This window comes from Homalodisca vitripennis, chromosome X, assembly GCF_021130785.1.
Source record: "Homalodisca vitripennis isolate AUS2020 chromosome X, UT_GWSS_2.1, whole genome shotgun sequence".
NCBI lineage: Eukaryota > Metazoa > Arthropoda > Insecta > Hemiptera > Cicadellidae > Homalodisca > Homalodisca vitripennis.
The window spans coordinates 103634054-103699904 of record NC_060215.1 but is presented as its reverse complement, the minus strand read 5'-3'; the positions used below and the strand labels follow the sequence as shown (position 1 = coordinate 103699904).

General features: G+C 33.9%; 1 protein-coding gene across 3 annotated transcripts; it reads left to right on the top strand.

The window, feature by feature from the left end:
• The first annotated feature begins 7569 nt into the window (after positions 1–7569).
• LOC124369766 lies at positions 7570–64337 on the top strand. 3 transcript variants are annotated; one of them, XM_046827847.1, is made up of 4 exons: positions 7577–7860; positions 38864–39016; positions 57126–57230; positions 64234–64337. In XM_046827847.1, exons 2-4 carry the CDS (start codon positions 38875–38877, stop codon positions 64260–64262), a joined length of 276 nt encoding a protein of 91 aa, XP_046683803.1. In that variant the 5' UTR covers positions 7577–7860; positions 38864–38874; the 3' UTR covers positions 64263–64337. The 3 variants fall into 3 exon arrangements, 2 of the variants coding, with proteins under 2 accessions (XP_046683802.1, XP_046683803.1); XR_006923081.1 differs by lacking the exon at positions 38864–39016 and having other exon boundaries at positions 7587–7860; XM_046827846.1 differs by lacking the exons at positions 57126–57230; positions 64234–64337 and having other exon boundaries at positions 7570–7860; positions 38864–39676.
• Positions 64338–65851: the final 1514 nt, after the last annotated feature.

Sequence of the window (65851 nt, the reverse complement as noted above, 5' to 3'; positions counted from 1 at the left end):
TCAAGTGTTTTTATATCTTAGTCTTGAAAGCTCAAAATTTTATAAATTTATTTAATCTTGTGTAAAATATTTGCATAATCTTCTTGGTTTGTCTTAATCTTGAGAGTTTAGTTGCTTGTCAGTGTTGCAGTATTAAGTTTTCATCTCTTATTCAAAGTTTTTATGTTTTGTGAAGGATTATTGGTTTGTTGACTTACTTTTGGTCCAAGGTAGGTGTTGTGCACAAGTAAATAATATTTTGTTGGATTATTACCACTTAAATACACATCTATCTTGGAGCTCACTTCACTTTGACTGTAGTCAGTCAGCCATGTTTTTAGATGAATGACTTAACGTGAATGACAATATCAATATCAAAACAATACTTGTGAAAATGCACTATCTAATCAAGAGTATGACTCACATCAAGTTGTGAATGATAAACAAGATTCAAATAATTAATACGTAACCAAAAGTACTATTCCAAGTAAACAGTGACAAATGTTGTACATCCAAAGGACAACACCGTGAATACTCAGGTTAATATACACGAGATGCAAAAACAATCAATAACAATGAATAACAAGGGTACAGATAGAGACAGTTAAAACAAAATGACAATGCGTTGGGCAAAACACAAGACACAGATTGCATATATAGCACAGTAAGTTACCGTCTCACGTAACAACCAGTGTGGCCCCCAAGGCACAACAAGGAGACACCAAATGGCCATCAATGGTACCAATATGAGACACCAGTGTGGCCCTCTAAAGTCACCACCAAGAAAACACCACCACCTAGACAGCACCAGACACAAGACACCGCACCACCGATCTCCTGAAGGCGGCCTCGGAGTCAGCGAAGAAGTCCATGAGTCCTGCAACACTGTTGCCCTCTCACTGTTGCCTTGGGGTAGGACTGTGAAGCTGTTAGTTTGTTCCATATTTTCCAATCGCGAACAAGTCTTGACACTGGGTTCCAGATGGCACCCTGATATTGAACAAAACTATAGAGAAAGGCCGGGCAGTCAATTTTGCCATTCAGAATTGTTATCATAAATATTTAATTTGGGTGTATTCTTTTTTGCAGTCGCCTTTGTTTAACCACGGCAAACAGTTTTGCCACCTCATAACTTTTTAAAGAAGACTTCTGGCATATCACCCCAATTTCCCGATGAAGACATTTGTCACATAAATACGAAGGATAAGGCTTAGTTCCTAGCTATATGCAGTGTCTGATCATCATAAAATATCGATTATCACCGAAGATTTTCAGAGTGGGAATGTCCTTACAGAAGTAGTGATTCTGACCGACAACTCGCCGGTTGCCTGAATGGGTGACAGCTTGTAATGCCTAAGTTTATTTAAGAGTTTCACCATTCAACGTATTAAGATCATTAGGATGATTCGAATACAAAACTTTCCTTTCCCAATCAGTGAAAATCTTAAAGCAAAGACCACCCCTCCATCGTATATGAGTTATACATGCCTGATTTAAAGCTACACCTAGATCGTACACTTTATCAGAACTTTTATAACAGACTGATTGTGTTCTCCCAACTAAGCTGTTCGTGGCGTCTGAAACTCCAGATCTGACATGTTATAGACACAATCTGACTTTTTCATCGAGGACGCAATTTTCCTTGGTGAAACGCAGGTAACCATTCAATTTACTTCACATGTGGGGATTTGTCTACCAAATTATGCGTCGAGAACATGTCAGATTTGGAGTTTCAGACACCCCAAGTATATCACAAGATTTACACTGTAGTCTCACATGTTTTAATACAAAAAACTCATGATTATTGTATACGTATTTCATGTAATTTACATTTGTTTTGAAATTACTACTCCTTTTGGCGGGATATGGAAGTATGTTTTGCACAGGGGAAAACTTTCGTTTTTGCAGACTTTCCTTGGTTATGTAATTTCTTAGGTTAGGTTACCTAAGCTCCAATTTAAAAGCTGTCATTACCAAATAAATTTACCAAACTTTACCAAATAAATTCATACTCTGCTATTAGTACCAACATTAATCTACGAACTACTATTTTATTTATTAATGAACACAACGTAAAATTGATTAACTTGCTCCACCATATAGTAGCAGGATTAAAAAATTAAAACTCATCAGATTCTAAATTGAATTTTAGCACGGTTAATATTAATTCCTGTTCCAGTTCAATACTAGTTTCGTTCTGTCAGAATTTAAAAAAAGGATAAAAATTAAATTGATTAGATCTTTTCTAACTGACAAACCTTAGTGCAATCTTTAAAGGAAATTAGTCTTTTGTTGATTACAATTATAACATGTACTTAGTTGCATTGGTCTTTAGCTGACAGTGGATTAAAAAGTAAATTACGTAAAAACAGATTTTAATACAAAATTTGCTGAAGAAACGCCAAAACCATTAGCTTTTTAAAAGATAAGTCAAATTTAACAATGTCAAACGATAAAAATATAAGCACAACGAGATATAGAACAACAATAGCTGATGTGTTTACAAAATATTTAGCAAAAATTCCAGAATGTTTGTTTAATTCTGTAAAACATATTACAAAAATAAGTATAAAAATTATTTAAAAAATATAACTTTGTATGTTAAAAAATGTCGTGTATCATATTATTTTAAAACATAACAAATAACCATTTAATAATTAGCAATATATATATCCACAGTCCGTTATGAGAAGTATTCATTTCTGTTAGACAGTCCCTTTCCTTTTTAATTCATAAATATGTTTTTTAAAAGAATATTTTATACTTGAATCAAGGTTATGGTTAAGCTTCCATTGTTTGCAAATAATGTATAAAGTTTAGCCTGTTGTGTTTGATGTGTTCACCGAGGTTTCTTTCTTCGTCTAGCTAACGAGCTCCTCGTGGGCTACCCACATGGGTTGATCAAAAACCTCGGAGAGAAAATGTGGGGATTGAGGGGCGCCTCTTGTCAACTACAGATAGCCTGTGTATTGGAATAGTGGAATGATAGCTCATTCCACGCGTTCTTGCTCATAATCTTCTGGATTTAATTTAGTTCAGTACTTGGCAAAACTATTAAAATGTACCACTGTGCGTTTTAGCATATACTCTGATTTAAACACCTTTCAGTAGTTCGATACATCATACATATGTTTAAATTACATTTACAAGCTGGATGTTGCAGGATGCAGCACAATTAGATTGATTTCATTTAACTTTGATTTTACAACGTAATTAATGACAGGCAATTAATCTGGCAAATGTATGAAAATGTTCCACTATGTTTTAAGTCTATACTCTAATTTAAACAATATGTTACAGTTGTGCATATTAATGTGTTGCTTTGTCCTATTAATGTTAATAGTTTTCCAATCGAATAAAAAAAATATGTACCGTCGTTTTAAGCCTATATGCACAAATGATGACATAATGACACCTGATTCCATCATTCGTTGTGCGCCGTCTCATATTTTCTCAAGTGTCTTTGGAAGTATAAAGAAAGTTCAACATTAATATAATTAATTGAATAAAAATTAATATAGTAGAAGCTCTGTATAATTTCTATGTTTTTCAAATCTGTTTGGATATAAAACGACTCCATTAATTCGTAATACATAATAGAAATCAGAACTGTTCCGAACAGAGGTCCTGATCAGCCGCATTTTCGGGGTTTGTCGGAACTGCTCGGCTCTGCCCCCAGTCAGCACTCTTTCTCTCCGTCGTTTCTGATCAGCCCATGTGGGTGGCCCACGAGGAGCTGGTGTCTGGCTAGATTAGACCTAGACAACCTGTCATAGGGGTGAGAAATGAAGGAATATGGATTGTTCATATCACAAAGTGACAAATAATCAGTAATTTGAAGTCGTTACATTTATTTTCGACGAGTTTTGCTTGACATTGTACAAATTTGAATTTAAATACTTTAACCACCATCAAGTTTTTGAAGTATCGTATTCTTCTTCCTATTAAAAAAAACGGAGTGGCTATATGCCCGGTCACCGGTCTTTGTTTCAAAGAACGGGAACGACTAAGACGTCACAGACTGTCAAAATATCATTCATTTGGTAATTAATGATGAGATTTGACATTGTAAATTATTCATTGCATCAAACATAAAGATGAGTTTCCACGTCGACACAAACTTGTTGAACATTCCACTGAGTTGAGAAAGAACAGAAAAGTAAAAGTACTGGTTGGTTGTTAGAACTATTAATTTTATTTTTTGCCTAGAACCCATAATACTCCAGGATAGACACTTGCTGAATATAAAAGTAAACCATCATTACTTAGAGAGTTATTGAAAGGTAATGAATGTCAAAGTTATGAATTGATGCTAAATGTATTAATGTTAGGTTAAAATTCTTAAACAGATACATAAAACATGAATTTGTTTTTAAAGTTTTCTTTTCACTCCCTCTTTTGAACCAACACTAGTTTAGTTTTTTCTAATACAATTAATTACAGTACATATGTTATCTGTTATTAAAAGAGATAACTACAAACAGTTTGGGTATATATAAAATTTGGCAGCCAACAACTTATATGTAAACGTTACTGTCTACGTACTTTTCATTTAATTTTGTGTACAATATTTCAAATGCCAGAGGCGTTATCCTTGATTTAGTGTTCTCATCAATGCATGACATTGAAGTAATGAACTGTGAAGATTCCTTGTTGCATCAGGAATGTACTCACCCTGCTCTGGTCTTTGAACTTCCTACTGGCCCCCAAACTAAGAGAAAGTGTCGGAATTTAATTTATAATCTCCGGAAATGTAACTTGACTGAAGTATTCAATTGGGTGCAAAGACAAACATACCCATCATTTTCTCCTTTGGATGATGTGGAAGATAACTTTATTGACTTCTGTAATAATTTTAGGGAGACAATTATTAAGAATTGCCCTTTGAAGAGAGAGGAACCGGATCTCTTCCCTAAATGGTTTTCCAAAGAACTGAAAGAACTTATCGTCCAAAAGAAGATACTTCACAAGGACTATAAGAACTCTTTAAATGAGGCTACTTATGCTAGGTTCAATAAGGTTCGAAACGATTGTAAAAGATTGGCCAGAGCTAACCACCAAAATTACCTTGCCGAAACTGATAACAGTCTAAGAAGTAACCCTAAAAGGTTTTGGAGTCTCTTACGTGAAGTCAGATCATCAACTTCTAGTCCAATAAGTCTTAGGTTTGAGGATGAACAAGCTGAAGAACCTCAAGCTATAGCGGATCTTTTTGCGGACTTATTTTCATCTGTGTATAGGAAGGAGACCGTACCAGCGCCTGTCTACAAGTTTGGGGAGACCATTCATCTTTCCTCTATGCATATATCTGCTAATGAAGTCGAATTAAAACTTAAATCCTTGAATATCTCGAAGAGCCCCGGTCCAGATGAAATTCCTGCTGCTGCTCTAAAGTTTTGCAGTGAAGTACTAGCGCCTCATATGTCTATCTATTTTAACTATCTGCTTGCCGGAGGAGTCTTTCCTTCAAATTTGAAAGCTGGATACCTCATACCAATACATAAGTCGGACGACAAATCATTGGCAAAGAATTATAGGCCTGTTGTTATTCAGTCTAGTTTAGCTAAGGTGTTCGAAAGCCTGGTTCTTGATAAACTTGCCTTCAGCTTCAGGAATGTCATTACTCCGCAACAACATGGCTTCCAGAAGGGCAGATCAACATCCACTAACTTAGTTGTCTTCATGAATAACATTCTAAACGCTTTTAAAAACCGGACGCAACTGGACTGCATTTACCTAGACTTTTCAAAGGCCTTCGATAGAATCAGCCATGCTCACTTGGTCAGGAAAGTCGAAGCTCTTGGGCTCTCTGGATCTTTGTTATCCTGGCTTCACAGTTATCTTATAGGCCGCACTCTATGAGTAAAATATGAGTCTGCCTTATCGAGGGAAATTGTAGTACCTTCTGGTGTCCCTCAAGGGTCCCATCTAGGACCATTCCTCTTTACTTTATTTGTGAACGATATTGGCATGAATCTTGAAGGAGATTTCCTTTTGTTTGCTGACGATGTAAAACTATTCGGGGAAGTGGCATCATATCAACAACTGGTTCGTCTACAAGAGGATCTCATGAAGATTGAGGAATGGTGCGTACTCAATGTCATGGACTTAAACCCTACTAAATGTATGGTGATAACATTTTCAAAATCCAGACAGACTCATCAATTTAACTATATACTTCAAAATGTCACATTAAGAAGAGTTACGGAGGTTAAAGATCTGGGCATTCTTCTGACTGCAAATCTGGATTTTGGAGCTCATATATCTAATGTATGTGGAAAAGCTCTTAAAACACTTGGGCTTGTCAATAGAATTTGTAGGCGGGGACTGTCTGCCTCTTCTCTCAAGACTCTTTATGTTGCTCTGGTCCGACCAATAATGAAGTACTCAGTTGTTGTATGGTCTCCTCATCAGATTGGACATTGTTCATCCTTGGATGCTGTGCAGAGACGATTTATTAGGATGATTGGAGTCAAGCTCGGATACAGATACATAGAGGTTGACATTCAAGCAATGGAGCGTTGTCTAAATTTACCAACTCTTTCATCAAGAAGAACGCTCATTGACTTGATGTTCCTTTACAAAATTCTTAATAACACCATTGATTGTTCCGAGATACTTCAAATGATTGATTTCCACGTTCCTCGGTCGGCGAGACATTTCCAGCTGTTTACCATCCATCATCTCTCGACAAACTACCTTTACCACAGTGCTATTCCAAGATTGATGAGGATTGGAAATGCAGTCTCTGCAGATCTGGATTTTTTTGGGATGCCCCTGTCATCATTTAAGAGGAGGGCAGCCACTATACTGCATGAGCTTCATTAGTTTATTGTTACATAGCCAGATGTCACTGTTATAAAAAATTATTCTTGTTACTTCTATTATTGTTACATTTATACATAGTCTGCTTACGTTTTCCCTTAAGAATATTATATATTTAATTGATCATTGTTGTTCTTGTTGTTTACTGTTAATTTGTTATTGTTTTAGCTGTTTTGTTGATCTGATTAATTTATAGTTATGATGTGGATGTAATTTTGTTGAATTTATTGATGTAAAGAGCAAATGGTAGTCATCAAGAAACGAAATATTGTAAAAAGGTGTATTGCCGTTCATTGTAATAAATAAATAAATAAATAAATAAAGACGAGATACTAATTTCCCTCTTACCACTTACATACAATATACAATGAAATCATAACCATTTGAGTGTTATTAGTAAATGAAACAAATGCTCCAGTTATTTTATGCTATTAAATGGCATACATATCTAATATGACAAACATTATTTATAATTAATTATGATTTCTCTTAATGACTATTAATTGAAACATTCCAGAAAAATTGTGAGAAACAAAACTATATCTTAATAAACTTCGAAGTGTAGATTCTGGTACATGGTTAATTTTTAGTTGTATATTTCTTCTTTTTTATTTATTTAAGTGTACACTTTTATTACATTACCGTTCAATACATTACCAATGCATAATATGTAATTAAAAAAATAGTCTACAAATTGTGTTTTTTATATTTCTAAGGCAGTGGTGTAAAGGTGACAGTTATGGCTTCCCTTTCGTTACGTCACGGTTGACGTCACTACTCATCGCCAGTCTGTCTAATCTACAAACGGTAGCCGGCCATATAGCTACAGCGTAAAAAAAAATCGCGGGTTGGTTTAGTTATACATAACCTAACATTTATGTTGTGAACTACGAAGTAAAAATATAAGGTGGGAGTTTAGTTTGCCATGTTTTTATTTATAGTAATTGAAAATGTTTCTAATGTGTTGGTTTTTTATTTGGTTTGAATTTTAATAGATTGTGTTAGAGGAACTGAAGGGCAATCTTCAATCTGTTATGTAGGCATACGACAAATGAGGTGAGTAAACATTTGTTTGTCTACATTGTACAGTAAATAAACAAATTAGTCATATCTAGGTAGGCCTAAGTATGAAAAGTTTGATAAATTTACACAACTTTTGAAAACTAATAGGCTGCAGTATAATATGCAGCTACCATTACAATAATTGATATTCATGAGTGTTCTAGGTTAGGAGTAGTTTATGAACCAGGTTAGGATTCGTGTCAGAGGATTAGTTCAATTCAATTCAAAATATTCTTTACAGTTTCATCAAGAAATTGCAATGGCATATATAATAATAAACCTAAAGCTAGATACAATAGTTTGTCTGAACTTATGAGATAGCTATTACATGAAATGATGTAAAACTATTATTATACAGGAGTATAAGTTGTTGATGTAGTTAGAGTTCGAGGAATTCCTTCAAGGAGTAAGCTGGTCTGTCTATCAGCCACTTATGTAGTTTTGTTTTCAGTTGCTTTCCCTTCAGTGACTTCAGTAATTGTGGTAGACAATTGTGTAGTTTCCGGCCGATGTAAGATGGTTTTCTAGTGTACTGGGTAGTGTGTTGTGCTGACAGAATGAAGTCGCTTTCTCGTCTGGTGTTGTAGGTGCGGGTACTTGTACCTTTTGGTAGATCTCTCTCGTTCATCCTCAGGATTACTGCTTTAATGTAGAGGTTTACGACAGTAAAAATCCCAAGCGATCTGAAAGCTTCCCTGCAACTGTCTAAGGGTTTAAGGTTGGCAAGTATCCTTATAGCTCTTTTTTGCAACAGTAATATTCTGTGTAGGTTGCTATCAGAGGTCCCTCCCCAAACAACAAGGCCATACCGTATACGCAACTCCATTATAGCATGGTACACTGTTTTAGCTGTTAATAAATCTCCAATCCATCTAATTCTTCCCACCACATAAACACCAGTGCTGAGTTTTTTACAGAAGTAATTGATGTGGTTTTTCCATGTTAGGCCTGTGTCTAGTATAATCTCTAGTAGCTTAAGTTGTTAACCTGTTATCACATTTCTTAGGTCTTTTATTGGCTTTGTTTTGCGGCTGAAGTTGATACGGACGGTTTTTGCATGGTTTTGAGGACCAAATCAATTTTGGTTGCAGTATTTTTTTGTTCTGATTAGTAAGGTGAGGAAATCTTTGTTGAGTTGCTCTGCGCTGTTATTGTGTAAAAGTATAGTAGTGTTGTTTGAATACATAATGCATTCAGACGTGGTGTTTTATTTTATCATGCTAGGGAAGTCATTTGTGAATAAAACATACAAGACTGGACCAAGCACTGACCCCTGGGGTACTCCTCTCTTTACCAGCTGAGGCTCTAATTTGTGTGTGTTCTTCATCCCATTGGTTATTTCCCGAGTTTCTACAATTTGAGTTCGTCCTCGAAGATAACTAGCAAACCATGCATTTGCCCTGCCTTTAACTCCAAGTGCAGATTATTTTCGTAGAATAAGACTGTGGTCCAGACAATCGAACACCTTGCTGTAGTCAAGCAACACTGCCGAGGCATGTTTGCGTTCTTCTAGTTAGTAAATAATAAACTCAACAATGTTTGTAACTGCACTTGATGTTGACCTTCCCTTTATGAATCTGTGTTGATGTTGGCTGATAAGGTCTTCTTTTGTAAGAAATGCCATTAATTGAGTTAGAACAATTTTGTTATGATTTTGGAGAAGACAGATATGTGATATAGGGCGGTAGTTTTTAACATCTGTAACAGAGCCTTTTTTGTGTTTGGGATATATTTTTGAGATCTTCTATAAGGATGGGAGCTGGCTGAAGGTGGAAGATTTGTTGATGATAGTTGTTAATGGACTTACAAGTTGATTTACACAGTATTTTATAGCCTTAGCTGGGATTTCATCAATTCCATATGATAGCTTGGGTTTTAAAGTTGCTATGGAATATTTTACATCTCTGATCTTAACAGGTTGAAGCTGGAATTGACATGGGTATGTGTCCATGCATGATGAGTAATCTGATTGTAGATTTGTGGTTAAAGTTTGATCAGCTATCTGAGAGAAGTAGAAATTAATATGGTTTGCTGTTGTTGTAAGATTTTTTTCACCTTTCCTTCTATTTCTAGTTGAAGTTTGTGTTCCTGTGGCTGTTTGATTCTACGTTCAGAGTTTACTATTTTCCACAGTGCTTTTAATTTATTTTGAGATAGATCTATGTGGTTAGTTGAAACATATTGTTTAAGATTCCTCAATTTGAGGTCATAATCTTTCTTCCTGGCAATCATGGTGGCTTTATCGCCAGTGGACTCTGAGTTTTTATATGCTTGTAGGGAGTTTAGATACTGCTCTTTTAACTGATTTTCTTGTATGTCATAGTATATATTTGGTTTGGTCTTTGTCCCAGGCCATGTTTTTTTTGATGGGGCATGAGTGGTCCAGGGACCTCCTCACTGTTCCGTAGAAGAATTTGTAAGCTTCTTCAGCATTTTTTACATTTATCCAGTGTTCCCCTTCCAGAGTTTGTTTTAGTGTGTTCAGGTTCCGAGTACAGAAGTTCCGTTTTAAGCATGCTATTGGTTTTGGGGGTTTCTCTGTAAGGGATTTGATAGTGCATGTTTGTCCAGTGTGGTCTGATAAACCAGATTCAGATATGGCAAAAAAAATGTTTGAATCAGAGATATTTGTGCAGATGAAGTCACTTTAAGTGGCACTAGTTTTTGTCATTCTGGTTGCTGGGAGGGGAAGTCCTCTGAGGTTGTGAGTGAATAGTTTCTCAATTAAAAGTCTATATTTTCTACCTTATCTTTCTATGGATGGAATCTATTGGCAGTTTCACACTGCTTGAGTGTTGAATTCTTGACATAAATACTGAAACAAAATTACCTTATAGGTATTTCAATTTATAGTATATAATTTAGCTGTTTTCACATCTTAAAAAATTAATAACTAAGCGATAAATAAAAACCAAGACTATGTATATTTTATAAAAAAAAACCAATGTAACATTTAGTTTTTTGTTACTAAAAATGTGTCTGACACCTTTGACTGAAATAACTTAAGTACATCTCTATTGTACTTGCGATCATTAGAGATGGGCTGTTGGTTTATAACGTATTGGTGTCAGTAACAGGATTATTCAGTGGTAACCTATTACTGGGATAAATTGTTACCAGCAAGACATGTTATTTCATTAACAGCAGTGCTGAATGATTTGGCATATAACGTCTTTCTAGTATTAGGTTACTTAGTAAACTGTAACAGCCGAGGCTATTTCGTGCAAGCAATGAGACTAGGAATGGAAATATTGAACTATGAAATGTTATTATGTGATGTACGTAAGTTTGATTAGTGTGGGCTTCGGTCGCATCTATCACCTCTGCACTTCTGGTGAAATAAGAAAAACATCCTTCAAGATAGTACCTAGATTCAAGCTCAGATCATGTAGCATGATGCTATTACTGAGAGTGGATTGGCTGGTAATATTTTACCGCAGTAACAGATTATTGGAATGTAATACTTTTTCATGTTATTTTGGTAATAGGTGTTGACAAAAAACAGTATTTCCCATCTCTAGGAGTCATTACTCAAATACCATATACATGCTTAACTTTTGAACTAATTAGGCACATTAATGCCCAACCATATTATGTTATAGGATTCTAAGATAATGTTAAACAATATTGTTTGGGTAGGGTACGATAAGCAGACCCGGTTTTTTTATATCGATATTGGCAGACGATATTGCTTAATTATAACTTTCGATATAACCAATTGATACTGATTTTTCAACAATAACTAACTGGTATAAACTAGTTCAGTTTCTCTAACACAATCCATTAAAACTCAAACCAAATAACAAAAACCAACACATTAGAAACACTTTCATATGATAAACATATTTTCTTTTATAGGTAAGTCGAAAGCTCGTGTAGGACTGTGAAACGAAATTTAAATAGTTGCATATCAGCCTTGCAGATCATCCCTGTGAGTATTTGTACAGAAGAGAAGTTTGGTTTTCTAGAGAAGATGCTTCAACAATTTCTCGAAAGCGGTTAGTCATTGCTACTCAGGAGAAAAGATACACAGTAAATAATTACGCATATTTCGTATTTCCTGTTATAAATGTTTATGTTGTTATAATTTCATTATTATTTATGAGTTTTTCCTATTTCCAGTTCTAATTGTTTGTTTGATTGTTAGAGCTAATTTATTATTTATAAGATTATCACTATGAGCATAGTATTAATTATTTTAATTTAAAATATGATTGTTATTATGACATATATATGATAGATATGTTGATATTATTTATAAATGTGTAGTCGATAATTGAATATTAAGTATCGTTGATTGTACTAATCAATATAAACACCGGGTCGGTTTATTGTACTCTACCCTATTGTTTTTCTTTAAAATCAAAACAGCTGGCAATTATTAATTATGAATATCTGTAGGTCAAGTGTTTTATATTCAATAGTTTAGATATTTGTAATCGATAGTTGATTTGATTGTCGTGGTGGCCACTTGTACTGCAGCCAACTTAAAAACAAAATTATCCGAGTAAACACTTCAAGAGTTGGATTTCTTGTGATATAGTATTTTTTCCTTATTTTATATAGGTTAATAATATAGGTTATATTTTTATGATATGTTTAACTTTTTACAGCCCATAAGTTAGTTCATGTTTATATGGAAGAATAGTACGTTTATTACTGTATTCATCAGACTATATCTTTTTAAAACATAACATAAATAAAAGGTGCCCATCACAAACTCCTAGTTAACGTCTGGTCACATACACTAATATAAAGCAGATTTGAAATCAGTAATTTTGCACTAGGATACAGAACAAATTAAATCTATTTGACAACCATTTTTACCTATTATAGGCAGGTTTTGGTAACAAGTGTGGCAATAAATAATTTGTTTTAATTTACTTTGATAACTAAATGACCTAATGTTACTGATGTCAAAAAGATTAGTATTTTCTGTCGAAACTAATTTTCAAACATCAAACAGGTGTTTGTATTAACCCTGGAGTTGGCAGTCGTTCAATTTTCAACGACACGGACCGCCGCTGTAGTGGCATTCATTCAAAAATGAACGTCATGAGGTCGTCAAATGATTAATTTGTTATAACATTTAAAATCAAGTTAACTAACGATATTTAGGTACTATTGAAATGACGAAGAATTGCTTTCTCAGCACAAAACAATTTTTGTTCTTATTCACTCTTCTAAACAACTGTTCTTTAGAATAGAATAGAATTTTCTTTATTAACTTGAACATAGAGAACAGTTATGCGTCATATAAAGTATTTTAGTACAGATTTGAACAATTGTAGTTTGTGATTAGTGTCTTTGTTAAAACTGGAGCTCTTCTGTGAATTCTTGAATAGTATACACAGGATATTCATTCAACCAGTTTCCTCTTCAATTCCTTCCCTGTCATCTGTCTGTAGTTTGCTGGAAGCTGGTTAAATAGACGTGCCCCCAGAGACGTTGGTTTTTGTTCATGTAGTTCTGTGCAATGTCGTACTGGTGGGATAAATAATGTCGTCCTGGTGTTATGGTTGTGTAGTCGGGTTTCTCTTGGGAGTCCAAACTTGTCTACAAGGAGAAAAGTGTTTGCTGTGACAGTCTTGATTCGGAGGTGTTTGAACGCAGGCCTGCAGGTGTCTCGATGATCCAGATTGGCTAAACATCTCACAGCTGATTTTTGAACTGTTAATACTCTCTTAAGATTTAAAGCTGAGGTACCACCCCACACAACGACTCCATAGCTCAGGTGGGTTTCCATGAGAGCACGATAGGCAGTTTTTGCCGTCTTCTTGTTGCTTATGTTTTTTATTCTTTTCAACACATATAAGGCAGTGTTCAACTTTTTGCAAAGGGTGCCGATGTGTGGACCCCAGGTTAGTTTAGAATCTATAGTTAGGCCAAGAAGCACTGTCTCCTCTTCATACCTTGGGTCTGGTAAAACAGGAACTTGTTCTCCTCTTCTTCCAAAATTAATTTGTTTTGTTTTGGTAGTGTTTGCAACTAGGTCATTTGAGAAACAGTAGTCAAATGTCATGTTTAGAGCTATGTATGCCTTTATGATATGGTCCTCTGGGGAGTCACTTTGAAGGAGTAGGGTTGTATCATCGGCATACATAACAACAAAGCTGTGATCTTTTATGTAGTCAGGTAATCGTTTGTTAGGAGTATGAACAGAACAGGACCAAGCACGGACCCCTGTGGAACACCTCTGGTTATTGAACGTGGGGCTGATCTAACTGTCTGTATTACTCCATTACTTATGTGGCTCAGCTCTACCAGTTGACTCCGCCCTGTCAAGTAGCTCTTAAACCAGTTATTTGCAGTGCCCCTTATTCCCAGCCCTTCTAGCTTGTCTAAGATGATTTTATGCCCTATGCAGTCAAAGCCTTTGAGTAGTCAAGCAGTATAGCTGTCGTAAAATTATTGTTGTCAAGGTGATTGATAATAAATTCAATGAGGTCGGTCACTGCTGTGGTTGTGGATTTTCCTTTTATGATTCCATGCTGGCTTTTTGTTAAAATGTCAAATTCCATTAAGTGGGTCATCAGTCTTTTCAATACGATTTTTTCTATTATTTTAGAGAACGTGGGAATTATTGAAATTGGCCGGTAATTTCCAGTTTGGGATTTTAACCTTTTTTCAGCTTTGGGTACACCTTAGCTTCTTTTAGTGCAGAGGTGAAACAACCAGTTTGGAGAGACTTGTTTATTACAGCTGTTAGTGGTGTAAGGATAGCATCTAAACAGTATTTTACTAATTTAGCTGATATTTCGTCAACATTACAAGAGTTGTTATTCTTTAGTGAAGATATTATATCTTTTACCTCTTTTTCATTAGTTATATTGAAACTAAGGTTTTGATGAATTGGAGTTTGTGTTGCTATTACTGTTTTTGTGTTGGAGTTTAACTGTGTAGCTTCTCTCAATGTGTTGTCTGCTATGCTAGCGAAGTAGGTGTTAAATTCTTCAGCAATTTCATCAGGCTTGATTATTTCTCTTCCTGCCGAAACCAGTTTCATTGGTTGAGTTTCTTTCATCCCTCTATTTACTGTTAACTTCAGCAATTACTGGTTCTAACTGTAAAGTAGCATTTTCCTTTAGGAATATACCTACACCTCTATAAGCATGTTGAGTTCTGCAGTAGTGTTAAACCAAACAATATCGTGAGGGAAACAGGATTTTTCCGGACATTTGCCATCGTTCAGTGAAACAAGAAAACAGTCACACTACATTTTGTACCCATAAACAATATCCTGGTAGTCCTGTAGCTTTTAATTCGGCCTCTTTTAGACCATGTTCGGTGAGTATTAGTATAATAGGGCTTTTTTCACTTAAGACCTGATCAAGACGGTCCGTTTTATTTTCAAGTTTCTGTACGTTCTGATTGAGTAATGTCAATTTCTGCTGTGCCCTTTCTTGTTTGAAAGAAACGTAGTTATGGTTTCATCTTGCAGACAGTTAGGGTTGTTCGTTCTAAAAAAGAAGTCCGTTTCCATAAGTCTGTATCGTAGTTCTTGATCTCTCTTTCAAAGAACTCTTCATAGGTTCCTTTTTCTCCTAGAAGCTTAGCAGTGTGTGGAGGCCCTTTACTAAAACTAGATTTAGTGGTTGGTGTCAGGAAACATTGCGTAGTTTGTTTGTGCTGTTTGTCAATAACAAACTTGTCAGTATTCTGTGTCATTCTTTTAGCAACTTGTAATGAGACGCTAAAATGATTATTCTTCCTTTTAATTGAAGTTTGATTGTTGCATATATTTTGTTAAGTATGGCGTTTGAGGCGTATTATGTCTGTAGGGGTTAGTCAGTGTACTGTTAAGTTTTTGGTTGCTGATTTGCCTGGCTCGTGGGGGATCCTTTTGGGTGTCACTAGTCTTGAAGTTGGTCAGTTCTTAGCTGCAGGTTTGGCTCTCTCCTGGCATAGAATTTTGGGTGTCAGCAGTCCTAAAGTTAGTCAAAATAGGGTTCAGTTTTTGGCTGCAGGTTTGGCTCACTCCTGGCGTAGAATTTTGGGTCCTATCTATGGTGTCACTAGAATTTAGGCTAGAAATACGATTGAATTCTGTATTTTTCATGTTGAGGGGATGATTTGCTGTGCTTGTAGTATTTAAAAGAGCTTGGGGGTTGTATGATTTTGAAATTTTGTTAAGAAAGGATGGAAGATATGATTTGGTTCTTTCTTCGTTCCTTGCTAGTTTTATTGTGAATGCTTCTACTTCAGCCTCCATTTTCCTGGATGAGGTTTGTACAGTTACCAGGCTTACCTCCAGTGATCTTGCTTTTTCCTTTAAAAGAAATATTTCTGAATCTTTTTTTGAAGAGATTTCTTTATTTTTTGTTTTTAGTTCCTGAACTTTATTGTTTATGTGAGTTTTTTCGCTCTCTGCTTGGAGAATTAAATCTTCTCTCAATGCTCGTTCCTCATCAAGTATCCTTTTTATGTAGGCGAGTTCTTTTTCTAGGTCCTGATTTTTTTAGTGTCAATGTTGTTGAGATTTCCTCCGACATGCTTAGATGATCTTCCAGGTTGAGTGCGTAGGTTTCACTTTTCTAAAGTTTTTATTCGATTCTGGAGCACACAAACCTCTAATTTTAGGTCACTTAATGTTAGTTTGAGTTTTTCATTTTCGGTTAGAAGGGCATTTCCTGCTTCAGCAGCAAGTGAAAGTGAGGTTTCTAGATCAAAGTCATCAAGGTTGTCTAAGCTTTGTATTTTTTCGTTGATTTTATCCACCTCAGGATAGTCCGTCCTATTTGTATAAGACCTGGCAGAGGTTGGAGAGTACTCTTCGACAAATGTCACAGTGGTAGATGTAGAACTGTCATTTTTATTTACCTGGTCAGTTTTACAAAGTCTTCTCTACAGATTTTACATTTCCAAGTGTCAGTTTCCTCTTTAGTCAACTTGTTTAAATTTTTAAAAAAATTTATTTCTGGCCCACTTAAACATTTCCAGTGAAACCAGTTGTGACAGTGACCTGTACACTTGATAGCCGAATATTTGACTCCAATAGAGCACACACCACAGGGGTACTTTGTTACTTTTTCAGAATTATTCATGGTAATTTGGTCTGAAATTGCAGTACAGATTTAATTATTTGTCTACTTATTGGAATGACTATAAAAAATCTTGCTCTTTAAATGTATTATTGACGGTAGAAAGAATGCTGCCATATGGTATTAGTGTCTGAGGTCGGTTTCGCTGGTTGCATTGTCAGCAGGTGTCAGTTAACACTCTAAGTATGTCACTTGTTGGAGCTGAGTTGGAAGTATTGTGTTTCTTTTGGCTGTGACGTCAGTGATTGACATATGTTTCAGTACTTTCCTGTTGATATTTCGTAATTAATTAAAAAGTGTTTTCCCTGATAAAATAAGTCAGGCTTGTTGATTTTTAAATGCTTGTATGCTTAGTTAATTGTTATTTATTCAGTGATATGATCAAACTTGTGTTACACTGAGTCAGCTTACAGTAGAGATGGTTTCAATTGTCATCTTACTAGTGCTTGTTTCTTGATATAAATAATGTTTCTTGTTGAGATATTTTGTAGAAAAGACTTACAGTACTTCTAAATTGATGTTGTTTGAAGTCCAAGTATGTCCTTGGTAGTTTTACACTAAAAAATGCACTTATTTATGGGAGCTAAAAAACACTGAGTTTAGTTAGTCCGCCATCTTGGATTTTCCAGTAGTTACCATGGCCAGTTGCCCTTCTTGTTTGTTCGTAAAACATTTATTTCAATGGTCAAATTTGATTTATTATATGAAAAATGATAAACATAGTTGTTTGATTGTGTGAGTGACAAAATATTATTGTGTCACTGTTTATTTTTGTTTCAACTTTATGTAAGTGTTGGTGTTTTCCCGGTGAAAGAATTGTTTTGAACCTAACCGGTTTTGAAATAGGCCTAGGTTGGTGTATGTAGTTTCTTCTTCAAAGCATGTCTATTACTTTTTACTCTTAGTAAATAATGTCCTGCATGATGGAAAACTAGACAGGTCAAGTGAATTACGAGATATGCTACACTGAGTTAGTGAAAATGAATTAGATTCAATAGTGATATTTATAGTGTTGGTAGTAATCTGCCATCTGATAATGAAGGTCTCTTAGATTTTTCTTTTAGTAGTGAAGATAACTTTTAACCTCAATTTGAGTTTTATTCAGATGATTTCAGGTCAAACATTAGGCCTATACAACTGATTCCCGGCGGCACGGAACAGTGTCTATCTAATATTTTATATATATAATTAAATGTGATGAGAAAATATATGCATCTTAGTATCACTGAAAAACAGAATTTGTATCGCTGTAAACTGATTTTAAAAATTCAATATACTTTTTGCGGTTAGTTCTTCTTTCTTGCTTTCATCACAATTTTACGAAAGCTTTTCTTAACGGCGTCGTATGTTCTAGGCTTGTTTTGCAAAATGAGACAAATGCGATCGCAGCTTAAACATTGTTGTTTGCTGACTTTCTAGTAACTAAGATGTTGAAACCATCTCACAACTTATTGTACAGCTGCAGTATATTAAGTGGCCACCACCACAGTCGAATCATTAATACTCATGATTATCTAGACTAAAGAAACTAAAATGTCAAACCAAATTATGTTATCAAGAATACCTGGTTATACTCTAACCAACTGAAAGTGAGTGACTTGAGTGACAGTAAACAGTGAATGTGACAGTTTATTCAAATTTTATGTTTATAATAAGTTTTTTAATTATTCAAAGTGGATTAAAAGTTTGACATAAGTATAAAATCTCTACTTATAAATCAAGTTCTAATTTATCATAAACTATATAATAAATTTAATTGGAAATATATTGCTTACAATTCTAGAAGATAAAACCACATGGTTGTAAACAATATTTTAATAGTAATTTATAATATTTTAGGAGAGTCCACAGTTTGGAATTGAATTGGAACACTCATAATTTAAATGAAATTTATCATTTAGAAACTAATTTGAGAAAAAGATAAAATAATAATTAATAAACTAAATTAAAATTGACAGGAAGTGGACTACTAATATGACACCAGTAGTAACAGGCAGTTTGTAATATCTGCCATTAAGCAAAGGTTAACTTGAGTTGTCAGTCAGCTGTAGCAAAACGTTTAATTCAGTTTTGGACATTCCCGTGATAACATGCTACCAATAACATGCTAGCAACTAACAGCACTGTCAAACTGACAAGCCTTGTTATCTTATCTGCAGCCTCTCTGATAAGAGCAGTATAGCTCAGGCAGTAGAGTACTGTATTCATAAACTTGAGATTCCTGGTTCAAATCACAGTGAAGGCAACTAATTTTTGCTAGCTACTATTGTGACTAATTATTTAAAATTAATATTTTCTGAACAGAAATAATTTTTTTACTTCTCTTGTTTTATTTAATATCTATACATACACTATTAGTTTTATTACCTTATCTTAATAACACTATTATAAATATATAAATTATAAATAATAATAAATATTAATTAAATAGTTGCTCAAAATGCCAAAAGACAAATCAAACAACCCAAAATATCCATGTGGTGTCTGTAGTATTGGAGCAAAATACTCCAGCATTAAATGTACTGGTCCCTGCGGTTTCTGGTTCCATGGTGGATGTGTTCACATCTCGGACGGACAGTTGAAAAAACTCTCAAAGGAAGAAATTTCATCATATAGGTGCAAAAACTGCAGCATGTCTCACCCAGTACAAAACACAAATCACCTATTGGGCTCTCACGCACTGGAAACCTCCTGTATCAAGGATAACTGTCACGCCCAAATACGCATGAATAGCTCAGAGGTATTAAATAGCCCCATTAAAGAACTTGAATGTAGCCTAATTGAAAATAATTTATTAGAAGAGTCAAATAACGATGACCACAAATTGCAGATGGCTGCCAAAATAGGTTCGGCCTTACTAGAAGAAAACAAAATTCTAAAAGAAGAAAAATTTAAGTTAGAAACCAGATTAACAATAGTGGAAGGGAAATTGGAAGAGTTGGAAATTGAGGAAAAAAAACACATAGACAGAATTGAAATTTTATTACAACAGAATGCCGCATCACAAGACCAGCTAAATAAGGAAAAACAACTACGTCAAGAATCTCAAGCCATTTTTGAAGAGCATGACCGTAAGTTAAATCAACTTATTGACAGTCATCTAAGAAAGCTTGACCAGCAAGAAAAAACTATTTTCAGGTTGCAAAAGAAAATTGATGGACATGAAGGGATAAATAAAACTTACAAAGACTCCTGTATGCAAACTACACCTCCAGTAAATGACCTAACAAAAAACACGCAAAGTACACCATTTATATTGATTGAACTAGCGGAAATAAAAACAAAACTATGTCAGTTAGAGTTAGCAATCAAAACCCCACCATCTGAAATTGCAACAAAAAATAATATTTCCCCTAAAGTGACACTGACCCCCTCAGTACAGCATATTCCATCCCCAAGGAGGAAAGTAGGTACTGGGATGAAGAGGAATGTATTTAGTATCTCCCTGCAAGCAGCTAAATACAAAAAAAGGACTACCCCCAAAGCGAAATGCACTAACCTGAACCAAAGAGAGAGTCAAGAACTTATTTGCAATTCTCAAACTGACAAAAATAAGGACAACCAAGAGGCAAATGACACAACAAAAATTACTTTCAATCGACCGGTTCCTGTAACAGCCCACAAACTAGGAGAAGGTGAGACTCTTGAAGAATTCTTCGTAAAGAGCTTTTCCAACTTCAAGAAGACTATGGACGACCATAAAGGAGCTCCCAAAATTGTCCCAGAAAATAAAAATATGACTCCAGAAATAGACGAAAAACCAGATAATGTTCCAGACAATAGTACAGCCATGACAACCCCTAATAATTTTTTACAGCAGGCTCAATACAAAAAACAACGTTACAGAACAAGAATTTTTCTACGCACAACAAATCAGGCTTTCCAACCAAATACAGCACTAAAAGCTCAAGTGAAACCTCAACAATAAGTATACTGCACCAAAACGTGAGAGGCCTAACCAACAAAATAGAAAGACTAAATCATTTCTTAAGAACCCTCCAGCCTACAATTATAATTCTGACTGAACACGGGTTAAGCTCCGAAACCTTGCTCTTAACAAAAGTCAATGGCTACAAATTAATAACAGACTTTTGCAGAGAACAACACAAATTAGGAGGGGTTGCCATCTACATTGACGAAACCGCAGATATCTGTGTAGAAATGCTAGACATAAAAAAACCACTCCATGGAACTCCTCTGTGAGGCAGCCATGGCAAAAATTGGCACTAAACAATGCTCCTTCCATCTACTTGGCCTCTATCGACCTCCAGGAGGAAACACCAAACAAGCTATAGAGGTCATGTCAGCAATTCTTTCAACATTTCGGGCAGATGCAAGACAAATTATTTTAATGGGTGACGTTAATTTTAATAGATTGACAGCAAACCAAGATAACGACTTATTTGAAGAAGAACTATCAACATTTGGGATCAAGCGTCTACCACTCCCAGCAACAAGAACGACCAGTACCACTGCAACATCAATTGACTGCATCTGCACAAATGTACCTGAAGACAATATTAGCTACAGTATCATACAAAGCGGATTATCTGACCACACCGGCCAACTTTGCAAGGTGCAGTATGAAGGGAATAAAGTTAAAAAACAGGAAAACTCCTTCAAGAGGAATTTCAGCAAGCGAAACCTAGATAATCTAAAAATGGAACTTATCACAGAAAGCTGGGACAGTGTACACAATGCCCAAGATGCTGAAGAAGCATATAACTCATTTCATGCCATTGTAAGGAGAGCATTAGACATTGCATGTCCCCTCTCAAAATCAAGGCCTAGAGGGAAGCCAAAACTCAAGTTCCAATATGACCCTGAAGTAAACACACTTAAAGAAGATTTCCTTAAGGGCTTGTACAGATATGAACTGACAGGAAGTGAACTTGACAAGGACACAATGAAACAAAAAAAGAAAACTTATGACCTAAAACTTAGAGAACTCAGGCGAGCAGCTGCAAATGAGCACATAGCCAGCTCTGACAATAAATCTAAGGCACTCTGGAGCATCATCAGTGGAGAAAAACAGCAAAAAAAGTCTGATGACACACTTAGACAGCTAGAAATTGATGGAAAAATAGAAGACAGCCCGATGGTAATTGCAGAGCACTTAAACAGCTATTTCTGCCGGGTAGCAGATATCACTCTTAATCAAAATCGCAGTGCTCTCCAAATTAATACTGTTCCACCACAGCCCACTGCAAATATCCAACAGAACCCACAACTAACCATGGCCCCCACCACACATAATGAAGTACTGTCTGTAATACAGACATTAAAACCTAAACTGTCATGTGGCATTGATGAAGTCCCATCAAAGGCAGTCAAGCATTGTGCAAACCAATTAGCAGCCCCACTCGTCACAATAATTAACAAATCCTTTGATAATGGTCACTTCCCTTCAAAACTAAAACTCTCTAAAGTCTACCCAAAGCACAAGAAGGGATCAAAAACCAAACTTGAAAATTATCGACCAATCTCTTTAATCTCTCCTTTCTCAAAAATTATAGAAAAAATTGCACTAAAAAGGATGGTACAACACTTGCAAGAACAAGAACTGCTATCAAATTGCCAACATGGATTCTTGAAGGGAAGATCCACCATCACTGCAATGACAAGCTTAGTAGAACATATCACAGACCAACTAGAAGATAATAAGTTTGTCTCAGCCATCCTTTTAGACTACAGCAAAGCATTCGATTGCTTAGGGCATGATTTGATTGTGAAGAAACTATCAATTCTAGGCTTCCAAGGCAAATCAAGGCATTGGGTGGCAAGCTATCTGGCAGATCGCAGCCAGATTGTGGAAATCCATAGAACCATAAATAATAAATCGTGTACTTTTAGGTCCCAAACTCAGCCAATAACTAGAGGGGTGCCCCAGGGTTCAGTCCTGGGTCCTTTCTTGTTTGTGCTGTTTACCAATGACTTTAATGACTTCATTAACCACAACAACATCCTCCCCATTATGTACGCAGATGACACTACACTTCTTCTTCAACATGACACAGCGCAGGGACTACACTCAACAATCACTACATCAACTGGAAAAGCTCTACAATACTGTCTACAAAATGACTTGGCAATCAATCCGTCAAAAACCACTCAGCTAAATTTCAGTAGAAGACACGAACAGATCCCAGAAGTTCCCAACATCTTGGTAGAAAATCATTCTAAATTATTGGGCATGACAATAGACACCAATCTTTCCTGGACTGAACATGCTGATACATTGAGCAAAAAACTTGGACCTGGAATTTTTGTTGTGAGAAGAATAAAGTGGATAGCTGGACAAGAGGCTGCAAAAGCAGCATACCATGCGCTGGTAGAATCACACATAAGATATGGCCTGACTATATGGGGAGGAACTTCACAACAGAACCTTGACAGAATACTGGTGCAACAGAAAAAAGCTATAAGAGCACTCGCCAACCTCACTCCAACAGAGAGTTGTAGAGATGCCTTCAAATCACTGAGGATTATGACTGTCATTGCCCTTTACATTTACTCAGTAGTTGTCTACACAGACCAGGCAGAGCTCACCACATGAGAAAACATTCACTCCTACAACACACGGAGAGCAGCAGACTATCATCTTCCAGCGCACCACACCACACAATACAGCAGAAAACCATCATATATCGGACGGAAAGTTTTCAACTCACTTCCAACAAATCTGAAAATCCTCAACGGCCAACAACTGAAACGCCATCTGCAAGACTGGCTGATGGAGCGACCATTTTATTCAATGAAGGAATATTTTGAAACAAGATGACTGAAGCAAGACCGAAACTTGAAGGACCTATTTCCTTTGTATATAAACTTGTATCTCTTGACGAATGTACATTTCTTAAAGAAATTGTAATAAAGATTTTTGACTATAAAGAACTTTAGAGTCAAGAATTAAGTAAACAAATTATAATAGCCATCGTCATGAAGTAACAGACAATTTTAAGTTGTCAAGTCCAGTATATCACAGTCCATATACTCTTTAATAGTATAAAATGCTTTGCTCTTAAGCCACTTAGCTATATTATAACTAAATTTATTGCTTGGAATTGACCTAACGAAAATTGGAAGTTTATTTTACAGTAAAACTTGTTAACTAGATTTAGTTTTTGTCTAATATTGTGGTCATGAATTGAATTGGCATAATTAAAATTGCCAATATTTGCTGTAACATAGTTTAAGTTAAAGTTAATATAGATACAGGCTAGAGTCATAATATTAAATTGTTGAAAAGTTGATCTGCTTGAGTCTAACTTGGATAATCCACTTATTATTCTAAAAGCCTTCTTTTGCCAAATAAAGATCCTTTTGGCTGAACTTGAAGTACCCCAAAGATACCATAGATACCAAAGTTTCATTGAGTAAGAAAAAGACCAAAGTATATCATGACAAGAACCTCCAGATTCACACAGTCCTTCAATTTTCTTAAAAGATAAGTAACCCTGGAAAGTTTTTTTTACAAAGATAAATGACATGTTTGTCCCAACAGAATTTGCTATCTAAGTGGATACTAAGCGGTTTTACAGGTTTGAATAGGCCACTTTCTATGTCTGATAAATGGTTTTTTAATGTAAATATTATTTGTTCAGTCTTGGTATAATTTATTAACATGTCATTAACAGAAAACCAGTGTTTTGCCTGTTCAATGATCTTTCAAATTTACATTTTACATCTAAGATATCTAAACCGAAGTTACTGATGGTTGTATCATTTGTAAGAGAATAGAGAAAGATGAAACATTATAACCAAAATCATTCACAAAAATAAAAAAAAGAAAGGGTTCCAGTACCGAACCTTGTGGTACCCCTGATGGAACATTTAAAAATTGAGAATTTGTTTATTATACAAACCATTTATATTCTACCTGAAAGATTACTTTTCAATAGTTGTAACTCTTTGTTTAAATTCCGTAACATTTAGCTTTTCTGACAACAAGACATGAAAGACTGTGTCAAACACCCGACTTAAATCAATCATACTTGATCCTACTAGCAATTTTTTTAAAAACCATTAGGAACAAAATCTACTATTACATTACCTCTACTGCTGCAGTTGTTAAACGTTTAGGTCTAAAACCAAATTGATAAATGTAGAGCAAATTGTTAATTACAAAGTATTCATAAAGTTGTACTAGACAAGATTCAATAATTTTACTTAAAATAGGTACAACTGTAATGGGAAGATAGTTTTCTGGATTTTTTTAAGTCTCCTTTTTTATGAATGGGTGTATTTTTAGGAACCTTAAGACAACAGGGGTAAAATCCTTGGGTTAAAATCAAATTGATAAAATAAGTAACTGGTACCACAAGTACATCAATAATATTTTTCAAACATAATTTGAAAGACCATACACATGTTCGCTATGGGAATTACTCATTTTATTTACAACAGATTTAACCATAATTTCACCGATCAGTTTACATTTAAAATTAATTGTAGGATGTGGTCGAGGAGATTTTGCCAAAAAATCAGAAGTAGCTTTATTATTTATATCTACTGCTGCATTAGTCCAGTCATTTAAGGTTTTATCTGCGGAAAAATTCCTATTGAGCTGAATTTTGTTATACACCTTCATTATGGCGTTTTAATGAAGATGTGAAAAATCGACATTGATATCGTGCCGGCTAAAAATGTTATAGATAAAGAAAATAAGTTTTTCACGAATATCTCGCGACCTATGGCTCGGAGGTCAATAAAGTTGATTATAAAAATTATTCCTTGTACAATTATATACAAAAAATGTCTCTTGCATTTTTCTGTAAAGTCAACCGTTTTCGGGCTAGAGCGCTGAGAAAACGACTAAATTATGATGATGCACTCGTTTCCGCACCACCTTTGAGGTAGAATGCAATAGGCATAATCTATGATATGTAATAAGTTTTTTTTTTATTTTATGCTCAATAATTATTTATTTGTACATTGAAAAATAGGGAAAAACAAGTTTTGTATACAATTTTCTGTTATATTCATTCGTCGTCAATATCCTCAATTTCAACTTCATCATAAGTTGCTGACAAAACATCGAGTGGACTTATTGCTGTATTTAAATCAACATCTTCATCATTTTCTTTGGGCTCTGCGTTTAAGCATGACTGACCACGAAAATGTCCACAAACTTTAGAACATCTCAATCCAATTTTTTTACATCCACATTTGCCTCCACAACCTTTTGTACAATTACAAAAGATTTTGTTTAGTAGATCATCAGGTGCTGGTGGCAATAAAGTTGTTATTGGCTGTAATATATTATTTTTCAACTCCCAACCCCACTATTCTGGATCAATTTCCTTTCCTAGCCAGGTTTGTATTTGATGATAGACTCGATAAATATGCTGTTGAGCTGCTGAAGAAGTGGGTGGTAATAATTGAAATTTTACAGCTGTGCTTTGTCTTGTTAGTTTAGCAAAGCTGCAGTATCTGTAATTGTCAATTGAATTTTCTGATTTTGGAGCACTGTACATTGCTAGTAGAAAGTGTATTCCAGCATTGACAAGGGCATTTCGAGCGCAATTTTCTTGTTGGAATATTTCTGCAAAATTGTGTAAATCGGGTCTTTTTTCAAACATTTTCATGACTTTAATTTTTCCTGTCCCAAAAAGTGTTGAAGTTGTGTCACATCAGGTAATGGCATGTAGAAACAGAATATTTTTCTTGCAGTGTGGATACTTGTTGAGGCTCTCAGTCGAGTATATTTTTGTACAAACTTTTTCGAAATTCTGAATAAGCATTTCAATTAATTTTCTTTTGTTAATCAATTAGATAAAAATGTTTCTTGACTGATAGGAACTTCAATCGATTCATTGAAGTGCACTTCACAAGATGTAGAAACAGCTGCGGTTCGTCTTAGTTGTTCCTTCGCTTTGATGTTTTTACTGGTATCGGAGTAACCATAAAAAATGACAACAGTATTTTGACCAAAATTGTTTGATAAATAATTAATATATTTGTTAATGATAATATTAAATGTATCATTTTGTTGCCATACAACACGATGCATAAGAAATCCACCATCAATTATGCATGTTGCATTATCACAAACTAATTGATAGTTAATTGGCTCCAAGTATTGATATATTTTTGATTTCTGAGTTTTTTACATGCCAACATTATCAAATAGTGTTGTTGGATATGGACTTAATTCATATTGTAAATATTCACAAAGATTTTCCTCAAATTTTTTATTTAAACTAATTCGTTGAAATAGAAATAACGGATTGATGGGTACCTGAGAGTTATGAACCATGATAGAAGTGTTTACTGATGATAGTGGAAGAACTTTGAGCGTTTTAATGTAATTTTGTCGAATGTTACACCTATCATTTTTTTAATTGACTGCAGACCAATTTCTTTGGCATTATAACAGTTGATTTTATTATTGCCAACAATTCCTGTTGATATAGAAACTACTTCATTGCAAGTTGAAAAAGGATTATGTAAAGTAAACCACTCTACAAGTTTTTCAATATCATTATTATCTCTCAATGCATGAATCTCTTGAGTCGAAATGTTGATCCGCGGAATCAAATAAGAGGTCGCAAAATTTTTCGATTTCTTCACTAATTGCATTTGTTGCATGCATGCCATATATCCACTTACATAAGACGCTTTCATGAGTACTCCTTCCTCGAGAAACCACTCCTTCAGTTTTCATGGACTTCATCAAACTTTCTTCAATAGTCATGTCGGTCCAGGTTCCACAGTTAAATTTATTTGTACATTTTACTGCAAATGTTTTTGTGAAGTTTATATAATCTTGATTATCCATCTTATCTTTCAAAGCATTCATATCCTGCAAGTATAAATTTGCAGATTTAGCATACAGGAAATGCATGTTTAGCATGAAAATATGGAAAGCATTCGCTGAACACTTTTAAGATGATCATTCCATAACCCTAGTCTCTCAGCACGAATGAAACCATTAGCTATTGATATCATTTCAATGTATTGTAGCCATAATTGAATAGTATGACCACCGCCTTTCAGTTTAGCTACTTCATCATTAAATAACTGTATTACTTCATTCAAAATGTCTTCAGATTCTTCAATATTATCGTAAGACATCGTCCCTCTCATAATATCTATCATGTAACCATCCAAGAACTGCTGCAGATTTTGATCGATTTTTAATTTATCACAAATGAGGTTCATTAGTGCAACTCTTAACAAGTCCATGCCCTCTTACACTTCTGGCAAAAGCATGACCATCTAACATTTTGTCAACTGAATTTGGAGCATAAATAACACTAAGAGCTTCTTTGAGTCCACTTCCTTCCATTATATATCCTATAGATCCAAGGAACGACATAAGCATATGAAATCCACCTAGTCTTACAACAACATTGGATATATCAGATTGTATATCAGCAGCAGCTACAATTTCATGAGCTTCGTTGAATTTCATGTAAAGTGGCTGATCAAAAGTAATTCTGAAACAATTTTGTCCATGTGATTTAGCATTACGTACTGCACAATCTAATGTGGTGTAAATTGTATCTTTATTACTTGCAGGATGATGAATAAAGGGTAGGAACATTACGGTAGATGTTGTGAAGTCTTTATTATTTTTTGTTAGCTTCTCTAGAAAACCATTCCATCCTGGCAGACCGTTGACATCTTTCCACTTTCCGTATACCCACAATAAGTCGACCTTATTACAAATTTGTTCATTTAATATAACATCATAATCAATTCCTTCAACTATAATTTTACTCATTCCAGCTACTTCATTATTTTCGTATGTTAAAAGAGGTACATGTGAAACTGCAGCTAAACTCTCAGCGTTTGGTTTACTCTTACATTTCACGATGGGCATATCAGCGAGAACAGCGTTACTTGGAGAAATTATTTTTATTACACCCATTATATACACAGAATTATACCCATCAATTGTGGAAACATTAATGTCTGCATTATCTGCAGCATATTGTAAAGTTACATCAGGCTGTGAAAGAATACGAGGTTGAGGATGATAAACAGTAGACACTTCATACATCACAGCATCATTGTATGTAGCACAGAATCCAAAACTTGACAAAACATCTAGTAATCTTTTTGATGCATACCTTCTATGAAGGAATACGGAGAGGCTAAGTAGCAGCTGCAATGAAAATGATCGTGGACGCATTACACTCATTATAGCATGGGCTATGGCTGTAGACTTAGCTTCCACTTTTTTTGTTTGGCCTTTTTTATTCTTTACAATTAATTCATGTAAGAAATGTGATAAAGTTTGTGGAATGTCATCATTAATTTGATCTATCATTGACTTGGTGGTGGATAGGAGTCGTGAATAATTGTAATGGAACGAATATCTTCCTTGATTATCGATGTAGCAATTTCTACAATTCGTAAGCGTTCATCACAAAGATTTTTCTTTTTTTCTTCATACCACGAATTAGTCAAAATATTAGCTGCAGTATCTCGAAAGCAAATTATAGTCAAAGATTTTGCTTTTCGTGGTAATTACAATATTACTCCCATATCGAGCAATCAGTTGTTTTATAATTGTCTTGTCATCTGGAACGTAACCTTGAATTACATCTTTCAACTCAGCCAATGTAAATTGACAATCGTCATTGTTTTCAATGTAATGGAAAACATTGTCCATAGCAATTCTGTCATTCTCATCCAATGGACGGCCTACATCATCCTTTCCACTAAGTAACAAAAAATTGGAGAAACACTTATCATGGTACTTAGCTTCGACAGAGACAAGGTCATACTGAAAATTTACACGCCCCTTTACATTTCTTCCATATTTATCACCATATTATATATTATTTCTGCAGCTTTTAAAACTGTGTCTTTAAATGTGAGAGTACTCACTTCTCTTATAGCGCACTTCTCTTTTTTTTCTTTAGATTTCTTCACTTGCTTCTTCTCCACAAGACAAACATAATTTTTTTGAAATCAAAAGAATTAATTATTTTTTTGCGCGGAGATATTGATGTACTCAGCTCTTCTTGGCGTCGTTTGAAGGCCGCAATACTCAACTTGTTCGTATAATTTTTATGACAATTACTGTGAACATTTACAAATGTTACAGTATTCAAATATTCAATGTTACCATCACTTCTAGCAACACTAGTATATTTTAATGTTTGTAGACCACGTCTAACTTATACTACGTCACCACTAGATAACGATTCATTACATATGAAACATTTATCATTCATTATGAAAACTGTTCAAGAGCACAAAACTACGAAAATAACGTCTTTAACACTCATGAAATATGTTTCAACTGAGCTAACTGCTAAACACAGTCCAACAGGCAGTAGCAGGTATAAAGGGACAGGTCTCAGAACAATAAAGAACGGAACATCTGCCAGTGGAGGTCATTTGTATTATCTATATACTCGTAGTAGATATTACTAAGTTCCAAAACATCTATATAATATAAGTATATTTGTCACAAAACACCTGAGTAGAAGTTAGAAGTTTTAAGAAAACTTAAATACATTGATAAAAAACAATAGAGTTGACGCCTTATATGTATACGGTATATAATACCCTATGTGAGTACATTCTACTCGCTTTCTCAGCACTCTAGTCCGAAAACGGTTGACTTTACAGAAAAATGCAAGAGTCATTTTTTGTAGATAATCGTATGAGAAATATTTTATATAATGACCTTTATCGACCTCTGAGCCATAGGTCACAAGATATTCACGAAAAACTGATTTTCATGACCTTTTGATTCCTTTTTTTAGCTGGTACGATATCAATATAGATTTTTCACATCTTCATTATAACGCCATAATGAAGGTGTATACCACAATTCAGCTCACTAGGGATTTTTCCGCAGATTGAGGTTTAAAAAACCTAAAATGCCTGGACTACTTTTTCCAAAAAAATTATTCAAAATGTCAGGACCAATATTGGTATTAGTGAGTGTGTTATCGAATCCTGATTACACTCAGCTTTTGCAACCTTCCAAGCAGTTTTAAAGCAATTTTTTGAATTTGAAATTAGTTTGCTATTAGCTGCAATTTTTGCCCTTGTAATGGCCTGATTGTAATACTTTTGAAATTCTTAAAATATGAGTTATCCACTAAACTATTCTGTATAACGCAATATAGGTTTTCTTTCCATATCTGACTTATTCTTCCGTTTGTCATACAAAGCTAATAGGTGATTTCTCATAATATTTAATTCAGGTGTGAACCAATTCCCCTTGTTAATTTTCTTAGGTTTACTTATTACAGATATTCTTGGACAATACATATTAAAATAAACACTTAAAATATTTACAAATATATTAACAACAACATGTACATTAGAAGTATTATACAGGGTGATTGAAAAGTAAGTTGCACTCCCTCTTAACTTTTTTGTTATTTTAGATATGTAAAATCTGTATGCAGCAATCTTACTAGCTACAAAGGGCTACACTAATAATGATAGTTTTCAAATTTTTGATCCTCAGTGGACGGAGGTGGGGGGCAACTCACGATTTTCAAATAGCACTTGTAGTCTTGTAATATATCATTTTAAAGGTCTTGGTTGGTCAATAAAAAATAAACTTAAAGAATTGAAATCAATCCACTCTACATGAAATGGCAGCCCCAAACGTACTGTAATGTTGAAAATTAATTTGCATCAATTGCATATCTTGCTGCAATCTTTCAGAATATGGAGTAAAAGGCTACAAGTCAAGAACAATAATTGTTTAACCACAGAGGGAACCTTCTTGAAGAAGATACTTTTTTAAATCCTTTATTTTGTCATACCTTTTACATTTAAAATGTATTAAAATGAAAATAAAACTATTGAAAAGTTAAATTTGTAATTAAATCAGTTATAAGTACTTGATACTAAATGTTTTTAGTAAATATTAAATTAAGAGATGATCACTTCCATACCTCAAATTAAGTGTTCAAATTGCTCTCCTTTGACCTCCATGCAGTAATACAGTCTTTGTTCAAACATATTCCTGACATTTAGAAATGTTTCATTTCTAATTCTTCTGCATTCAGTCTCTATTCGCTTTCTTAATTGTTCAATAGATACCACTGATTACAAATGGCCCCACAAAAAAATCTAGTGGGTTTAGGTCAGGTGACAGGGCTGGCCACTACTTCCTCTCCAGCCAATTCAATAATTAGGGTTTTTCTGGTTTAAAAAATCCCTTACAACTCTTACATCATGGGGAGGGGCTCCATCTTGTTGAAAAACTACATCATATCTATTAAAAATATGATTACCATCTGGTGTTATAGTTGTTTCTATTAAGTTGTTGAGAGGTGGAATTATTTGTGTATTTAGTATGTTGTTGTAGGTTACACTATTCAAGTTGCTATCAATAATAAATGGTCCTATGATAAAATTACCAATCATATTGGTTACTGGGTGTTGGGTATGTATGGCCTTCCTGGTACCAGTGAGGGTTCTCTCGTGCCCAATACCTACAGTTATGTCGGTTAACTTGTCCAAGTTCAAATTATGCTTTGTTAGTAAAAAGAATATTAAAAGAAGAAGTCTCTGCGTCATGATCTCACAAAACTCTAGCTTTCTATCAAAATCATCATCATTAACTTCTTGCACTGGATTGATTTTATAAGTGTGAAACTTATGAACCTTTAATGCCTTCTTCACTGATCAAATTGTTAAGTTGTGTTCACGCGCAACACTTTTAGCTGACTGTTGTAGGGTGATAAGAAATTCTGCTAAAATGCCTACTTCAACTGCTTAAGCTGTATAGGGTCGACTGGTTCTGGGCTGATCTGCAACTCTTCCAGAAATTTCTGAACTAATTTAGTCACTGCTGTCTTGTTAATAGTATGGCCAGGGTGTCTTTCATTAAAAGCTTCTTTAGCACTGTTGTAAGTTCTTACTTGTCCATAGAGTAGGACAAGTTCTACACGTTCTTCTATTGAAAAAAAAACCATATTTTAATTACCCGAAAAACTCAATTACTAAAAGTGTATATACTACTTATTGTCGTTTCTAAACCAAGACTTCAATAAACCAGATTATCAATTGGTAACTACGTTTATTCAATAAAACTACGAGACACAACACACCATTACAAAACATACGCTCAGCTGTCCAACAATGCTTAGCTGTTTATATACCTATCTCAATTCTGCCAAAATACCCTCAGTTGACAGGGTATGTTCTGAAGAACAATTTGGTTTCAGAAAAAGCTTATCAACAATAGACACCATAGCAAATTTTATAAACACGATTTATGAAAGAATTGTTTCTAAATTTTGTACTGGTGCAATATTGTGTGATCTGTCAAAGGCATTTTACTCAATGGACCGGAATTTATTACTAAAAAAATGGAAAATTATGGAATTAGAAGTATAGGACTCAACCTCATACAAAGCTATTTTAATCAGATACCTAAAAAAGTGCAGCTATCAAATTCAGGAAAAATGTTTGAGTCTGATTGGGAAGTAAGCCTACAGGATGCCCTCAAGGCTCAATACTAGGCCCTTTAATATTTCTTGTGTTTGTAGCTGACTTACCTAAAAGTATTAATGTTGATAATATAAGGATCGTTCAATATGCTGATGACATGTCAGTAGGGGGAGCGGTTCTTAATTGCTGGATACCAAGATTACAAACTGTATTGTAAACCTGAAAACCTGGTTTTCTGCAAATGCATTGAAGCTACATGAAAATAAAACAAACAATCAAATTTGGAAGATTAACCTTTAATAGCACTGATGCTAACTTTGCTAAATTTCTGGGTGTTCATATTTACACTATTTTGAACTGGTCATGCCACGTTGAACAAATTTCAAAAAAGCTTAATTCAATTTGTTTTTCGTTAAAAATATTATCAAACACTGTTGGTTTTGAAGTGTTGAGAGAAGTGTATTTTGCTTTGTTTGAAAGTTTGGTAAACTATGGAATAGTAATCTGGGGAGGAACAACTTTAGAAAGTTTTAACAGAATATTCTTAATACAAAAAAGAGCTGTAAGAATTATTAATTAAAAACCCCCACTGATCCCTGCAGGAAGCTTTTTCAGGATTCAGAAATCATGACTTTATCGAATTTATACCTTTGTGAGTTATGCAAATATTACACACAACATAAAAATAATTTTTCTTGTGATTCAAATGCCAATAAACATAACACCAGATATAATTTTATACAGATAAAACAACATAGCCTTCTAAATTTGAAAAATTCATAAATTATATGATTTAAAAAATAATAAATAATATATTGAAAGAACTGGTGGAAAAAACACAAAGAATTGGTGTTCAGCAAAAGGTTTCTAAAGGAAATAAAAAATAATTTGGTAATGAAGGCATACTATTTGGTAAATTAATTTTTTTACGACCCTTTCATATAAAATAGGGGTTTTTTATTTTGAATTGTAATAGTAGTTTTAGATTCTGATAGTTTATAGTCAACAATGTTTCAAACTCCTTACTGAATCTTTATATTAAGAACTGGTTAACTTTGTGTTATTTAAACAAATGTATAGTGATATTAACATATTGTGGTGCTGGCTGAAAAAAAGCGTATGACTTTATATTGAAATCTATGACAATTCTCTATGTACGCAATGTATTGACTGAGAAATAAAAATCTATTATCTATTGTCTATTAATACGACAGTACTTATCTGCAGTTGCCCAAATAAGTTTTGTTTTAATTGATTTTTCATTATTTGTTAAATAAGGTATTAGTCTCTACGTCATGAATCACAGTAATGCTCAGTTAAGTTTGGGGCCGCCATTTATTTTAGGGTGGTCTGATTTCAATTCTTTAAGTGTAATTGACTAACCAAGACCTTTAAAATGATGTTTCAAGACTATAAGTGCTATATGAAAATGTTGAGTTGCCCCTCACCCCAATTTCCCCTGAGAGTTAAAAATTTGAAAACTCATTATTAGTGTAGCCCTTTGTAGGTAGTAAGAGTGCCGCAAACAGATTTCACATATCTAAAATAACAAAAAAGTTAGGGGGAAGTGCAACTTACTTTTCAATCACCCTTCATACATTGGCCCAGTTAAGATTAAACATTCATTTAAGTTGTGTAGCCTTTCAGGTGAAATTAAACGTTAGTTACAACTTTTGTTTATTTTCTTTAACTATTTTTTAAATATATTTTATGTTCTTGGTGCAATGGTAAATTAACCCATAAGCCAGCATGGTCTGATATTAAATCTTGTTCAAGTAAAGAGTAGTTCTAAACTTTTATAATCCACATCTGTGAAAAGATTGTCTAAACAGGATAAATCTCTGGTTGGCTTAAAATTTGTTGGAAATAAAGTAAAAGATCTCATGTTATGTAAAAAAAACTGAACATTTAATGTACGAGTCTCTAAAATATGAATATTAAAATCCCCTGTTAATCACAATATTTTTAAGGTTTAGATACTACTATATACGACATTAGATTTTTTAATTTATCCAAGAAAACCTTAAAATCTGAGTTTGGAGTCCTAAAAACAGCCACAATGATAAAATCATAATGCAATATTTTTATTGCTGAGGCTTCACAAATAAAATCAGTGGAATACTGAGATAAGTCTATCACATCAAACTTGAAACCTCTCTTAACATAAATTGATGAGCCACCATGAGTAAAAGGCAATGCTCTACAATAACTAGTTGCATTTTCTGGGACATACAGCAAAATTTCATCTTCCGTCAGCCAATGTTCATTTAGGCAAAACACATCAGATGGTTTACTCCTTAAAATAATTTCTAATGCACTAAGCTTGTTACGTAGATATCTAATATTCAGAGTAAACACACATATCTTACAATGTGTTGTTTTTAAAATTAAACTTTGATTAGCACAATTTATACTTATTCTAAAACACTATTTTTACTATTTACAATCTTTACATTACTTGTTTCCTTAAAAGCTAATTTATCTACAGAGAGTTATAGGGATTTCAAATTATAATATAGGTCAGCTGTTTATTATTGTTATATCTAAAAAAAAGTAATAATTTAATGATGAATAAATAGCTATCTAGGCTATGTTTATTTATAAAATGTAACAAACAAGACATTGTAACATTTAATTACTTAATAATATTTTGAAGGATAAAAGTGCCTGACAGCTTGTGTAACAAATAACACATGTACATCGCCATTGTACTTGTGGCCTTTACTCAAATACAATACAAATGATTTTACTTTGAATTAATTTGGAACAATATTGTTATTCAATACATGAAAAAGGACTAACAATAATCTTAAATATGGAGGCGACCATTTGCTATACTCTAGCCTAACTTATTTTAAATTTTGTAATTCTATGAATTTTGTATTTATTCAATTACATTGTTTTATACAGTTTAGCCTCGCCAAGTTACATAATAAACTTGTCGGCGAGATCCAGCGATATTTCCTTACATCTACTGTTCCACTTCTATTGGTAATAATGTTTTTAATAAGTTGTATCGCTTAAATCAATTTACTAAATGAAAATACTACTGATGATTTATTTGCGGTTTAGGGCAGGCATCATGTTTCTATTTATATTTGGCAATATGAATACGGTTAGAACTTAACGAAAACAATATAAATTACAATAATATGGTTTGATATTTGAAAATAATTCATCTAATAATAATAACAATATATTCTTCTAGGAGTTCAGTGTTATGGAATACGTGTATACATGTCTGATTTTGTTCCTCTTTGTCTGTCTCCAGTTGTGTGCAGTAGTGTCGTCTGGTCGAAATGGTTTCTACTAATCGTGTGTAGTTAGGTTATGTTTTGTTTTTGGGTTGTGTTTATGTTATGTTTACTCACTGAGTGAAGTAGATTTGATAGTTTTTTCGTGGTCAGTGGATAAAGTAGTGTGAATAAACAACAGTCTAGTACAGTGAGAGTGAATCTGTGTAATGAAAATAGTTTTGAGTGTTGTGCAGTGTAGTGGAATGTCAGTGCAGGCTAGTGGAGATTGAGCCAGGCTAGGCCTATTCCTAAGACATCTACAAATGGCAAGTTCTGTCTTTATAGTTGATATAGAGGTCTAGCTGTACTTAACCAAATGTAGGCTGCCGATTTAAACTTCTTTAGAGCTGATTTGTTCTTCACCAGTTCACGACTAGTAGTCAAGATAATTGTTGTGCTTTGTGTCTTTGCAAACAAGATGTTTGACACTGAACGATTTATTTGTGAAATCGAGGGCCAACCTCCCCTGTATGATATTAAAAGTAAGGAATATTCTAATAGGGATGTAAAAGCTAAGTGTTGGGTGAAAGTAGCAGAAGTAATGTTTGAAGATTGGACAGATTTTGATATGAAAACAAAGGATGAAAAAGGTAAGATTAAGGCTAAGTACACGGTGGTCCATTTAAGATGACCCACTACCTTATCTGGATATCTGTACGAGTTCCAAAAAAAATTTAATACAAATAGTGATTGGGGATAACGAATTTTTATATTATTCAATTTTTTTGTATACAAGGTGTTTTTTTAGGTGGGGCAACTATCAACTTTCTTATTATAAGTAAGGTTACAATCTAAATACCTTTAATTTAAAATAAGAATGATGATAGCTGCCCCATCTAAACAAGATACCCTGTATACAAAAAATATAATAAAATAAAAATGTATTTATACCCAATCACTATTTGTATTACATTTTTTTTGGAACTCGTACAGATATCCAGATAAGGTAGTGGATCATCTTAAATGGAACACCGTGTACATATTTGGCTAGTCAAGTTAGGGTTAATCCTAGCTCTGTGGGAAATGTGTGTTTCATGTTAGAATATAAAAATTGCAATACAAATTTATATTAGAATAATTCATGTTGTAACATGAAATGCACACTTCTCACAGAGCTAGGGTTAAGGCTCTGCTGTAGTAGTCGCCATCATAGATTATTGAAACTCAGAGGTGGTTGAAACATAATAACGAATGACAAAAAACGAACTTTATTAAGTAAACTGATACAAATTGTTTATAATTCTCACAGCATTACATACTCTTTCCCATTTTTTATACTTTTACACATATTTGTTTTGCCAAGAAAGTGCTCCAGAACCGTTGAAATATTGACAGAACACTTCTCTTACATCAATCCCTTTTGATATGCCCCCTACAACAGCGGATTCTTGAATTTCCTGTAGTGGACAGGTTAGAGTATCCTCGAAAAGGTAACCATCTCTTCTTCGCACAAAATTATGCAAAACACAACAAGCCTGCACTACGATGACAGCAAAATCAGGATGTATTAACATAGAAGATTGTAGTACGCGCCATTTGTTAGAGAGAATTCCGAAAGAGCATTCTACGACACGCCGTGCTCGGCAATGTCTGTAGTTGTAGATCCTCTTTTCTTGCGATAATGCCTTGGATGGGTATGGCCGCATCACATGCTTTGACAATCCAAAAGCTTCATCCCCAAGCAAAACATAGGGTACCTCGGAACCCTGCTCAACATTGTCAGGTACTGATAGGGAATTATCTGCAGGCAGATCTAGTTCGTTATTTTTGAGTCTTAATCCAAAATTTTAGTTTTTAAAGATCGTAGAGTCACCTTCCCGTCCAAAAGATCCAATATCGACAGCTGTGAAGTAATAGTTTGCGTCAGCAACCGCCAAAAGAACAATTGAGAAGTATTTCTTGTAATTGAAATACTCTGAGCCAGAGTTAGGGGGACAAATTATCCTGATATGTTTCCCGTCGATACTTCCAATACAATTGGAAACTGTGTAATCTGATAAAATTCCTTGGACTTCTGCAACCACAGCTCCTTCGTAGGAAATGGAATTTCTTGAGGTTGATAACATTCCATATGGCCAAACAAGTTTCTCTCACAATTAATGGTATTGTTTTCCTTGAAATTTTAAAACCATACTCCAAGTCTCCAAAGTTCATACCAGAGGCCAAATATCTGAAAATAATAACTCATTTAAATATTGACATTTAAAATCATATTCACATTTACAAACTACCTGCAAATTAACAAAAAATCCAACAATAGATGTTTGTCTGTTTTAGTGAAGGAACTTATGAAGAAATGGAAGGCGATACGAGATTGCTTTGTGCGGGATCATCGCTCAACCACCGCTGCGGGAACAGGTCAAGCTGCATCAAAGAAAAAGAAATACATCTTTTACGACCAGCTACTGTTTCTGTTACCTCACGTGAAAGGTAATTCCAATACAGGTTCAAACATTGCTCCACTTCACAGTCATGAACATGTTGGTGGGGAAAGTCAGATGGAAGATATTGAAAGTAGTAGCGCACATGAAGAAATACTAGCCGATGATGCCATCAATGTAAGTCCCCACCCTCCCTCAAGTACTTTACTGAACCAAGCTGCAACAAAACCGAAAGGCTCGAAAAGGAAGAATCTGACAGATATTAATCCACCCACTGGCAAAAGGGCTACTTTTGAGAAAAATATTTTGTCTTCATCAAAAGATTTGACTAACATACTAGCTTCAAGCTTAGAATGGCAGAAAAATGAAAAAAATTCAGATAAAAATGACCACAAAGCGTTTCTTCTATCTTATGTTCCTGTTCTTGACAGCATGCCGTTTAGTAGATCGATGTATCTAAGAGGTCAAATATCACAATTGTTTTCGAACTACTTCGCCCAAAATGAGAATCACCAAGAATCATCCACAATGTGTTCGACTTCGTCTTTGTCAAGCTCAGCTGGAGCCACCCCCACGGCTAGAAATGTATTTAGTGAAGAAAGTGGTGATTTCGATATTTCTGATTATATACAATTGTAAAATATTCTTTCTTCAATGTAAATCAATAGATAAAAATACTTATTAAAGTTCGTTTGGTTTCACTAACCTAGTCTACGTGTAGGTACCTTACCTAGATAGTTAAGTTCGTCTGAAAATTTAACTGACATTTGAAATTTATTAAGTCAATGTACAGGGTGCCCCACATAAGATGTTCTATTGCCTTATCTCGAAAACTGTAAGAGATATAAAAAACTTCTTAAAGAAATTTTTCTTGTTTTTGTCTAAAATTCTATACTATTTAATTACCAATTATACCAGAGTTTTCAGTTTGTCCTGGAAAGCTCTGAATCATTCTGTGTCCTGAATCAATTGTTGCATTGAATCAGGACACAGGACATCGATTAAAAATCTAAAATTAATAAAAGAAATAACAAAACCAATGAACTTGAATGCTTGGGAAACACTATACATAAACAGAAATAAAGAAAAACTCATGAACAATGAAGAGGGCCCTATTGAAAATTCCAACCTTCTTTCTTCTCAATTTATTCTAAAATTAAACTCTAGTCAAATCTAATTTTTCATACTGGCTGAAATTTTTCCAAAATGTTTGTATTTACATTTTTACACCATATGTTATTTTAATATTAATTGTAACAAACAATGTGTAAATATATATTTGTGGAGTTGCCTGAAGATGAAACCTTTGGTTTCGAAAGGCCTCGTCCAAAAAATAAACAATTTGGAAAAAAGTAGTGTTTTTATTAACATTTAGTAATATTTAAAGAATTTTCCAATTGCTCCAAGAGTCTACAAAAAATGTATAAATAATAAATATGTACAATTAATATATTGCCCAGGCCAGTGAATGTAAAAACTACAGATTACAAATATTAAATTGGCTACTTGATGGCCAACTGGAGGTTGAACATAAACGCCCCCTTTTGTTAATACATTGTTAATTTTACTCACCTCAAGGTCACTACAAGTCTCTCTGCTGGTTCTATACTTCTTCTCATAACTGTGTTTGTTCTTGCTATGAATGGAGTTATTAACCCCAAAACTTCGTCAAATGTCTCTACAGACATCCGGTAGTACTGAAAAAATTCTCAGGATATCTTCGATGTTCTGCGAAGCTAAGATGAAACACCCCTAAGGTCAGGCGATTAGCACCAACTGGGTGTACCCACCAACGTCTTTTTTTACGTTTTTTAGCCAACAAACTTATTAATAACGTTTGGTGAACAGCGATACACCCAACTTGTATGGGATCCATAGCAAATATGAGGCGTTTTGTCGCTAGTCTAGAATGGGTCGCGTTTTACTCACCGGTTATACGCGCTACAAAGGCGCGGCGTCAACACGCTCGTATAGAATGGGCAAAATTTTCAAGCGACTGAGCGACTAACCGGTCGCGTTTTTGTGGCTCGTGTAGAATGGCCCTTAGACTTGGTAAATTTTCTATTTCATTTGGCAGTTGATAAAATTGATTGGGTACTATATATTCTGGTAGCCTGCACCCATAGTCTGTCCTTGGGGTGTATATTTTGTACTTAGCCAAATGTCTAGTGTTATGGCTTCTGTCCAGGGTTTCTTTAAATTGTTTGCTTTCATAATATATCTGTAAAATTTTAAATATATACAATACTTTTGGTGTTAGTTGTCCCTTTAAACTATAGTGCTGATTATCATTTATGTCCAATTCGTATCCGTAGAGTGCCCTTGAACATCTTTTTTGTAAAGTTAGTATTTGGTTTAAATGGCTATTATCTGTTGTTCCCCAGGTGGTTATTCCAGATGTGATTATTGATTGGAATAGTGCCTTATAAACTGCTATCTTTGCTGGTTGAGTAAGTGTATTTTGCAGTTTATGCATTATGGCAATACAGGGGCCGAGTTTTCTCTGTAATAAAGTTACATGAGGTTTCCATGTTAGCCTATTGTCAACAGTTATGCCCAGATATCTCGCAGTTTCAACCAATTTAACCCTCCAGCTGGTATGAAAGAATTTTCATCACTTTCATCAAAAGTAGACACGTACAGTTATTGAAATTTTAGGCAATTAAGGTCATATAAATGATTTTTATTTGATATATTCTGGAAGAGCATTAACTATAGTACCGATTTACTGTTCTTACTGTGATTATTGTCTTTTTTGTTTACCGTAAAACATCGTTCTCTATGGACAGCTGACGTGAACGTAGTACGGGTCAACCACATTGTTGTGAAACTGTAAACAAGTGCCGGGTTTTGTACAAATAGTATTTGTGGAAATTGTATTTTATAGTGTTTTAGTGTTGTTATTATTGTTCTTTAGCTTTCTTAGGCTATAGTTTTAGTTGTTCAGTATGGGTGAAAACTTCAGAGACCAATCAAATGATCTTAGAGAGCTTGCAGGTTGGGATCTAGTGACGCTGAGTGAAAAATGAAACTTTGTATATATTGTACATATGTGAATAAGGTAAGATTAAAATTTATTATTCTATTTGATTTTTGTTTTATCTGTCATACTTATATAAGTATAAATGCAGTCATGAGATTATGTTTACCCACAAACAATAATAGTTATTTAGAAATTTTGAAAATAAGGAAATACGCATGCTTTTTCATACAAAGCCCTGTAACACGTACGTTTTGAGGTAAAAGTTACAATAATTATATATTTTTGGAATTAGGACAAAATTTTGAATGAGTTATACATTTACAGTTTTGATGTAAAGCTTATTGTTAAGCAGTTACACAACGAAATATTTACAAAAATAATGTCCAAAAAACATTTTTCTTACATTTAGTAAAAAAAAAAACTAAAATATGTTTCCATGGAAACAATAAGATATTGTTATTATAATGCTCTCCATATAGTTGTGAATACATTGACATAATAATAGTTTATATTTGAACTAACAGTTATGAAATGTGATACATTATAAGAAACGTCTGCGAGGCTGTTAAAATAGAGCCGCCAGTACAGAGTGACACCATTGCCAGTTCTAGAGTTAATACTCTCATATTGACATTGCTTATGACCATGCAAATAATCACAATCATGGTATTTAATATTTACTACTATATCAATTTTCATATTCTTTTGGAAAATATGCATATGTCTTTTGGTTGTTTATTATCAAGCCATTGTCATGAGTTCATTTGTTTAACATTTTAAAATTATTCTGTAGTATTTCTTCTGCAATTCTTATATCTTTATGCTGTGACAGGAGTAGTATGTCATCTGCAAAAGGAAAAATGTAACAATCCTCAATCTTTCTTAAAATCTCATCTAGATAAATTATAAAAAGCGCTGGACCGATTTGGCTTCTTTGCGGTACTCTGTACTATATATTTCTCTCATTGCTTAGTGTGTTCAATACTTTTACTAGCTACAAATTTCCTGTCTTTTATATAGCTCTTAACCCTTTTAGCCCCGACGTCCGATATATATCGGACAGAGGTGGTGTAGCTAAAATGCCCAACGTCCGATATACCGGATGTCTCGAGAATTTAATGTAGCTGGCTAATAATATGTCCAAATGCCATCAGTTTCGGTATAGTGGTCGGTGAAGAAACGGGCTACATGCAAAAACAATAAACCTTCCAATTGGCATTGTATTTCGTCGTCGTTGAGCGTAGTTTATTTGTCGATGTCAGCCATCAGACGACTTCGGTTGCATTTGTTATTGTATGCTGAGTTATAACCTCAATTAGTTTGCGGGATTGAAAGCGGTTGTTTTTCGTGTGATTTATTGTATTATTAGTAAAAACAGGAGTAAATGTCGTAGAGAAAAGTCACCAGTGAGTGAAAACACTTTGATAAACAATATTATTAGTGGTGAAGGTGCTATTTTTGAAGATAATGAACTGAATCGTTTATACAGGGGTGTTGAAAAGTCCCGGGACGGTCTAATAACTTTTGAACTAATTACAATGTAAGAACCAAAATTTACATCAAGCTTTTGCTCATATAAAACTATTATTTTATGTATTTCACCATGATATCCTGCTTATGGAGGACGTCCCGCTAGGGGTTGGTGAAAATTCTTAAATAGAAGCATAGGTCGAGTCGTACATCAAATTAAAGCTCTTTTTAATTGAAACATTTTGGCGAAAATCTGACGTAAAACAGTTGACGCATTACAAAATGGCGGACACTCAAAGATTATAAAATACAGAATTTTTCAAATGCAAACATTCTGGTTGTTAGAGAAAACTGAGACACTTAATCTTTTATTTTACTTCTTTTACTTCAAATCACTTACCAAAACAGTTATAACAAATGTTCAAAGTGTTTGCCTTCAGTTTGCTGACAATATCCCAATCGATTGTAGAACGCTGATATCGCATTGTTTATCTGGAAATTCCTTATCAGCAGGTAAGGTTATTACCTTCCTTATCCTCTGGAAGGTAATCAGCTGGAGCAAACAAGACCAAAAAGACAACAATGAAATTGCCAGCTGACAGATACAGTTGTTTTATCAACTCAGTCACTTAGAAGTCTTCAAGCCCTAATTTTGCAAGTAGTTTCAGTAGTGCTAGTTTATTTTGCTATGGCGCTTTCCGAGAGAGAAAGAATAACTGTATTAATGATGCGCGGGTTTGGTGACCGTATTAGATCATGTGATGAGGTAAGGCATCTGTTTAATGATACTTTTCCCAGATAAGGAAGGTAATAACCTTACCTGCTGATAAGGAATTTCCAGATAAACAATGCGATATCATCGTTCTACAATCGATTGGGATATTGTCAGCAAACTGAAGGCAAACACTTTGAACATTTGTTATAACTGTTTTGGTAAGTGATCTGAAGTAAAAGAAGTAAAATAAAAGATTAAGTGTCTCAGTTTTCTCTAACAACCAGAATGTTTGCATTTGAAAAATTCTGTATTTTATAATCTTTGAGTGTCCGCCATTTTGTAATGCATCAACTGTTTTACATCAGATTTTCGCCAAAATGTTTCAATTAAAAAGAGCTTTAATTTGATGTACGACTCGACCTATGCTTCTATTTAAGAATTTTCACCAACCCCTAGCGGGACGTCCCCCATAAGCAGGATATCATGGTGAAATACATAAAATAATAGTTTTATATGAGCAAAAGCTTGATGTAAATTTTGGTTCTTATATTGTAATTAGTTCAAAAGTTATTAGACCGTCCCGGGACTTTTCAGCACCCCTGTATAAAATGTATATATTGTAAATATTATATTATTTATTTTACTTTTTTGAAAAATTACACAAGTTTTAGTGTTACAAACAATTGCAATTGTTACAACTAGTTTGTGTAATTTTACAATTGTTATTATTTCAAAAGTGCAAAAACTAGTATACTTATCTGTATACTTTTACTGACGTGTATGTGGAAATATATGAAGAAGTGCTTATGCAGCAATACAATGAATTGGATATATCTCCTGCATTTATCAAGGAAAGTTCTTCAAATTTTGTGTGTGTAGTCAGAAATATGTGTACAACAAAATTGTTTCATTTTTCAGGGGCTACAATTTTTTTTCTACCCTTTATGTATGTCCAAACTATAAAAAAATACAATTTTTTTATGTATATATATGCTAAAAAAACAAATCATCCTGTAAAAGTACTTTTTAACTATTACTCTAAAAGTACACTTATTTGTGAACAATTTAAAACAAAAACCTCAAAATTACCTTCAAAAATAAGAAAACTAGATGTATTTTCCCTCAATTCTGCACTACGGTCCCTTATCGCCATGGGCTTTATGGCAAGTCCATGGAAAAATGGCTGGGGTTAAAAGGGTTAAACCATTCTAAATAAGGACCCCTCACACCCATTTTGAATAGGGCTGCAACAATCTTATTATACTCTACAGTATCAAAAGCTTTTGAAAAATCAATAAACAAAGCCAATCCGTGCTGTTTACTGTCCATAATTTTATTTCCTATATCTGCAAACCCCTTTAGTGCCATTTCAGTGTTGTAATTCTTTCTAAATCCAAATTGTTTATGACTTAATATTTTATTCTCTTCTAAGTATTTATCTAAGCTTTCTACTACATATTTTTCTAATATTTTCTCTAAAGATGACAATATGGCTATCGAACGATAATTTTGAAAATCCTTTTTACTGTTATTTTTTTTATACTGGTCTAACAATAGATGTTTTCAAGCAATCAGGAAATATTCCTTCTTTTAATGATTTATTTATTAATCTAGTCAATGGTTTGGTGATACCATCCATTGCTTTTTGAATGTCTTTCATTCTTACTCCATCAATTCCTGGGGACTTGTCAGCATTAGTGCCTTTTATTATTTTTACAATACTTTTCGGAGTAGCCATAGGTATGTAGAAATTTTGTAATACACTGTTATTCGCATTGTCATTTATATCACATTCCTCCCTATTACCACAGCAGTGTTTTATTCTTATCAATTCCTTCTAAAAAATAGTTGGCAAAGCTATCCACAATTTCTTTGTTACTCATGGTTTTTCCCATAGCCACCTCAATTGTCTTATCAATATTATTTTTAGTTGTTCTTCCCAAAAGATAATTTATGTTTTCCCAAACCTTCCTTGAATTGTTTTTGTTGACTTCGAATAAATGCTGGTAATACCTGTTCTTTCTATACTTTATTTTATTGTTCAATCTATTTATTAAATTCTTGTACAAATCTTGGAATCTGATGTTAGAGGGATCCCCTTTCCATAGTCTAAATATTCTGTCCCTTTCCTTTATTAAGTTTATTGGTTCCGGGTTCATCCATTCTTTCAGTGGAGTCCTTATGTGATAACTACCTTGCTTACCAACCCTCCCACCTGTCCTATTTATGGTAATAGTACTTCTGTTGTAGATGCTATCTATTACTTTCTCGAATCCTGCATTTACACTAGTTTTATCTTGTAGATCCCAATTTTCTTTCTCTATAAGTTTCTTTAGCAGTAGTTCTTTTAGTATTTTAATTTTTTCAACCTCAGTGTCTCTTTTTCCTCCTTCCAATAGCTCTATTCTGACAAATATAGGTAATGGTCAGAAATTGTGGTTTTAAATATACCAGTGAAGGTGTTTTTAATAGACATATCCAGTATATAATAAATGTGGTCTATGCATGATCTTACTACACTACAAAGGCGTATTTCCTCTCTTATGTAGTCCCATATACCCCTTTCTAGGCCCCTTTCTGCTAATGCTGCCTCATTACTCAATACATTTACATCACTTTTGTTCTTCAGATTTATATTGGTATCCCCTATTAGTATCAAATTTTCGAGTGTGTGCAGTTTCGTGAGGGCATAAGTTAGCTCTTCGATGGCCTGTGGGAGTTGAAAACCACTAGAGGAGGTTGGAGGTCTGTACACTGCATGAATAATAAATTTGTAAGGTTCTTTCGACCCGCTATACTCAATGCTTATGTTATCAACTGTGATTTATGAAAACTGAAGTGTCAGGTGATTGATAAACAACAATCCCCCCTCCCCCCTTTTTTTCTCTAAGTTTTGACACTTTAGTGTAGGATGGCAAACTAAATAAGACATAAGACATAAGATATTTATTGCCGTTGATCATATATACAATGAAATAGGCATTGTCAATACACTTTTAGTATAAAACACACTAATATAGAAACAAACTATCATTGAAAACTACAAAACAGATTTAAGAGACTCAAAAACATTTACCTTACAGTTGTAAAATAAATATATAGTTTAAAATTAAAACCCAATGATTTAAAACCGAATATTGACATCCATATTTAAAAACTCGTCAATTGAATAAAATGGATTATCTAAAAGCCACAAATAAAATTTTCTTTTTAAATTACTTATGGGAGTAACATGAGCAATTTCTGGAAGCTTGTTAAAAAATCTTACACAATTTACCATATGGGATGTTCCAAATTTGGCCAGTCGATGTTGAGGAATGTCAAGCTTATTTTTATTTCTGGTGTTGTGTGTATGAAATTGATTTCTAATGAAAAAGTTTCTGAGGTTAGCTTTAGTGTATAATATAATATGGTAAATGTAGAGATTAATAATGGTAGGTATTTGTAATTGTATAAATAGGCATTTGCAATGATCTAATGGTGCAGCATGACAAATGGTTCTAATAACCTTTTTTTGGATTATTAACAGATCTGACACCGCTACAGAATGGCCCCATAATATCAAGCCATAAGCAATATGTGATTGGAATAATTCAAAATACGCTGTCCTAAGGTACTCAGTAGATATTATAAATCTTAATTTCCAAAACAGAAAAGCAACTCTTGAAAGTTTTTTGCTTAATCCGTTAACATGATCATTCCAACTCAATTTCATGTCAATACAAATTCCCAGTAAATTAACAGATTGGTGTTCGTTTTGAGAAAGGCTAAGCAATATGTTTTGCGTTTTACTTTCATTGCAGAGAAGTTTATTTGTTGTGAACCATTTCTGAGCATTACTTTGAGCTGCAGTCATTGTAGCCTTTAAACTTTCCAGATTATTATGACAGGAGAACAGAGTTGAATCGTCAGCATAGATGACAGAATTCACACCAACATTTTTTGATAAATCGTTAATTATAACAAGGAAAAAGAAGGGTCCAAGGACAGAACCTTGAGGAAAGCCTAAGGAAACATCTATTAGTGATGATTGTGTCCCTCTTAAACTTACATACTGTCTACGATTTATTAGATACGACTCAATAATTTTCATAGACTTTGAAGATATTCCATAAAAGTCTAATTTAGTTAAAATACTATTTAATGGAACACAATCAAATGCTTTACTTAAATCTAATAGAGAAAGAGAAACTGACTGCTTATTTTCAAATGCCTGCAATGCCTCACGAACTACTTTGGTTACTGCAGCAACTGTTGAACGGCCTGTCCTGAATCCAAATTGAGATTCAGAAAGGAGGTTATTTTTTTCAAAATAATTACTAAGTTGATTATACATTATGGATTCAATGACTTTGGAAAAAGTAGGGACAACTGAGACTGGGCGATAATTTTGAGGAAGACTTTTATCCCCTTTTTTGAAAATTGGTGTGATCTTAGATATCTTTAACATATTTGAAAAGTAACCCCATTCTAAACATTTGTTTATTATGAAAGAAAGCGGCTCCTTAATTAAACCAATTGTTTTTTTCAATAAATGATTAGAAATCCAATAAACATCAGAACTTTTAGAATTTGAGAATTTAGAAACTATTGTACATCTTCTGAATTAATATTTGTCCAATTAAAAGAATTTGGGTTGATCAGTCTACTTCCTAGTAAATCATAAATGTTAGTGTTAGTGTCTGGAATTTGACTTGCCAATTCATCAACAGAATGTTTAAAATGATAATTTAATTGTTCAGGGTCAAGTGTGATGTCTCTAGTAGAATTTGGAGAGTGTTCTTGAGATATAACCTCCCAAGCTGCCTTGCACTTATTTTGTGCTTGGTCTATGTACTTTTCACAGGCTATTTTTTTGGCAGAGGTTAGATGTGCCCTATAGCTTCTTTTACAAAAGAGATATGCATTGTAAGCTAACTCAGTATGCTCTGATCCATTCCTCAACATGTTTTTATAAATATTATATAAACTTAACATATAATCTCTTTCCTGAGCAAGTTCACAATTGTACCATTTTATTTTATTTTTTCTACAGTGTAGTTTACTATTACCTCGTTTTTTACTAATTAATGGTGAGCAAAAATGCCATAGATTAATATAGTGGCTAAAAAAAACTGTCAAACATTGCTGAAACATTTATCTTTCCTAATTTAAAATCAGTGATCATATTCCACTTTTCTTTCTTCAATTCCTCAATAAAAAATTCAATATTGTCTACACTTTGAGAACGAAAGAATGTTTTAGAAATTTTGTTTTTTGATGTACAATTTAAGCCTAGGTCAACATATTTTAAACTGATTACAAGTGGAATATGATCTGCAAAGTGGCCATCTACAGAGTTTACAGTATACAAATCCTTAGAGAAATTTACCAATATATTATCTATGCAAGAGTTAGCTCTTGTTGGTGCCAAATAAGTACAGTAAATTTTGAGTGATCTTAATAAGTTTAGAAATCGAATTGAATTTTGGTTACTAGTCTGCAACATCTCTATATTAAAATCTCCACAGACAATAACTTTTGTGTCTTTAGATATAATTTTCTTTATGGCCAATTCAAATTTTTCAAAAAATGTATTAATGTTACCTTGAGGCGACCTGTAAAGAGAAATAACAAACAAATTCTGTAAAATTAATTTTACACAACTTAACTCAATATCCATTTCCAAACAATACTCATTCATTTCAACCACTCCAACTTCAGTACCCAGCTTTACTAAAATTCCTGACCCTCCATTTTTGAAAAATTTTCTACAAAAAAAACTAACTGGAACATAACCTTGAGGTGTATATATATCCACCTGTTCTGAAGTGAGCCAGTGTTCGGACAGACTGATCACCTCAATGTCATGCTCCTTACAGAAGCTTTCTAATTCTAGTAATTTGTTTCTCACACACTGTATATTTACCTGAAGAATTTTTAATTTATTTGACGTTTTAATGTTACTAGCATAACATTTGTCATTCCCTACATTCCTAAAAAACCTATTGAACTAGCTAAACTTACGGTACTATTCACATTTGAATTATTTACAAAGGAAACACAATGTTCTGGATCGTTCTCTACACCAACAGTGTGTACTCTCAGTTCATCATTCATGCAACAAAGATTTGTATTAGAAGTTTCACCGAGCACGACTCCTGCAGACTGATGAGAAGACTCAGAAGCAGTGAAAATGGCAGAAGGACGGTGGACTGTGGATGTTGCAGAAGGGGTATAAGTGACATCAGTAGCTTTTGATTGGTCCATCTGCTGAGCTTCCTCTACTGGCCTTGGTGTTGAAAACAGTTTTCTCAGGGTCTCTACAAACTCACTATGGGTGAGCCCATTCCACAGTTCTCTTTGTGCTGTCTGGTCATAAGAAATTACGTATATTGTGGCTCCCGTTGAGCGTTGAAACTGCAGAATATTTTGTGCAAAGTGTTGCGGTCGAATACGGTCCCTAACACAGCCCATAGCAGAACAAATCAATGTTTTCAGTCCTTTCGACTTGAAGTCTAGATCGAGCTGGTAGAATGCATCATTGTAGTCATTGTTGGTAGGCTTACTGTAGTACTTTTGTTTTGTTACAAGGCTGTACACTGATGATCCATTAGGTACCTTCTGGTAAGCTAGATTTTTATAAATGAGATCTGATATGTGGGGCCGACTAAACTTTTGCTTGAATACAACTGCTACCCCAGCAGACATATGTTTTTTTGTTTAATGGAAATCATATGATATAGTGTGTGCAAAACCAACCGATGGGTCATCTTTATATTGCTCTATAATCTGACTCATCTCTGCCTCCAGTACTGTGATTCGATCATTTGTTGCCATATTTGTTTCTTTTACTGGAGAGGAATTATTTTGTAACAATTTTAATACCATTTCAGCAGTCTTCACCTTTCCTTTTTTGTTCATATGTAGCCCATGGCTAGTGAATACATGTCGAGGAAAGATGTGTAGAGGAAGAAGTTTTAGTTCTGGATGATTTTTAGCTATGTTTTCAATCTCTACATTAACTGTAGATATTTTTAGATCCAGGTTTGGGGTGTCAAATCTCATGGGAACTGTAGCCAGTACAAGATTGGTGTGCTTGGAGTTTTTTATCAGCGTCTGTATATCTTTCAGTAGTTGTTCAATGCTGGTGCTTTCAATATTGTTTGTGCCCGCTATTACTAATAAATGATCATCATTAGACAACTCCTTAGTAAGCTCTTTGACATCCTCAGTGACCTGACCAAACTTTGCCCCAGATCTAATAAATGAGCAAACATTAGCCGAGCTCCGTTGTTCAATCATATTACCAAGACTCTTTCCATGACTGTCAGCGAGTATCAGTATTTTATGTTTACTCTTATTTATTTCCATTTTACAAGAAACATTAGTTTTGACATTTTTAGTTATTGTTTTCTTATTATTTTGTTCACTTGATTTTCTTGTCTTTATTTCTTCTTCTGATATTGATTCTTTGTTGTAGTTGAAATTTTCATTCAATAACACAGCATACACATTTTCACATTCAATTTTACCTACATTTAGATTGTGCAAACTACTTGATCTTCTTTTAACTGTGTGCCACGAGTTGTTCAGAGGTGGATAACATTGGAGACATTTAGAGGAATTTCTTTGCTGATTTACTTCCTCCAATAGTTTTTTATTGTCATTTTGTAAAATATCAATAACTGATTTCAAGTTTTCATTTTCCATTTTGTTTTTATTTAGTTCTTGCTGAAGAATTTTTGTAAAGAAATCATTACTTGGGTGTGGTTTCATTGCAGAATTCAGATTTTTTTCTTCAATTAATGCCTTTTCTAGCTCAATACATCTATCTGTTAAAGCACCCACCTGGAAACTCAAATCCAGGTACTCAGGGGTGTTAACAGCCACATCTTTGGTTAAACATAATGTAGGTAAGCCCTCGCTCATATTAGGTGTGAGTCTATCTCTCTGTTGAGAAATAGGTGTCGAACTCTGAGGCACTTCAGATTGATGTAGCTGAGAAATTGGTGACTTTATAATGTTAACTACCGATGGAGTGGTTGTTTTGCCAGGAGTTTTCATAAGCTCGCTAGCTTTGCCAATTTCAAACAGGGCTTTTTTATATTTTTCCCTGTGTTTTGAAGCAACCACTTCTAGTGTGTACTTTAATCTGTTATCATAATAATAACATATATCCCCTTTGTTGAGTTTCGAAGTCTCATGTGTAGCAAAAAATTCTACCTCATATTTTTTTACATTTTTATGAGTTACACTGTCCACACTCAGTACTTTTGCAGGCCAGTGGGGGTAACCCTTAACTTTGGCAAAAACTAAATTATTTATTTGGAAATCAACCTTAGTGTTAATCCCAGTGTGTGAAGAATTCATTTTATTAAGGTTACTCAATCACTGTACTTAATGAATAGTTTAGCATTAGTATAATAAGAAAATAAAATGTCTCCCAAAAAGTTATATTTTACAATTAAGTGATGTATTATTTTACTTTAATTTAATAAAGAAAGGTATTATTTATTTCACATTAATATTGGTAACAAAGTTCAGTCCAAATAATCAGTCATAATCAGAGATCAGGTTTTCAGTTAAACAAGTCGAGTCCCTTAATCTTGACAAGGATGCACCTGGTATCATAAAATAAACAAACCCAGCTGATTACAAATGGGCATTGAGTTCAGGACAAGCTGTGACCTGTAATAAGGACTGCCGGTACTGTCGAAACTGATTACAGGAAATCAGTCCAAACAGTCAAATCAGAGACTTACTGTCAGTATAAAGTGTTCATTTGTAATTGGATAAAACTCCACTATAAAATTTTAATTTGTAATTGAAAAACTCTCCTTATATGGAAATAAAATAATATATGTTTATTACAGTTTCTAGTGATTAATTAAAATGTTATTGTGCAAAGATCTTATTACTGTACACCATGTGCAAAGTCACTGTGAAAAACTTGTAAGTATGAAACATATAAAATTATCACTGATAGTGACAAATATTTTCAACTTCTATTATTTTAGTCTAAACATATGTACATCACCAAAACACCAGTCCACATGGAATGCCTGTAATTATGAATAAATCCACAAAAGTCTAATTTATTTATAACTGTAAAGGTACACTAGGTAACATTGAAATTAGCAGACGAATCAATCATAGCTAACTCTGATCATAGCTAACAAATAAAGCTAACTCATGAGAGTCACATGACACTTCAGATATAATAATCAGATCAAACTTAGGCCTACTATTATTGGATAAAAGTTGTAATTTTAGTGTGTCCCAATGTTTATTCAGAGATCTGATGTTTAGATAAAGCAGGTCTTTAATATCCTTTCTACTTTCACCTAGGCTATTTGTCCATTCTTCAAAACTGCCATAATTACAGTAATATAAACGACTATCGGTTAAATTTAATTCCTGCATGAATAATGAGTTAAGAATAAACAATTTAAAATGTAACAATAAAATCTAAACATTATTGGCAATAGGTAGAGAGGCAACAAGTAATAACAAGCTAAATAGACTATTAAAAAATTAACAAACCCTCTTTGCCTCCAATAAAAGGAACAGTAAACTAAAGAGGTGTAGAGAGCAATAACAATAATCAATAACAACACACAATAGTGATATAGATTTTTTCGTTTGTTTTTCATTTGAGTTTACTTTAGGCTAACCTAGTTTATCTATTTTAGGTCATCTCTAGACTTGATGACCAGAACATTTTGACTGGTTTCTCCCTTTTTCACCAATGTCCTCCCACCTCTAAACCAGACAAAAGCGTAGCCAAGTGTTCTGGCTCTTAGCTTAGCGTCTTTGAGCAACAGCCTTTGATAACCCGAAAGACTCTCATTGACGTAAACTCCGTTGATTCTTGCTTTTCTCCCACTACGCAGCCACTGGTCTCTTATAGTCTTTGAGTAGAATTGGACGATGATGATGGGTGGGTTGCCGCGTCTTTATGTGGTTGTAGACGATGTGCCTGATGAACCTGGGAAGGCTGGTAGTCCACATTGATGTCTTTGGCCACATTTTGTAGCACCTCTGCAAGATTTCCTTGTGCTGAGCTTCCATCTACCTTCAACCCATGTATTTCAAGGTTTAGCCTTCTACCGTATTGGTCCAGGTCGGCAATCTCAGCTGAAAGTTCTGCCACCTTGGTGTTTAGCTTGTCAACTGCGTCTCTGGAAGCTTGACCATTTGACTTGAGGGCGTTAACTTCAGCTTTAAGCTCTTTATTTTCAGCTCTAAGTTCGACGACCTCATCCAGCAATGAGTCATACTTTTCAGCAAGAAACTTCATAGATGACTCAATACTGTCGAGTTTTCCCTTCATGTCTGTGAGAGCCGTTACTTTGGTGAGGATAGACCTCTGTACACCTAGGCTACTAACCTCTAAATCGTCATCCGTGTTAGTTTGGGGAAGTACGTCTTCATCGTCATTTTGGGATGTAGAATCTTTCTTATTCTTTCTGCAAATAGTACATACCCAAGTAGATTGCTTAGCGCCCATGGATGTCCAAGTTTGTTTCTTCACACTGCATCTTTCAAAGTGGAAGACTCTCCTGCAGGATGAGCACGATGCATAGTCTTCGGTTTTAGGAAGTTTATTGTTACAATTGCCACAGTTTTCTCATGCTATACTGAGAATAATATTTAAAAAGACTCACAAAAAATAAATTGAGTGTAACAGCTATGCAAAACCTTACATTTTAATGTTAAATGTGAGAGCGTAACGGAAGGCTGTCTGCCCAGAACAGTGGGCTGAATGCCCGGAAGGCTGCCTCTGAGATTAGTTTACATATATAATGAAAACATGTTGGGAAGACTTTAAGCGGTCAACAATCGTTAGTTGATTTTTATAATCGAAGGATTCAATATAATATCCAACTTCAATATTATATCATAATCATGCGCAACAAGAATTATAATACATTAACTCCTCAAACTTCTTTTGACCGCCAAGAACTTTAATCAATTTTTTATCTCACACAATATCCTGTTTTTTGCCATTGACAAATTCTTAAAAAAATTAGTTACTTGTTTTTTATTGCATACATTAAACATTACTATGATTAATATGTTAATTTAAATAAATTGTATTATCAAATTCTTCATTTCATAAAAACAGATCGAAATGTTCGAGGAATATATAAAAATTTAAAATAATTATATTTTGTTTTTATTTGTCTTGTTAATTTAATTTATTTTTGTGTTGTATTTAAGAATATAAATTAGAAATATTCAAATATTAAATTATTATTGAATGAACATGCAATAATCTAGCTATTTAGGTTAATGAAACATAATTCCTTACCAAGTTATAATCTAGTTCAAGATTTTTAGTGGTACCTGTTGCCAAAGTCTGTTATTTATTACGGTTCTTATTTTAGGTAGGTTATTAATAGATAAGAGCCTATCACAATATTGCCAAATGACAGATGTCATGTTGTTACGCTGCAAGAAATCAGTGTTAAAACTGATATCTTCACACTTAAAAGATATTGGGTTCTTGTTTTCATTAGCCACGTTAGCTATTTCAAACCACTTTTATAAATTTTCTGAAATAGTATGTTTTCATTTCCAGAAATAATTTGTAGGCAGTCACGATCCATAATTGCACAATAACTGATATGTTTGAAATTTTAGGTTGTATCTCAAATAGTTCATCAATCTAGGGACCAAGGGGAATCGAGATTTCTGGATGGAGGAGATAACAAACTAAGGATGGATAGGCATTGGTAGAGGGAATAACTGGGATACCAATATTCAGGTGAAAAAGTACAATGAGGTCAGAGTAGAACTACCAACTGTATATGAGGATTATTTAAGAGTTATTTGTTTTTGTTTTATCTTTACCTTAATTTTTGCAACACCTACCTACCATTTCTACCTCTATGGTGAAGTTTGATTGTAGTTTTTCATCTATACTCTAGAGTGAAAAACTTTTACTCTTGTTTGCCAATAGGCATCGTATTTGCACATCTGGTTATTCACTTTTTGTCCTGTTTCGAGATTGGTCATATTTGTTCCGTAGTAAATTTCAAAATATTGATGGTGTTCTTTGTGTTTGTCGTCGCCATTAGCCATTTTTATTCGAGTTTCCTTGAATTTCTTAACAACAATGAAATTACTTTTTATTAATTTTACCTATGGACAATATGTGTATTGAGTGTTAGAATGAAAACTTCAGATATTGTGTCATTGTTAGTTAGACATGGAATTTTACATTTCTTTGAGTAACAAAAGTGATGTCTATTGTAGTCTATATCTTCCTTATTAGTTATTGTGTAAGTTGACTATCATTATTATTTCCTTATTAATTTTATTTATAGAAGATTTTTCTTTCTTTTTTATTTCATATTTTTAGTTTTATTTTAATTATGTTACTGTTTCTTGTGTAGGCTAGTTGGCCCCCGGGTATGCCACTTTTCCGATCTCAGATCATGTAGGACTAACTGAGCGCTCAAGTGATCTGAGCTTGAATTTAGGTACTATCTCGAGAATGATTTTCTTTTTTTCCACAAGTGCCAGGTGATGGCAAAGGCGATACCGAAGCCTGCACTGGTTGTCAGGGGCATTATGGATCGGTACTATTCCGACAGAAATTCAGTTAATATTCCTGTATTAAAAAGTTTGTTTATTTGTCATTACCAGGAGGGAAGTGTTTCTAATTTTTGTTAATTATTGAGTTTTAGTTTAGATGATAAATACACTTTTGTGGTCTGGTATATTTTTTTTTAAAGAGAATCTGATTCCCTTTTAAGCCTTATTCTACCTGTCATAATGGGCTATTGGGCTATGTGAGGATCTCATCAAACAGAATAAAGATGAGATTCGATGTAGTATAAGGTCAATGCTACTAATAAAAAGAGCTTTGTATATAAAACAATACGGATATTAAAATTATAAAGATTAAAGTCATCAAAACAAAAAATACATTTGCCATGTTTACTATAGTACATTTATGAAAATTATTAATACGATGAAGTTGTATTTCATTTTGTTTAGGTGAACGACAAATTGGTCTGCATTCCTACAGAAGATTGACGTGTTCTCCAAACAAGAGTGGCTACTATGTAATCATAGTATCAGCAGCTTTTTCTGGCCAGAAATGTGAGAGATATATCATTTCATATTTTGAGCGTACAAATTACCTCTATCTTGAAATGTTGTGTAAGAAACAATACAGGTTGAGGCCTTTTGAAAATTTTGTTTTGATAAAACCTTATTCAAATGAATACTATGGCTTCTAACACATGTTATCATCAACTCTGTTAATTCTGTGAAAATAAAAATAAATGTTTAGTCTATAAAGCTTGGTACAACAAATTTTTGTATGGAAACGTATATTCATGGTGCACTTTTTGGTAAATTTGTGTGATAATCAATTTGCAGCACATAATGTTTTGATAGTTTGTACCTAAAACGGATGATATTTATGATAAGTTATATTTTATGTCAGACTAGTCATTGTGTAAGCAATGTTTTGACCTGTAAACAGAAAAAGTTATGTGACAGTTTTGAAACAGGCCATGTTTAAGCCTAAACAGTAAGAAAACTAGGTTTGTTTATTACATCTAAGTTTTCTGGTTCACACTGCACTGAAACATTGTATACACAATAAAATTGCATTCTTGAAATAATTCGGCCTCTCTGTGGCCTTCAACAGCAAATGTGAAACCGAAACTTTTAAAACATAATATTACAAGAATGCAGTTGTGTAAGCAATGTTTTGATGCGTTAACGGGAAAACTTAGTTATAGCCAAGTAAGAACCCAGATTAGGTTTTGTTTATGTTGATTTCTATTGTTCAAATTTATAAGCACAACTAAAAGAAAACTTATTGGCCACACAAACAAAAGGAATTGTATAAAGGTACTGACTTCAATGATCCTGAAATGATGATAATAATTTGTTTAAAAGTTGTTTTTCCAGAATGTTAGAGTAGCTATCTGGAAGTTTAAAATAATTATTTTCTCTCATGTAATAGCAGTAGTGTAATTAGTGGGTTACATATTGAGTTATCAGTTCTTTGTTTAGTTTTTAACCCTCTAACCAAAGATTTTTATAGTGCACATTGATAATTTTAGATAAGTTGAAGAAAAACATTCACACATTTACAAAAAAATATTTCACTATCATTTTCAGTTACAATTTTCTGTATTTGTGTATGGAAGAGAAAACAGTTATTTGTGTCATAGTAACCGATTCTCCTACCAAATTGCTATATTAATGAAATAATTATTCAAAACTAATAAACCACTTCTTTTGGTTGCTGAGAATGTTATGCAGGAAGTTTCATTATACATACATTATATGTAATTGGTAATTCATGTTGCACATTTATATTTCTGCACTAGTAACCAGTTAATCCTTTTGCTACAGATAGTTGTTATGCATCTTTTATAATGTTCATGAGATTCTAATAATATAGTGAAGTTTTTAAAACTGTGTCAGATAATATCAAAGAAATGACTACCTTCTGATGAATAACACTCTTAAGTCACATAACATACATAGAATAGAATTAACACCCACCAGAATAACTCCTACTTCACAATCGATGATCCAGTATGTACAAACATTGACGACAATAACATCAACGCGGAAGTGCTAAGCACTGGTATTTCCGACCATAGAGGCCAGTTTTGCTCGATAATAACAACAGGATCAACAAGTTTTCCCCAAACTGCTATAAGGAAAAGAAATATGAGCCACAGAAATCTCCTGAAAATGAAAGTTACTTACAAAAGAGGACTGGGCAAAAGTGTACAACACAGTAAATGCAGATAAAGCCTACAATAACTTCCTTTTAATCTTTCAGCAAGCACTTGACCAAGCTTTCCCTGTTTCCAAGCTTAAAAAGAGGAAAGACAAAAACAGATTCTTTTCTTTGTTTGAAGGTTATTTTTGACGATGGAAGGGTTGTGAAGGAAACAGGATTTTTCTGGACATTTGCCATCGTTCAGTGAAACAAGAAAACAGTAACACTACGTTTCGAGATCTGCAATCTGATCTCTTCTTCAGGTAAAGAACTAACCTAATACATAATTACAAACTAGGTTAAAATAAACAAATCTTACTAAAGCGTTGTGGCACGCCTAAGTCATGAATCACAACCTACATGTTGTTTGTCAACTTCACTAACTCTATAAACATGCACTTAATAAAAAACTATACAAAACACTAATCATTAAAACTTAACTACGGAATACAGGTCACAATACGTCTTCACCCGTCTACCAACCACCTACGACTGACCAGAGGGACCAGCCAATGGTAGTCGTCACGGCTGGCTAAAACAAGATGGCGGAAATAAAAGGGAAGGGGGGAAGGAATGGGCCCTTTCGTTATTATTGGTTCATGCGAGATGAACTTCTTAAAACCATATTGTGACTCTGCATTGGTTTATTACAAATATCTAATCCGTTTGATACTTTTGGTTTTCTCTTTAGTTCATTTTTTAGAATTGGCAATCAAAGCGGCCTAATCTCGACTGATGGTTGACTGATTGGTTGGCCTGCCAATTTAATGTATGTTGCCTCAATTAATTTCCTTTTGAAGAAATGTGGTTCCCAATGTATTATGTTGGCTTCATCCCAATTCATATGATGGTGAAGGAAACAGGATTTTTCCGGACATTTGCCATCGTTCAGTGAAACAAGAAAACAGTAACACTACGTTTCGAGATCTGCAAGCTGATCTCTTCTTCAGGTAAAGAACTAACCTAATACATAATTACAAACTAGGTTAAAATAAACAAATCTTACTAAAGCGTTGTGGCATGCCTAAGTCAGGAATCACAACCTACATGTTGTTTGTCAACTTCACTAACTCTAAAGACATGCACTTAATAAAAAAACTATACCAAACACTAATCATTAAAACTAAACTACGGAATACAGGTCACAAAACGTCTTCACTCGTCTACTAACCACCTACGACTGACAGTGAAGACGTTTTGTGACCTGTATTCCGTAGTTTAGTTTTAATGATTAGTGTTTGGTATAGTTTTTTATTAAGTGCATGTTTATAGAGTTAGTGAAGTTGACAAACAACATGTAGGTTGTGATTCCTGACTTAGGCGTGCCACAACGCTTTAGTAAGATTTGTTTATTTTAACCTAGTTTGTAATTATGTATTAGGTTAGTTCTTTACCTGAAGAAGAGATCAGATTGCAGATCTCAAAACGTAGTGTTACTGTTTTCTTGTTTCACTGAACGATGGCAAATGTCCGGAAAAATCCTGTTTCCTTCACAATCCTTCCATTGTCAAAAATGACCTTCAAACAAAGCATATGATGGTCTTCGGACCAACAATGGTGTGCAATTTTTGACTTTTCTGTGAGACCCTTTCTCATGTTTTCTTTGTGCTCTTTTATCCTTACCTACGTTTAGTGGTCTTTTTGTCTCGCCTATGTATTCCCTATTGCAACTACATTTTATACTGTAAACACAGTTTTTGGAATCCTGTGTGCCATTTTTTGGTTTTGTTTTTACGAGACTTTGTCTAAGAGTGTTGTGTGTTTTAAACGCGGTTCTAATGTTGTACTTTCTACCTACTCTTCTAATTTTCTCCGATAATCCCGGCACATAAGGGATTAACATAAACGCAAATTTATCTCAATTCTGTTTTTCTGACTCAGGAATGATTCTTCTGGTTTGTTTGCACTTATTTATTACTAATTGAGGGTATCCATTACTTCTGAGATCCGATTTAATTTTCTCAAATTCTTCTTTTAGTCCATCTTTATCTGAGCACAAGCTCTTTGCTCTATCAAACAACGAGTAGGCTACTCCTTCTTTGACAGATTTTTGATGGTTGGATTGATAATTTAAATATTTTCCTGTGTGTGTTATCTTTCAAAAAACAGTTGTCTTAAGGACATCCCTATCTCTTAATACACACACATCCAAAAAGGGAAGCTTGTTTTGGACTTCGACTTCCATTGTGATGCGGATGGAAGGAGAAATACTATTAATGTGATTCAAAAAATTATTTAATTCAATGTCTCCATGAGAAAAAATAACAAAGGTATCATCCACATACCTCCACCAAATCTTCGGTTTGAACTGAGCTGAAGCCAAAGCTTTTCGCTCAAATTCCTCCATAAAGATATTGGCGAAAATAAGAGACAGTGGAGAACCCATTGCCATCCCCTCATCTTGACGGTAAATTTTACCCTCTAACTCAAAATAATTGCATTGAGTGCATAGTTCTAACAGTTCCATAATTACTGGCACGAGAAGTTTAGTTCTATCCTTTATTTCTCTTAGTTCTATTCCTAAAGAGAAATAGGAATTATTTATGTTTGGTCTTCTTATGTTGTCTGTTGTCTTCTTGTTTGGTCTGTATGTTTTAGTCTTGTTATGACCAAATTATTATGTTTGGTCTTCTTTGAGACGTGATTTAATAATTCCGAGAGTTTCTGGAACTGGTACATTTGTAAATAGACTTTCGACATCAAAACTTACCAGTTTGTCAGTTTCAGTCAACTTTAGGGATTTTGACTTCTCTACAAAATCCCTGGAATTTTTGATGAAAGAGTCAGTTTTTCCTACCAATGGCGTTAAGATGTCCAAGAGGACTTTAGACAATTCCCTGCAAGGTGAATCACGGGAACTAATGATGGGCCGGAGAGGGATGGTAGGTTTGTGGATTTTGGGAAGGCCACACATATGGGGCATTAGAGTTAGTGAAGTTGACAAACAACATGTAGGTTGTGATTCCTGACTTAGGCGTGCCACAACGCTTTGGTAAGATTTGTTTATTTTAACCTAGTTTGTAATTATGTATTAGGTTAGTCCTTTACCTGAAGAAGAGATCAGATTGCAGATCTCGAAACGTAGTGTTACTGATTTCTTGTTTCACTGAACAATGGCAAATGTCCGGAAAAATCCTGTTTCCTTTACAGAGTCTTTTATAACCCTTCAGTTATTCTGAAAAAGCAAAATTTCCTGACTGCCCAAAGCCTATATCTTACAACTGGTAGACAAGATCATAGACAAAGGTCTTTACTTCTGAAAAAAGAATACGACCTTCATATTAGACAGATAAGACAACAGAATAACTCTCCAAGAATCATGGAATCAAACAATAAAAAAAAGAAAAAGAAAATTGGAATGTATTAAACTCTGAAAGAAAGTCAAATGAAGAGAGTAAACAACTAAATAGACTAAACATTCAAGGGTGTGAATCAACAAATCCAAAAGAAATTGCAGATCATTTAAATACCTTCTTTACTACTGTAGCAGACAAATACTCAACAAAAATAATCCACAAAAAAGAACAAAACTTTTTCTTCCAGAAGCCCTAGATACTCCAATCCTTGTCTTAGAATCCACCTGCAGCAAGGAGATGTCTGACATTATTCAATCATTGCAACCAAAGACATCAACAGGATATGATAACATATCTGCCAAACTGGTCAAGCTATGTGCAGAAGAGCTCAGAGACCACTTGGTTGACATTACCAACAAGTCATTACCCTCAGGAGTCTTCCCATTGGCACTAAAGGTAGCTAAAGCTTATCCTAAATACAAAAAAGACCCTACAACTGAACCAGTAAATTATCAACCTGTATCCTTACTACTAACATTCTCCAAAATTATTGAAAAACTAGTACTAAAAAGACTTTTTAATCATCTTAATCAACATAAACTTATAACCACAGACCAACATGGATTTCTAAAGAATAAATCTACAACAACTGCTTTGATCAGTTTAGTGGAGTTCCTTCCATATCAGCTTGAGGAAGGCAAGACTGCCACTACTGTATTTCTTGATTACATCAAAGCCTTTGACTGTCTTGATCATCACCACCTGCTAGAGAAATTAAAAACCCTTGGAATAAAAAATATAAAAAGGTTCTGAGGTTTGGTCTCGTACACTTTTATTTTCAAAAATCCCCAAAAGAAAAAGTTTAGGGGAGTAAGATTGGGTAAGCGAGCTGGCCACTCTACAGCACCCCGTCGACCTATCCATCTCTCAGGAAACACATGGTCCAAGAATGTTCTAACGTTTATATCCTAGTGAGGAGGGGCGCCGTCCTGTTGGACCTCAGAATCTTGATGAGTTAAGGATGTGGATTGAAAACGCTTGCCGACTTATCACTCCAGAAATGTTGGAAAACGTAAGGCATTCATTTGAATCAAGTCTTTATTTTTGCCAAGAAGTAAATGGTGGCCATTTTGAGCATTTATTTTGAGCTGAAAAAAGTTGAGGTAAGATTTCAACATTAAGTTTAATTTAGCATTGCTTAGTATTAAGAATAAGTCTGAACAGATAAGTTAAGAAAAATAGTGTTTTTAGTGTAACTTTTCAATAAAAATTTGACAAGCCGTTGTTTCGTACTGGATTGAGATAGAGACCTCTAGTCTGTGGCATTGTTCTTCTTTTATAAAGACCTTTAAAATGAAGTGTCATTTGATGGGGGTTTGCATTTAAAAATTTTGACTTGGCCCCCAACCCCCCATTTTGGGTTGAGGAGCTAAGTTCTCATGCAGCGCAAAAATCATGATTTGTCATTATATAACTACCCCCAAAGGATATTGGTTTGTTTAATTCCGTTCAAAAGTTAGAAGGGGTGTTGGGACTTTTGGGACACCTGGTATTTTCTTAGACCTAACTGTCACAATACTTACACATTATGTTGATACAGCATTTGAACTTTTTTACAGCTGTGTAAAGAAAATGTTCAAACATTTTACACCAATCAGAGTTTTAATATGTATATTTTTATTTTTATAAAATGTTTTATAATTTCTTATTAACAAATTTTGAGTTCTGCTAAAAATATCTGTGGTAGAAACCAGAGAACTAAAAAATTGTAATTTTATTACAAGAAGTATATGACAAAAACTAGTTAGTTATTGTTATTTTATCCTGTAAGTGAAGTTCTTATTGAATTACAAATTTCTTCATTTCAAGCCTGAAACCCATAATACTTGTATTGTATGAGAATAAAACATTTCTCAAAGCAATTAATAAAATCTAATAAAAGACCAGGTCTAGAGTTTATAATGCAACAACATTTATAAATATATTGACTTACGGCATAGTGTTTTTAAAACCAATCATAGCATTATAAAGTGATCAAAGGTTTTGTCTGTTTTAGGGAATGTTTGGAGGGTTGGCAGTAGATGAAAACATAAAAACTACTTCTTGCTAAAACTGTGCATATAAATAATTTTTAAATATATCAGAGAATATTTTCTGTTATTTGTAGTTTTTTTAACCTATCCTATCCTGATCAAATCATTACAGGAGAGGAGACTTGGGTAAAACACTTGAATTGCGAAACCAAATTACTGCCTATGGAGTGGGGGCACACACTCCCCGAAAAATTAAGGAAATTCATGCTATTGGCATGAAAGATTATGGCAACTGTTTTTTGGGACAGGAAAGGAGTTCTTGTTGATTTCTTAGAACACACAACCATACATTAAGCAAGGTATTGTGAAGCCTTGCAAAAGTTAAGAAGAGCAATGTAGAACAAGCGCTGAGGAAAGTTAAGTTCAAAATTGTTGTTTTTGCATGAAGTGTGTGTGTGTGTGTGTGTGTGCGCGTGCGTGTGCGTGTGTGTGTGTGTGTGTAATATATATGTATATACACAAGGGGTGTTCAATAAAGACTGACAGTACTCTTTTAATACCTTTAATATAAAAGTTTAGACTTTAACACTTGTATCTCCTTCTAAGTAGTCGCCATTTAAAGCCACATACTTGTTCCACAACCTCTGCCACTCCTTGAAGTTGTGTTCAAAGCTCTCCTTAGACAGAACCTTCAACATCACATGTTAAGTCTTAATAGCGGCAAGATCAGTTGGAAAATGCCGGCCTTTGAGCTCCTTTTGGCCTGAGGATACAGAAAAAAGTCATTTGGAGCCAAGTCAGGGCTGTAGGGTGGATGTGGCACAGTGTCAATTCCATTTTTGGCTAGAAACAACCACAATATTGGCAACATGGGGGCATTGTCGTGATGCAGTTTCCAGCGTCCAACGAGGTCTGGCCACTTTTTTAGGATGTGATCACAATACCATGATATTCAAAGAACGTATCACCATTGCCTTTGCAGCAGCTGTTTTTCTATAATTTTTTATCACTCAAAACATTTTAAAATCCATTCAGCAAGTTCATTTTAAAATCTTCTACAGTAATTTGTAAACAAAATTTAGATTTTATTTTGTCAAAATATAAAAATGTTTAGGTTTTATTAACAATTCTTACATGATCATTAATTTTAAGTTTAGTTTTTTTTGTGATTTTCTGATGGAATATACTTGAAAAATGTTTCTGATAATTATTTTTCTGCTTCTTTATCTACATATTTTGACTTCAGTTTGATTACGCTATGAACATTATTATTATATTCTTTTACAATTTTTATAAAGTTATCGCACCATTAAAATTTTTATTAATCTCAAAAAGAACTTTTGTTTTCTCATTATGAGTTCTGTTATATCTCTCTACAATACTAAATTTTCCTCCATTTAAATTAAGCCTGATAAATTTGTCGTATTTTCTTGAAATTTTATTAAATTCTTTGTTTTTGAAATTTAATCCTTTATCTGTATGTGAAGGATTTGGGGATTTATGATATATATTTATATGGAAGTGTTTCAAATTTATTTTCGAAGACAATTCTTTTATCGTCTCTAGAACATAATGCCAATTTGTTGATTTCTTACTGTATATAACTGTATATGTTTAGTGTGTTTGTACCTTGTTATACAA

Excerpts from the sequence above, each read along its gene's own strand:
- LOC124369766 (XM_046827846.1), top strand. The coding sequence starts at position 38,875 with ATGAAGAAATGGAAGGCGATACGAGATTGCTTTGTGCGGGATCATCGC.